The sequence below is a fragment of the Psittacula echo genome (genome assembly GCF_963264785.1).
Source record: "Psittacula echo genome assembly, chromosome: 5".
Lineage (NCBI taxonomy): Eukaryota > Metazoa > Chordata > Aves > Psittaciformes > Psittacidae > Psittacula > Psittacula echo.
This window is the reverse complement of record NC_137739.1, coordinates 70419660-70473605: the sequence shown is the minus strand read 5'-3', so window position 1 is coordinate 70473605 and position 53946 is coordinate 70419660. Positions and strand designations below refer to the sequence as shown.

The window sequence follows — 53946 nt, the reverse complement described above, 5'->3', positions numbered from 1 at the left end:
GGGCTCAGGTGAAAACCAGCCGAATTAAGCAGACAAGGCTTTGAGCTTTGCTGCGCCTTTGTTCTGAGGGTGCAGTGTCCTGCTTAGAATAGTTAGTGGAAACAGTTCCACTCCTAGGCTGCTTTTGAAGTTGTGTCATTAATTTTTGTTAATGAAACATGCAAATCTGGTAAATGCTGTGACTGCATCTCAAGGAATTCAGTCCTGACACAGCTCCAGTTGTAAGTATCTAACTGGCATGTAATTTAGGGCAGATCCATCCTCATTACCTTTTTCCTCCCAGTTTCTTATGGCTTAGAATATATTTACCCTGTGCTGGACTGCTGGGAAACCCACTCAGTTGCCATCCTTTTTAGCATACCATGTCAAGAGGAGGAAAGAAAAGGCTGGGCTTTATTAAACAGTGAAGCTGAAGATGATTAACAGAGGTATGACACGACCTGCTGCTGGAAGATTACCGTGGGAGGGCTTTGACAAGCCAAAAAGCCTCCTGCCTTGGCACTGATAGCTCACGATAGTCCCATTCAATGATTCTGAATTGCAGATGCTGAGATCACTTCTCACTGCACTTCTGAAGGCTTTGCTTACATGGGATTTATACCTTCTGCCTCCAAAATAGTAGAAAACTATTCAGTATCAGCATTATACTCTAGTAGTTCATGGTTTTATTTTTAATGGCGATGATCACTGCTTCAGGTTTACATCCTGACAACAAATTTTTGTTCCCTTTTTAACCTTCTCAGTGTGCCCAAATGCCCAAACCCCTCTGGTGAGGGGCACTGCACCCACGTGTCAGCCCTTCCATACCCCCTGTGTGGGGCTGCCACCCAATTTGCAGTGATTTGACAAATGACATGTGGGTGAAGAGCCTGTGCAAATGGCTGGTGTAGCCAGATGGCCGAAGATGCATGTTGTAACCACAGTCTGTGCAGAAAGTGAAATCACTGAATCATCACAGAATGGTTTGGGTTGAAAGGGACCTTAAAGATCACCCAGTTCCAACCCCCTGCCACAGGCAGTGACACCTTCCACTAGACCAGGTTGCTCAATGACCCGTCCAACCTGGCCTTGAACACTGCCAGGGATGGGGCAGCCACAGCTTCTCTGGGCAACCTGTGCCAGTGCCTCAGCACCCTCATAATGGAGATTTTCTTCCTAATACTTAGTCCAAAGCTACCCTCATGCAGTTTAGAGGCTTGTCCTTGTCCTTGTCCTATCCCTACAGGCCCTTGTAAAAAATATATTAAAAAAAAAAAAAAAGAAAAAAAAAAGAAGAAGAGCTGAAGGTTTGTTTTTCTTTTTTTTTGTTCTAGGTGGAGATGGGGTGAGCATGGCCCAGCCATCAGTGTCACTTCCCAGGCAGTCAGCAGGCAAATGCCAGCATCCCTTTGACATCCAAAAGTTCAAGGTGGAAGAGGTAAAATCTAAACATTTGCAGGTGAATGCTGAGAGGAGATGGGTTATCTTTTAAGGATGACTTGTGTAAATAACAGGCACCAAAGTCTTGCTCCTCTGGCACTGATAATACAGGAGTTCAGCCTAACACTTTCATTGCACAAGTGCTACCAAATGGCTTTTCATTAGGCAGGTGAAAAAAACACCACCTGCTTTTTCCAGCACTGCAGGTTATGAAAAGCAAGTTTCTCAGTAAACTAAATAGACCCCACACTGCAGGGGAGGATAAATACCCTTTATTCCACACCCTTCACTGCACCCTAAGCAGCCCAAGAAACATGGTCCCTCTTAGACCCAGCCTGGCATTTCAGCGGTTAACTTGTGCTGGCCAAGGAGTCTCATGCTATGTTCTTTGGCAAGGGTCTGAGCCTCAGTCTTCTCATGTTTTAGAATCAATAGAATGGTTTGGGTTGGAGAGGACCTTCAGATCATCTAGTGCCAATCCCTAAAATATTCTTCATAAAACCTGAGCTGCAGAGCCCACAGACAAGGCACTTCCATGCCAGTGGTTCGTCACCTCTGCACCCCTGATGCTGGGACCCCTGCACAGCACAGAACAAAGCTCTGCGGATCCCCTGGAGCTTTCAGCCTTCCTGACTTCAAGCGTCACCACCCTGGGACTTGCTTTGCCTAAGCTCATGTGCATCTGTCAGACAATCTCAGGCACATGGAAGGAATCACCAGTATCATTATTCTGCACATTGTGACAAATTATTTTACATTTTCATGAAGAAAAAACCCCAAACCTCATAAGAAATGAGCATTTGTCAAGCCCAGCTGTGCGAGTCAGGCAGATTTTCCAGCACGTGCTGCCATAAAGGTTAAACACTCAGTAATTCAAGTGTCTTCCGCATAGAGTAATAAAACATCCTATGATGTATCCAGGAGCAGCTGCTTAGAAAACATAACCATCTTCTAAAGTTATTTTCTATTTATAAGACTTAGAATGATGTTTTCAAGTTAACGTAACTCGGAGCTGACGACTTCCTTCTCTCAAGCTTTTTCTACTGCTTTAATTATAATTTTTATGCTTGCAGTAGAAAACTGCTGAAAATGCACTTCTTGCGTTGCAAATGATGCAAAAAACGCCTTTTGCAGATGTTTGATGTCACAGATGTTCAGGAGCGCAAAGCTCAACCAAAGTGAACCCTAAAATGGGTGTGACAATTAAAAACATATTGCTTGCAGTTGTAACTTTTCAGAGACATACTGAACATGTACATGAACATAGTCCTGATTTCAGGATGATTTCAGCCTTAAGGAAGAATTTGCAGTCAGTACAGTGGAGTCACTCCTGCAAGACATACACACATATAGCTGATAGACATTTAGATCTTCTACCCAAGCTCACAGTTTTTATTAAAGCTCCCTTTTAATGACCAACAAGTGAACAAAGCAATCCTGGCCACAAACCTGAAGGTGACCAGCATGTCCCAGAGATGCCTTTGGACACTGCTGCTTGCTGTCCCCCTGCCATCCCCAGTACTGAGCTCTATTACCAGTACCCATTTATTGTTGCAGAGATGTCAAGGGCTGTTTCACTTTCAGTATCAACTAGTTCAAGCAAGTTAGGCATCTAAAGTTCCAAGATGCTCATCTACTGACTGAATAGTCTAGAAACTCACTTTTAGCTCTTGTCTACAGCTATACCCAACCCAGCAGATACTCCTTTCTGTTCTTAAAATAAATGTGGGAACCCAAGTGAAGCAGCAGCACCCAGAGAAGCCAGCCCACTCGGCAAAGTGTTGCACACAAATAGGGAATGACAATAAAATACCATTTTTCATGGTTTGGTTTTTTTTGTTTTGTTCAGGTTTTTTTTGGTTTTTTTTACCATCATGTAGAAATAGAGATCAGTGGAAGCCAGAGGACATTTGCCCCAGCTATAAGCAGTCTGGATGTGATTTAGCTGATGGGATTACCCTATGAGAGACCCAGAAGGCTCTCTTCTAGGAAACACCCCATGTGCAGGATAACGTGCTTAGATGCAGCATTTGCAGGCCTGGATGTATGTCGGCAGGGTTTTGTTGCTTTGCTTGTATTAAAGAAAGGCTTTTTATGCAGAGTTACAATGCATTCGCACCAGAGCATCTTTGATGGGTACATGCAGGGAGAGGAGCCCTCTGTCTAACAGGCAAGCACACACCAAACCGCAGCATGCATTTTGTAACATCATCCGGGCAGGCTCAGAGGCTGTTTGTTTTTTCCCCTTTGTCTTAAAACGCAATTTGGCAGCTCTCAGTGACCAATCCATCCCCTGGAGCTGCAGGTCCCTGCCCAGGAGAAGCAGCAGCTGCCCTTCACAAATTTCTCAGATGGTCTTTTAATTCAGCAGTGGTTTAATTGCAGCTCTTGCTTCAGGACAGTTTCAAAGAAGACAGCTCAAGGGTCCCGACTACAAAGAGCTTTGGAGAGGGCACTTTGACAGTAAACTGTTTTCACTATTGTTCAGGCTCCCCCTTTCCGAAGGCAATGACTCAACGCACCAGGACTGGCAGGAAGCCTCCAGCCTCTCAAAAACTGGGTAATGAGATTACAGGAGCAGCTTGCGGGGCTTTTGCTCTTCACTGCAGAAGAAACCTTTGCACTGTAAGAACTTTGTGGGCCTCTTTAAGGCCTTCTGATTATGAGCATCTCTTCTCTTGAGGGGCGTCCATTTGGTAGGAAGCCGAGGGTATCTCAGGTGAAAAACTAGAGAGGGACAAAGCATGAATCCAAGAAGAATGCGTATAATTTTTAAGCCTTCTTGGATAAGCCATTACTCTTCAGATACCAAGTAATGACAAATGAAAGGCAAAAAGATGTGTGGTGGCTCCATCAGCAGAGAAGAAATAACACATTATGTGTTTGCTCATACCAAACACACAGACTGTAATGTTCAAGAATGTGTTTGCACCAAACTGTTTATAATAGAGTCAGAAATCATTTTTGCTGAGAAAATCAATGTGTGGTATTTAATCCCATAAAGACTCAGCTTAGGATGTGCCGCCTCTCCGAGAGAACACATCTTTGCAGCTTTCATTCCTCCTTGCAGAGATGGTCCAATAACGGGATGTGGTCTTAGAAGGGCATCAAAATTTGTCTCTGCTTATGCAGTAGCAGCTGTCAAGGCGGCATCGGAATGAAGAAAAATGGATGCAAAAGTTGCCACCCCTCCATCAGCACTGCCAGTTCCCGTGAAAAGACCAGCCTTATGGCTCCTGCATGTATTTATGCAGAGATTTATTAACTGCAGTTATACAACACCAACATCCGGATTCAACTCCTTGAGATACTTAATTAAAAGCAAACTCTTTGGGAAACTAAACGCATATTTCCCTCTATGTTTCCCCTCCATCTAGTTTCAGAAGAGCAACTATAAGGGGATACAAACAGTCCCAGGCACCGCACAGCATATTAGCAAAGTTTAAACCTCACGCCCAGCAATACAGGCTTAACTCTAGTGAAGCAGAGCAGGAATAAATTCACATTTACCAAAAATGTAACAGAGTTACGCGGAGGATTCCAAGGAGGACTTGGGTGGGAATTAGCTTCAGTTTAAAAGTTAGAGAAGTAAAAAAGCAAGTACACAAATCAAAGTACACAGTTCTTCACAGTCATCTCAGAGGTGATGGGAATGGTGGCTGAAGAAAGTCAGGTGCAGAGAGCAGTCGCTCACTATGCGGAGAATGCCAAAATACCCAGTTTCAGAATCTGAAGGCTGCAAAGGGGGAGAACTACTCTACCAGGATTGTATCAACGCTCTCTTGGATGAGATTTGACTCCAGTATACATTCATCTAAGTGGTCTTGAGGTAAACTGGAGCTCTTGCCTATGCTCTCACTGTCACGGTAAGGATGAAGCCTGGGGGTTGCAGGGCTCTCCAGCCGCTGGCAGTGGCCATATTTGTGCTGTTTCCCTCTGTGTGTGTACATGTGCTCGAGCAGCTGGCTCTTCCGAAAAAACGTGCGGCCGCAAACAGTGCAACTGATTTTTCTCTTTCTTGAGAAAGAAAAATTACAGTTCAACTCCACTGGTTCATGGTCCTTGGAGATGAGCGAGAGCTGGCTGATCTGCAGAGGCTCCAGGTCGCTGCAGCTCGGATGCTCCAGCTGATGCTCACCCTCCTTCAGGAGGAAAGTCCTGAGCTGGTGGCCATCCCCAGCCTCCCTGTCCTCAGCCAAAGGCTGCACCTCTCCCAGGTCGCTGCTCTCGAGGATGGAGGCTGGCACACCAAATGGCAGTGAGCCCGAGACATGGGTGTGCAAGTGCTGCCGCAGCCCCCCCCGGGAGCTGAAACGCTCCCCGCAGTAGTGACACAAGTGCACCTTGAGGCTGGCCTTAGCAAAGATGGGGCTCGCTACCTCTGGAGAAGGAGGGGTGCAGCTCTGGGACACCACAGGCTCTGAGTCGCACCTCTCCTGTTTTATGGAGACCAAGAGCTTCGGATGCTCTTCTCCTGGCTTAGTGACAGCAGCAGGCTGAGCAGAGGGGCAAGCAACCTGCTGGTCCAGGGAGCTGTCATCCAGGCCAATAGCCAGGGAGAGCTGCAGCTGGGGGTGATCACCTTGGGTAGCAGGCCTGCTGCCCGCCTTGGGCAGGCTCTCCTTCGTTCCCAGGCGTTCCTTTGCTGGTTTGTGTGTGGTTGAGATCTGGATCCCATACAAGTTTGAAGACTGCGCCAGCTCTGGGGATAACACTTGGTTCATCTCAATTGCGATATGGGAGAGGTGGTCTGCATGGAGGAAGCGGATGCCCTCCTCCAGTCGGCTCTTGCTGACAGTCTGCTTCGGCCCTTTCCCGGTGTACATAATATGCAACAAGTAACTAAATATGTCAGGCTGGATGTCTGTAGGCTGAATCTTTATGCATTCACTGAAACAAGACAAATGATTACGTACATACAGGGCTCCAAGTTACAGTCCTGATCCATTACCTGCCTGTCCATTTGCACTGTCATTTGCTGTTAGAGCAACACTCCCTGCCAAGACAAGCAGAAGTGCTCTGCTTGCACAGCAAAGTCACTGAGCATGTATTTATCCCTATTATAAAAGCCATGTGCACACCCGTGTCCAGGGATTCTGAGAGTGGCCAGCTCCCAGTTTTCCCATTACACGCATGCACAGCCAATTGCTGCCACGCGGCACTGCAGCGAGGGCATGCAAGCTATGCATCACCAGTGTGTCCTGCTCCAGTAACAGAAGGCAAAGAATATTTGTGTGTAAGTAATAAATTCAGCTGCTGCTACTGTATAATCTTTATGAGCTTTGCATTTAAGTGTCAGTAAACAACATCTAGCGGAAAGGAAGTTAATTGATCTTCTCACTTCCAGACGAAGGTCTACATGGCCTATACCTAATGATTATCTTGCAAAGGTGCTGGGGGCCATGACCCTCAAAAAGTAAGGGGAATGGACAAGTCGATTACAAGCAGCAAGGTCAAGATCAGAGATGAGATTAGACCTTGGCACCACTGTTGTTATACCTGCAGAACCGCTCCTGAGCCAGTTGGGTGAAGCACCTGAACAGCAGCCTGAAGTTTATGATCTGTCTCAGCCCTTATCTGCAAAAGTCTCAGGTGCAGAACTGTGATAAAGGCTATGGCTTCTCCACTGCTTCAAGCCTGTGGATCCTGCCAGAAGGGACAGTCCCACCCAGCAAACTTGCCTGCAATCTAGTGCAAGGTAATGGATGTACTGTGTATGGGCGGGAGGTACCTGGAAACTCCTAGATTACAAATCTGTGAGGTACTCACTGCAGGAGGACTGTGGTACTTACATGTTTATTTTCTCCCATCACACAAATGTCTCATATCCAAAATGTGGGACCTGATATTGGCATATGCAGACTAAGAGGGTGGTTTTAAATGACAGCACATTCTGGACTGGGAGTGTTTAGAGCCAAGGCGTGTGCTGGGTTAGGAAAATAATCTTAGGGCACCTAAAATCCCCACTTTAGACTTTAATACCTTTAGAAAGTGGAAAATGTGTGAAGCTGGGCAGAGTACTTAAAAGGTAGGAGAGCTGAGTGTCCTTACCTCGTCTGATGGATAAATATCATCTTAAAATAGTTTGAAAAAGCAGCGAGCACCGCTCTGTGGGCTTTGAAGTAAACATCTCCAATGGCAACTGTGCAGTCACACAGAAAGCCAAACTCCCGCTGCATGTTCAGCTGCTGGAGGAGGAGGACGCTGTGGCCGGTCGCATCCATGGCGAGCCTGAGAGCAAGAGCACAAGGCGTTTGTTCATCTCATGAAGCAATCGCACAGCTCACGAAGGCTCCAATGTGGGTTTCTCACCACTGAAACGAGCTGGGCGCCCTCGCAGAGCCCCTTCCCCGCTCCAGCCGGTCCCTGCACCCCAATCTAGTAATTTCTCCTACGATACCACCGCCGGTGCGCAGGCCCGCATTAAATGCGCCCAAACCCTACCCGAGATTTTCCCACGTGAGCTACAGGCAGAGCTGTTTCTCCTACACGTTAACTACGCTCCGTGGTGTGTCGGCACTAACTTTAAACCTCGCTCGCGTTTTCGCTCTGCCCCTCGATCGCGATCGGTGCCGCACAGCTCACGGCGCTCGCCATCACTAGGCCCCGGCCGCGGGGCGGCGCAGGGGGCGTAGGAGGCGCGGGGCTAGCGGCGGAACCCGACAAAGCCCCATTGTGCCGGGTTGAGCCGGCCCCGCCCGCGGCCCTTTGACAAGAAATGCTGATATTTGCTATTGTTCAGCCCAAAACTACTGTGTGTGGGCAGGCGGCGGGGGAGCGGAACCAGCGCCCTGCCCTGCCCTGGGGCCCGGTCCCCCGCGGCTCCCCGCGCCCGCGCAGCCGCTTACCCGCGCGGAAGCGCAGCGCTGAGCCCGGCGCGCCGCCGCTGCCTGCCCGGCGGATGGGGTGGGCACTGCCCCCCCCGCTTCCTGCCGCCGCCGCCGGCGCTGGGCCGGGTCTGCCCCCGCCGCGCCGCTGCGGCAGGAAAAAGTGAGCTCCGGCCCGTGCGCGGCTGCTGCGCGGGCGTAGGCGCGGCGCTGCGCGGCTGCCGGCGGCGGTCACCGCGCCCGCAGCCCCCGAGTGAGGGAGGGAGGGACTTTGGGGGCGGTTGTTTTCTGCCTCCAGTGACCTCGTCGTGGGCCGGGTCTTCAATCCCCCCATGAGAGGTATCGCCTGCCAAGTGTTATGTGCGTTTTGTTGTGCTAGGGTTTTGGTTGAGGATTGGGGTTTTTTCTGCCATTTTTTAAACAGAAAAACCCGTGTGTAACAGGCGCCGCCCCGGTCTGCCTGCACAGGAAAATGGACCGAAGATACGATCTGTTTCTTCACCACCGTCTGCGGCCTAAGAGCTTTCTTTAACCACCGGTGGATCCTGTAGGCGCACCGTTTCTCGGCCGCCCCCCCCCGGTCTCTTCCTAATTTTTAACCCAGGGTTATGCTGGGTGAGAGCAGCCACGCTGGGTTGGGTGCAGCTGGGTGCCCCAGGGCCTGGCAGTGGCCAGGGTGCAGACAGGCAGTGCCACCCACTCTCAGACCTCCCGCCTCTATGAGCACCTTTGGTCTGGTCCTCAATCCTGTCTTTGAGGCGTTTTTCCCATGAGTTTCATCCAGTTGCTCTCTGAACCCGTTTAAAATGCCAGTCCCTGCAACCCTTGTTGTCAGCGGGTTGTCTTTGGGATGGAAAAGGGAATGGAAGCTGTTCTTGATGTGCTTCCGCTGTTACTGGTGCAGTTTCAGAGATTTACCATGCCCTCCTTGGTGCCATGTCACCTGGCTTGGGGTTCTGCACAAGACATGCCATGCTTTGGATCATCCCTCTTGATTTTCTCTCAGCATGTGATACTTTGCAGTTCATTCTCTTATTGCATGTCCATAATTGCCATTTTTTTTAATTGGCCTGTGTCTGAGGCTTTAGGGCAGATAATGCTCCTGCTCCTTCAAATCCAGATGCTTCTGGGGCTGTTTCCAGTGGCATCTCAAGGTGGGCCGAGCTTGGGTGGGGGATGGAGATGGGCCAAGAGAAGATGGGGCACAGGCTCTGAGGCATTTACCTCCATGCAGTATTTGCTGCTTATCCCCCTGCCCAGTAGAGCTTTCTCTTTTCCATTGCTCTATGGTTTGTCTATTTTAAATAAAAAGCTCACAAGGCTCAGGGACAGTCGTTCCCTCCTGTGTTTGCACAGCAGCAGATTGAGGGGTGGTGAAGCTGTGATCCTGCTGCTCCTACAGGTATCAGTAGCTGCTTTCCTTCACTGAAAAGGTTGGCAGGAGGTGGCTCAAGGTTTTGTGTTCTGTCCTGGGTTATTTAACATATTAACCTGCGTACAGAGTGAGTTGCTATTTGCAGATGGCATGTTATTTATTTAAATGATTAACAATTCACATGTTTATTTAGGTTGACTCTGGTCCAAAGAGGACTTTGAAGAGCTTCAGAGGAACTGGAGCCAAAAAGATTGAAGCTATGATGAGAAATGGATTTTGGCGTTTCAGTGTAAAACACAGGTGTTGATATCATATGCCTATGCAAGTAGGTCAAAAAAGAGAGCGGGATGTAATCACTGCTGCCTTTGAGTGCTTCTGCTTGCTCCTCCTCTGTGGCCAGAAAATAATAGGGAAGAGAAGTGTGGTGAGGAGCACTGAGGGAATGGAGACTGTGAAAAGGGGGCTGCTTTGTGCCTCGGTGGTGGCAGAAGCTTCTGGTGTGATGCATGTGGAAGGGCTGGGACAGAGTGAGAGGCTGCTCCAGCCCCACATGGGCACTCTTGGATTCCGCTCCGCCGAGACGTGTAAGGAGCTGAAAAGAAAAAGACCCTTGAACCATGAGAAAAACAACTTCTCCGTGTGATTTTGAAAACCACAGCCGTGGCTTAGGGAGGCCATTTATTTAACTTCCTATAAACCAGGAAAACCTACAAAGGAGTTGAGCCACGGGGGTCCTTCCACCTTTTGTGGGGGCTGATGCCTTACAGCCGCAGAGGTTTTTTCCCTCAGCACTGCTACAGGCATCACACCCTGGAGCCACAGCAGGAGTGGGGTGAGGGGGAAAAATCAGGGGATTTTTTTTAGACACATTTTGAAAGCTCCACTTTTATTTTGTAGGGGTTAAAAAAATGCCCAGACGGACCCAGGAGGACGGGGTGATGTCCCATTTGGAAACTGGGATTATGTTAGTTGGGTTTATCCTGCTTTTTTTTGCACGATGGAGGAATGCTTCAGGAAAACCTTGGCAATCACTGAAGCAGGGATTGATGCTGGTTCATTTTCACATTGTGACATATTATTTTGTTGCTTTTTAGTTACTTTTGTAATTTTAAAAATTTTAATCAAATATTTTTAACTTTGCTACAATTAAATTTTCCTCTTCCACTTGTCAGAAGCTAAGAGGGATCTTGGATAGCTGCAGCAAACATGAAAATGATGATACCTCTAGAAACCGGATCTGAATGAAGGAGCTGTGCAGATGAAACACTTCCGATGCTTGCGCTGAATGACAGATGTCACTTTGGGGGCGGGAAAGTCAAGTGGCAAGACAGGGGGAAAGCCTGACCTGGCTTGTGATCTCTCGCAGTCCTGTGGCAGGTAGCAGAGGGGCCGCCCGCAGCTTCGGGAAATCCCATTTGCTCGTACGAGCCAGTATGAGAGGAGCTGGATGCTGTTAAGGCAAGAGAGGTCTGGAGAGTGATGGGAAGAGGGCCTGGGAAAGCACCTAGAAAGATGGAAAAAACCTCAAAAGTGCTGTCCTCGGGATGTGTGGCAGGGATCATGTCAACCCCTGTGCTCCCTGCATCACTTTAGAACTCGACGAGGGAAGGCAGTGATACTGACAAGTGAAAATTGCAGCAAAAAGGAAACACTTTCTCATGCAACTTGCAGTTGTTTTTCTTGCAACTTGCAACGAAGCTGTAGCGCGCAGGAGGCCTTGAGACTGCGGGTACACGACTGAAACGTTGGACGTCCACGTGGGTAACCGAGACTTCCCCGTTACCGCCAGTCGGGGCTGGCTTGAGGAAGAGGAGAGGACACCCTGTCCCGTGGGGCGAGCCCCGGCGCGCGGGGAGGGGGCGGGCTCCCACCCGGGAGCGGGACGGGACCGCCCGGCGGCGAGGGGTCCCTGCCGGGCGCCCGCCAGCAGACGATGCCTCGCTCCAGATCTCTCCGAATGGCTTCGCCGGCCGAGGGAGGGGGGAGAGGCGGCAGAGGGCCGGGCTTGTGGCACATGGGGAGGGGGCGCCGCCAGCGCTAGCCCGGGCCGCTCCGCGCCGGCACCGCCGCCTCCCCGGCGGCATGGGAGGAGAGGGGAGCGCGGCAGGGAGCCGCCCGCCGGGCCCGGGCATTGGCGGCGGCGCAGCAGCGCTGGCAGCGGCGGGGCCGGGAGCCGCCGGCCGCCGAGGGGAGGGGTCCGGCTCCGTGCGGTCGCAGCGGAGCCGGCGCTGCGGCAGCAGCAGGCGCGGCGGGGCGGAAGTCCTTTGTTGCAGCCGCGGCGGCAACAGCAAAAGCAGCAGCGGCGGGAGCGGCGCGGGCAGTTCCCCTTCGGTGGCCGCCGCCTCCCCGCGCCGCGGGTAAGCGGGGCTGCGCGCCCCTCCGCGCCGTGTCCGGGGGCCGCCACCGGGCGCTGGGGAGGGGGGAGGCAGGAGGCGGCGCGGCGGCCGCAGCTCCGCCGGCGGCGGGAGGTGGGAAGTGCCGAGCGGCGCCTGCCGCGGCATGGCCCGGCATGGCCCGCCATAGTGGCGCGGGGGGAGCGGCGCTGCCAGGTAGGGGCTTTCCAGCCGCGGCCGGTCCCTGGCGAGCGGCCGCCGCCGTGACCTTGCGCCAGGCGGCCTGCCACGGCGCGACACGGCACGGCACGGCACGGTACGGTACGGTACGGCACGGCACAGAATGGTACGACGCGGTACAGCACGGCGCCGCCCGGGCTGCGCGGGGGCCGAGCGGTGGCGGCGCCTCGGTGGCGGGTCCGGCGCGGTTGTCCCGCGTTGCGCGGAGCCGGGCGGGCGCGCTCCACCTGCGGGGTGGCGGAGGGAGGAAGGGGGCGCGGGCGCGGCGCCCGGCGGCGGGGCCCGGCGGAAGCGGGCGGGGGGATGCCGGGGCTCTCGGCGGGGAGCCCCGCTGAGAAAAGAGAAGCGGCCTAGGGAGGTGCGGAGGCGCGGGGCCAGGAAGGGCACGGCGCTGCCCGGCTCCCTGCGGGACTAGGAGTCACGTTAAACATCCCCAGTGCCGTTATCGCCGCCGAGCCCTGTCCCCCCGGCGGCAGGCCAGCGGGTCCGGGCCCTGCTCCCTCTGTTCTGAAAACAAAACAAAACTTCGGGCGAGTTGCAGTAGTTGAACGAAGAACTGAGTGAAGCTGCAGCCTGGAGGGAATGCTCCACCCTGCCAGGCAGCAGACTTGGGTTTCACTCGGGGCTGGCAGTGCCCAGGATCGCCTTGGAGGCGGCTGGAAAGGGAATAGTTTTGTCACATAAAAACAAGTCTTGTGTTGCTCTGGGAGCAGTGTCGCAAATCTCGTTCCTCAAAGGATAGAAAGGTAGCAAAAGGAGTAGAGGGGACTGAAAACGCTGGGGTTTGGGGCCGGGGTTTTATTCTTTTACATTTTTCAGGATTTTTTTCTAACTCAGACTCTCAAGTTAGGCCTATTTGTCAGCTGGTAGATGAGTGCTGGTTCCTCTTGACACGTAGGCATTGGTAAACTGATAGCATGTGTTGGATGCTGTGTAATATTTGGTATTTACTGCCGGCTTATGTCATTTGCTTGCATTATTTTCCTTGCACTAGAGTATTGCAAGCACATACTGCAGATCTATCCGGGGTTGCAACAGTGTGGTGTTCCTTAGGCATTTAATTACATTAAACAAACATTCCTTTAATTAAAGGTGTTTGTTTAACATTCCTCATTACAGCTCTTGGAAAAACCCACACAGCAGCCGTGAGCAGGGGGTATGTGGGCTTCTCATTTTTACCAAATTACAACTTAAGCTTTCATGGTGAGCGGGGGAGAGGTGTTAAGACCATCTGGCCATGGGGAAAGCTGGCCAAACACGAACGGTTGCAGCGCTGGCAAAGATTTTCTTAGCAGCAGCACAGCAAGTTGACAAGATCATGGAGAGATTTTTCCGTGACTGGCCAGAAAACCTGAGGAGGAACAAGTCGTATTAGTTGCACTCTGCTGCTGTTCGAGGTAGCAGTGAACCAGCAGGCACCAGGGGTGGGTGTGTGTTCACAGACTGCTGCGGGAGGATGTTGGTAATGAAGACATGGGTTGGTGCAGCGTGGGAAGCTGGGAGAAGTAATAGAAGCCCCTTCTTCCTCGTAGCTGGAACATTTTGTGTGGAATAAGATTGCAGATGCTTCAGCTCTGCTTGCACAAGTCTTGTCTTCATCATGTTCAACCGATGTCACTGGCACAGGAATTTGCAGCAGTTACATTGAGTGCTCATACCAACCAGTGATTTGGGTTTTTAGATGCTTTCTTACTTGAATGTGTTAATTGCTTCTTTCACAGATTTCCACTATTGCTGACAGTGGAGAGCCCTGAAAGTCCAGGATGCACAAAGCCTTAGTAGTTACTTACCTTCTGTAGGGAAACAAAATAGCTGTTCAGAATTGAGATAATGAAAGTTTCCTGATAAAAATTCCAGTGTCCTTTCCCTTAGTTGTTACAGCTGGACCTCTCACTAGAGTCTTTCCAGACCGCGCACGCATGTAGCGTGAGAAGCCATGTGTGCATTTTTCAGTTTGACCAGTGGTTCCCAGAGGTTGGGTTATCCTGCCGGCTCTCTGCTTGGGCACAGTATACACCACTGCCCGGAGAGTTCTGCTGCAGACCCAGCGTGTGGGCACAATAGCTGACGTAATCTGCATGAAGACCATCTATATCCTCAGATTTGTCTTGTAAATTTTTCTTCATGCATGTTGTGCCACTGCAAAACTCTCTACAATTAGCTGGCTGTTGCTTTTTTTCCCCCATATTAAAGTTGTTTCATTGGATGGAGACTTTAGTGGTTTTATCTTTTTTATGTGCTGCAGGTAAAATGTGAAGCATTTAAGACCAGAAAGAGCCAACGAAATCTGTAGCTGGACCTGTGTATCAGAAGTTACTGTGCTTCATTCATATGCATCCAGCAAGCTATTACGCCCAAGTGCAACTTGTATGTAACCAGGGATGCTTTCCTGGAAGGTACATATATCTTCATTTGAGGGTCGCTGGAGATGGCTAAACCACCAAGATGCCTCTTGAAAGCTCTTGAAAGAGTGTGGATAAAAAGGCTTGTCTTTCTGCTATGAGGCATAAATGGGGTGTCATAATTTTTTCCCCACTCATTGTTTCTTTGAAACATATCATTACCTTGTTGCCTGACAACTTTTTACGACTGTAAAAGTGTCAGATAAAAGGTAATTGTGACTTTCTAGAGTAATACTCTGTGGCTATCAAGTTAGCTTAAAAGGCTGCGCAAGCTCTCTCTGGTACTTGTACTCCATAGATCTGATCTAAAGTTTTTTGAGATCGGGCTTTAGTGCAAACTCTAATTTCCTAATTTATTCACCAGGGGTTTTCTGACACCTTATTCCTTTTCTTTAGAGGAGTGTTCTTACCTAAGAGCGTGCAATACATCTTAATTCTCAATTAGCAACTGAGAAACTTGCTAAACTTTGATGGCTAAATTTTTTAATTAATAACTTGCTAAATTTTGATAGCTGTTTCCCATTTGTGGACATGGATGCGGAATAAGCAGAGAACTGCCTGTTGAGTTGGGGATCGAGTGGCTCCGACAGCTCGTGGTTCAGGTCTTTGGAGCATCTTACCTTTCCCCGATTCAGTAGCCTGAGTGTCAGCTGAAACTTGTTTCTATATGTTGGCCACAAGTCTGTTTAAAATGAGTTAATTCAGCCATGAGGATGTGTCTGAAGATGAGTATCTACTTCATTGGAAATGGCTTCACAACTAGCACGCTTGAAGGCAGCGGATTGGAAGGACTATGGGAGGAGGATAAATTACACATTCAGTCCTTTGTAGCCTGAATAATGGAGCTTAATTAGATTTTCCCTGGCAGTACATGGAATTCCCATAATTGTTTTAATTCATGATCAAGGCTACACTTGCAATGCAAACTGCATCTTGCCCATTCCTGCTGTTGAGGTGGTCACCTGGCCCCAAGGTCTTTGCTGTTTCTGCAACATTAGTGTAAACTGAGGCGCCGCCTTAGACTACACAGTACTCGGTGGCTTCCTGTTAAGTATGTCCAGTTAAACTTTGAGCCTGCCAACAGCTCCATGGTCAGTGCACTAGATGAACACCTAAGCTTCTGAGGCATCACATGGAGAATTTAGACATGTTGTGTACAGTCTTCTCTTGAGCATCTGGGTGCTGTTGTTTAGGAATCCAGGCTCTGTGGTGGGTCTGACCCACAAAGGCAAATTAACTCTTTAGGGAGAACAGTTCTTTGGAACCTGTGCCACGTGGGATATATGGTATCAGACTGAAGTGGGGAATTTGCTTTCTGGTGCCTGTGTGCTTGTGTCTTTGGATAACTGGGCGTTGTTTTCTTGAGGTTTTCCAGTCTCATTTTCTATTAGCACCAAATTCTCCACTCATGTATTATACTTTTGTTCAGCCTGCTGTTGGTTACCAAAGAAAAGCAGCCAGTAACTGAGTGTGTAAGTGCTCCGTTTTGCCGGCTCAGCAGTGGAAATGCTGGGTTTTGAAAACCGCTTACTAATTTTAGGAGCCGAAAGACTCCTAAGTTCTGAACCGTGTGGTATGTCCTTTTTAAAGACAGCAAAGTTAGCAAAAGAATTTCACCAGTTCTTTGCTTTAGGACTTCTTTGCTTATTTAGTTTTAAAACATCTCAGAAAAATTTGAGTGTGAGGAAATGAGAAAAAAAACCCCACATGGGGCTGTAGTAAATACCTGTTCTTTCTTGTTAGCAGACTTCTAAACAGCATGTTTAGTTAGTGTAATAGTGCATATAACCTTGTTCATGGTAACATCTGAATAGTAGTAGTATCTGAGAACTGACTCAAAAGAAAATACCTGGTAGCAGACAGACAGCTTGAATCAAAGTGTGTCAGTGTGAAAAATAAACATTTATTAGGAAAATAAAATGCCTATAGAGACTTTAAATTTGAAAATCAGAGTAATCATACCTGACTCAAATATTTTCACTTTTCATATCAGATGCTTTTCTAGATGATCTTTTCAGAACACCTCCGCAGTGTTCACTGTTGCTTACACTGCAGCCCATTGCTGTATTCAGTGCACAAATTGGTCACTGATGAAGATGGAGTTACTTGTGTTCCTTGTGGATGTGGGTCATTTGTGACTACAGTATTTGGGTGCTTCACAAAGGCAGTGTGCTAGTCGATTGGGCAAGTGGCTGGTATCTCTCCTGTTTTTGAAATAGAAGAGAAGGTCAAAAATACTTGCAAATTTTGGACTGACAAACTTGCCTGTGTAAAGCTTTAATTTTCCAAGATACTTGGTGATTAATACATACAGAGGATAGCTCCCATTGGCCTCAGTTGATGTTGATAGTGTTTCACTGTATGAGTAAATTGGACATCCAAAAAATGCAAGCCAGACAACTAAAAAAAAGGTTGAAATGACCTGTTCTGGCAATGATGGTGATGGGATGCTGTTCTCCAAGGCAGTGTTCATTGCTGTGAGATTCTCTTTTTTGTCCTCTGCTCTCATTTGCTTCACATCTCTGAGTGCTTTGCTGAATGAGCTGTCCCCTTTCAGCTCAGCACTCTGCTCAGAGGCCCAGCGGGCTTCTCCCTGCCTTCCCCATTAACATAGGCTTTCCCTCACATTCTTACATTTCCCAATCTCCCTGCATTTTCACCAGGCCCTCTTCTGGGTCTGGCTCTCATCACCCAGAACCATGCATCTTCTTGCCTGCAGGGTGAGCTCCCACTTTGCAGCAGTTCAGCTGGGCCAGAACCAGGCTGGAAGGAATGGGACAGAGTAGTGGCAGGAGCAGGCCATGTCTGTCACTGTGGAGCTTTTTATGTCCTTGGTTGCATGAGGAGGAGTGTGGCCAGCAGGGTGAGGGAGGTGATCTGATGCCTCTACTCTGCTGTGCTGAGGCTCCACCTGGAGTACTGCATTCAGCTCTGGGCCCCCAACATGAGGACATGAAGCTGTTGGAACAAGTCCAGAGGAGGGCCACGAGGATGATCAGGGGACTGGAGCACCTCCCGTATGGAGACAGGCTGAGAAAGGTGGGGCTGTTCAGGCTGGAGAAGAGAAGGCTGTGTGGAGACCTCAGAGCAGCCTTCCAGTATCTGAAGGGGGCCTACAAGGATACCAGAGAGGGGCTTTTTTGTCAGGGACTGTAGCAATATGACAAGGGGTGGTGGGTTTAAAATAAAACAGAGGGAGTTCAGGTTAGGTATAAGGAGGAAGTTCTTTACTGTTAGGGTGGTGAGGCACTGGAACAGGCTGCCCAAGGAAGTTGTGAATGCTCCATCCCTGGCAGTGTTCAAGGCCAGGTTGGAAGGAGCTTTGAGCAACCTGCTCTAGTGGAAGATGTCTCTGCCCATGGCAAGGTGTAGGAACCAGATTATCTTAAGATCCTTTCCAACCCAAACTGTTCTAGAATTCTCCATCCATCTACCAGGAGGGATGCTAAAACCCATCAGTGAGTTGTGGTACAGAGCAATCTCCAGCAAGCCCTGCTGTGACTTTGTGGAGGTGACACATAGAATCATGGAGTGGTTTGGGTTTGCATGAGCCTTTAAAGGCCATTTAATCCAACTCGCCTGCAATGAGCAGGGACATCTTGAACTAGATCAGGTTGTTCAGAGCTCCGTCCAGTCTAGCCTGTAAGGGATGAGGCATCTACCACCTCTCTGGAGAACCTATGCCAGGTTCTCATAATAAAAGCTTTATTCCTTGTATCTAGTCTGTTTTGGAGTTTAAACCCATGGCAGAGCTCTGCGCAAAAGGAGGGTTTCATCATGGGTGGGATGGCTCAGTCAGGCCCCTGTGTACAGAGAAGCTGCAAGAGTGTTCTCAGTGAGGCTGTAAGCTGGAACTTTAGTAACTAACGAAGTCTTAAGTGTGAACAAACTGATAATTTTTATCTTCTCCCTATCAAGCTTATAGCTTGGCCAGATTCAGGCAGATTTTTATATCATGACAACATAGCCAAGTCATAGGACTTTCTCCCCTATGAAGTCTCCCTTCAAAGATTTTGGAAAAGAAACTTTTTTAAAAGAAAAAGAAATAATGAAATAATAGACGAAAGTTTTTTCCTAGCCTCATTTTTGGACCCATTTTGACTGAAATTTTCTGTGAAGGGAAAAAAAAAAGAATGAATCAGTCCAAAGCAGACAATTCTGAGGGGAAGTTTTGCCTTTGCTGGTTGAAATATGTCGAAGTTTTAAATAGCCCAGCACAGGCTCTCATAGTGGGAAGTGTTGGCAGCTGTGAATATATAGTTACATCCAGCAGGTTAATACAGCATCCAGAGGGAGGATGCCAATGCTTTCATTAACATAAATAACTTCAAACACTCTCTATTTTAATACCTATGTGTAGTACTACCGCAGGAGAGCCTGGGTATCTGAGCACCTTGCTATCCTGGCCAAGTGACCTCATGCTCCAGCTGGCTTTTTCCAGAGCGGTGGCAGGAGGTGGGCATTGACAGTGGGTCGTTGTTGCGTACTGGGACATGTGCTGAAGGCTCTGCAAGAGTTCCCCTGCCAAAAGGAAAATGTATTTCACCTTTTTCAAAGAAGGAGGAAACGTGGAAAGTTCTGATGAGTTTGCATGGGGTCACTCCAGTAGCTGCCAGATTGTTCCCACCATTTGGAAATGCCCCAGTCTGCAGGTGTGCACATAGTTTGTGACCTTTTTGGTCCAACCTTGCTGCTTGTACTGCTGCTTTGCTATTGGAGGACATGATGGAGTACTTTCAGTGTAGAGCAAAAAAAATTGTATAAAAATGCCACTTTATGAGGATGCGGAGATTAAAGCGAGCTATCCGGAGCCTTTGCTTGTCTTGATGGCAGTTCATGCCAAGAGGCCTGTGGTGCCTTAGACTGCATCTTTTCACTTTCTTTTGGTTTTCACTCTTACAATGTGGAAGTTGAAGTCAATTCTTTGTTATTATGTAGCTGCTGTTCTTAATACTTGATACAGTATACTGAATTGCATGTAAGCATCTAATGAATTGCCTCAAATCCAAAAAAAGCATGTGGAAGAATATGAAGTGCGCTTTTATTATTACTTGGTGTTGAGAGCTTTGCTGGTTTTCACAGAAACACCCAAAAATGCCCAGTGACTTAGACTATAATAAATTTCTGTAGAAAAGGTGTGAAGTTGTTTCAGAGGTTATCCTACCTTGAAAGCCATCCTTGTGCAAGTCAATAAGAAAGCCATTACATGCATTCCATGCCATGAGTTGTATTTCTGCAGTGAACACCATTGGGCCAAACTGGTCAGAGAATTATTATTGGCAGGGTGCTCGCCCTGAGTTTTGGGTGTTGAGAGGATTGGGTTGAGACAATGAGCACAGCTGCCATGCAGATGCTCATTGTCTCACTACAGTTCAACCCAAATCATAAGGGTCCTGTTGCCAGACAAGGTCTTGTGCTGGTGGTGATCCATAGGTAGTGCTATATGAGTAGTCAGCAGGGAATATTACCAAGTGGGGTGAGAATGTTCTTGTCTTGAGAGCTTGAGCATGTTTCTTCCATGGCAGTCCTTCATGGAATGAAGAACGGTGACTTAACATTAGGTTTGCTACTAAACAAGCCAGGCAACACCTATGACTTGCAAATTCAACACTAATTGTGGAATTTAATTTCTCCACCCATTTCTCAGCCTCTAGGAGATGTAAGCTGTTAGGGGAAAAAAGAATAGGGAGCATTTGTGTGTGTATTTTGTTTAAATTCTGGACAGTTGAAAAAATTGACTCATAAAATGCCATTTAATGTATGCTGTTTGCTAGCCTATACGTTACTTGTACAGATCTCTTACAGTTGTTTGCATTCTTTGCAATAACCTTGCAAAATGTTAAGAATGCTCATTACTGCTTTAGGTTTTTCATTTCAGTTAGGGCATTGTTCATACTCTCTTTTGGTTTCTCTCTTCCCTCCGTGTGCAGTTAGTATAATTATGTATGTAGGTGAAGGTTTTCCAAAGTAAGTAGTGACTAGCTGTTGGATATGTCTGCACTTGAAGTTTATTTTCCGTAAATCAAATGCACACCTCCTGTACAATACATTTCTTCTGGATGTTTTTGTTAACATAAATCAGTATCTTTTCTTCTTCTTTTCTCTGGAGGACAAATTAGCCCTTTCACCTACAGCAACCCTCAGCACTCGTAGAACTTTCCCTCTAGTCTTTGTCAAGGCTTCATTTCACCGTGGCCTCACCTCTGCCATGCTAGCTTTTGCAGTTCTCTTTTGTGAAGTTTTCCTTTGTCTGGTCTCCCATCTACGTGTTTTGGTTATATTACAGTACTCTGAACGAGTGGTTTTGAAAGCAGTTGGAGGCACAGCATGCACCACTTCCTGCCTCTGTGCAGTCCATGTGGTTGTCACGCAGCTAGCCTGGTCACCATCTGCAGCGGGCTTGTACGTGGGATGTGCCACCACAGCTGGACTGCCCTGCACTTCTGAGAATGCCTTTGAGTTTGCAGTTCCTGGTTTGCAAGATGCTTTGCAGATAAGGTTGAAACTGTCCCTGAGCTGCCCTGAACAGCAAAAGCGTGTGGATGCAGCTTGTGTGGATGCAGCTTGTGTGGATGCAGCTTGTGTGAATGCTCTGCTGATGTATCTTCCCAGGTTCCTTTAATGGGGAGGGAGAGACTGGTTTGAGCCTGGCCTGGTTTCATGGCCAGGCTCGAACTATGTGTTCTATGTGTTGTATCATATGCCCATTGGACTGACGGGTGAAAAATGTAAGATGAGACTGAAGAGTGGTTATTTACCTCACAAGGTAAGCTTACTCTTAAGAGTCAGCTTACTTTGTATAGGTGTTGTCCTTGGGCCATCTTACACAAGTCTGCCCTGTGAAGTTCTGCATTCAGAATTCATATCTGAAAATCTTGGCTGCAGGACTTTTGAGATATATTCCTAATTTATATTTTAGCAGTGTTGCTCTGATTGACATGTGCGGTGGTGATGTTTATTAGTTTACTAGTCTTGTAAGTCGAGTGGTGAGAGCATGGAGTTATGGATGTTTTCACTGGCATCAATATTTGCAAGTAGTTACCAGCGAAGATCTCAGACAGGAAGCGGAACCACAAACAGTGTGAGAATAGGAGGACCTAGAGAGGAAAAAGATGACAGTTCCCCCCTTCCGTTTAAGTAGGGTTTGTTTTTGTGCTCGTGATCTAACAGATGTCTTCTTCTTTATGCAGGGCTATAATTGAAGTACAAGATGGCAAGAACCAGCCACAGCAACTATGTCCTTCAGCAGCTAAACAACCAAAGAGAGTGGGGCTTTCTGTGCGACTGCTGTATTGCTATCGATGATATTTATTTTCAAGCACACAAAGCAGTCCTTGCTGCGTGCAGCTCCTATTTTAGGATGTTTTTTATGAACCATCAACACACTACAGCCCAGCTGAATCTAAGCAACATGAAGATTAGCGCTGAATGCTTTGATCTTATTTTACAGTTCATGTATTTAGGAAAAATTATGACAGCCCCCACCAATTTTGAGCAATTTAAAGTGGCCATGAACTATTTACAGCTATATAATGTACCTGAATGTCTAGAAGATATACAGGATACAGACTCATCTGGTTTAAAATGTTCATCTTCTGCTTCTAGCACCCAGAATAGCAAAATGATATTTGGCGTGAGAATGTATGAAGACACGCTTGGCAGAAATGGCAGCGAAGCAAACAGGTGGGGCATGGAGCCGCCAAGTTCAACAGTAAATACATCCCATAACAAAGAGCCTGATGAGGAAGCTTTGCAGCTAAGCAGCTTCCCCGAACAACTGTTTGATGTCTGCAAAAAAAGCACCACGTCCAAATTCTCTCACACAAAAGAGCGCGTGTCCCACTCACGCCGCTTTGGAAGAAGCTTCACCTGCGACAGCTGCGGGTTTAGTTTTAGCTGTGAAAAGCTACTGGATGAGCATGTGTTAACGTGCACTAACAGGCATTCCTACCAAAGTGCCAGGTACTACAGTACTGAAAAAATTGACTTTAATGAAAAGGACTCTACTTCTAAAGTAATCTCTACGCAAACAGAAAAATACAAGGGGGACTCGAGCCAAGCAGCGGATGATTCTTCGTCTCCTGTGTCAAACGTCACAAGCAGAAAAAGCAGCACGGTTGCCTCCGAGACATCAGGTGAAGAAGGAAGTAGAGCCTCTGAGAGGAAGAGGATTGTTATCAAGATGGAACCAGAGGACAATCCTGGTGATGAACTGAAGGATTTTAATATTATTAAGGTGACAGATAAAGACTGCAATGAGTCCTCAGACAATGATGACCTAGATGATGAACAGGAAGAGCCGCTTTACAGGTACTATGTTGAGGAAGAGATCAGAGAGAAGAGAAGTGCTCGGAGGACTTTAAAACCCCGTTTATCCATGGATGAGGATGAAAGAAAGTGCTTGAAAAGTCCGCGGCACCTTAACAGGAAGGCTCCTTCAGTTCAGGAAGACGTGGAGAACGCTCCCTGTGAACTTTGTGGGTTAACAATCACCGAGGAAGATTTGTCCTCTCATTATTTATCCAAACACATAGAAAATATATGTGCTTGTGGCAAGTGTGGTCAAATACTGGTCAAAGGCAAGCAGTTACAGGATCATGCGCAGACATGTGGAGAACCCCAGGATCTGACCATGAATGGTATCAGAAATTCTGAGGAGAAAATGGACTTAGAAGAAAACCCTGAAGAGCAGTCGGAAATAAGGGACATGATGTTTGCAGAGATGCTGGAGGACTTCAGGGACAGTCACTTCCCAATGAACAGCCTTCAAAAAAAACAGTTATACAAGCATTCAGCCTGTCCTTTCCGATGCCCTAATTGCGGTCAGCGTTTTGAAACTGAAAACCTTGCGGTTGAACATATGTCAAACTGCCTGGAGCAAGATCTGTTCAAGAACTCCATGATGGAAGAGAACGAGAGGGATCACAGACGTAAGCATTTCTGCAATCTTTGTGGGAAAGGATTTTATCAGCGTTGCCACTTGCGGGAACACTATACCGTTCATACCAAGGAAAAACAGTTTGTTTGTCAGACATGTGGGAAGCAGTTCTTAAGAGAGCGCCAGTTGCGGCTCCACAATGATATGCACAAAGGCATGGCCAGGTATGTCTGTTCCATTTGTGATCAAGGAAACTTCCGAAAACATGACCATGTACGGCATATGATATCTCACTTATCAGCTGGAGAGACTATATGCCAGGTCTGCTTTCAGATATTCCCAAATAACGAGCAACTGGAGCAGCACATGGATGTTCATCTGTATACATGTGGAGTATGTGGAGCAAAATTTAATTTGAGGAAAGATATGAGATCTCACTATAATGCCAAGCATTTGAAAAGAACCTAAGCATAAATACTGTTAAAGCATTAAGTTGGCAGCAGAGAGAACACCAAAGCAAGGCATACAGTATAGTACAGAAAAAAAAAGTAAAAAAAAAAAAAAGAAAATAGGTCTCTTTTTTTATTATTTTTTTTAAGACCCTCCTAACCGTAGGCGTCTATTTAGGCTCATTAAGTATATAGCTTTGAAAAGCATCATGTGTTTAATTATTACATTTTCACTGTTTCCTAATATAAGTTTCTGTTCTTAATTTTATTGTTTTACTAAGTAGATATACAAATCATTATTTTTAAACTGTAGATTAAAAGCACAATGTTACCCCTTCACTGACTGCTATTAAACAGTTCTCGGATCCATTTCCGTAAGATGAGTGCTTTAATATTTCCATGTGTTGTTTCTTCATGTGCAAATTTTAGATCACAGCCATTAATGTGCAAGAGCATAATTGTTCATAATCCCCAAATTCATTTTCAAAATGATAAAAAGATGCAAAGAAATAATCCTTTGCTCTCTGACTGTAAGGGCAGAGCTGGCTGTCCTGGTCCTCTGCTTCTTGGCTTTGTTGGAAGGTGCATCCCAGGAGTGAGAGCACATAGGCTCAGTTAAACCTTGGAGATTTGAATTGGTGTATGCAAAGGGAAAGGGAGTTAATGCCTGTTGGGATACCCGAGGAGTTCCCAGCAGAGTGGTCGTTTTCCAGACTTGAAGTCCTAGCAGAACTGTACAAGTGATGTTGGCATTTCTTTTACTATCTGTACCTGTGTGGGTATATATAACCTGCTTATCCTACTGTACAAGGGAAGAGTGGCTGTGGTGGATTGCTAGGAATGCAGAATGGCAGTATGCATTGAGAACTCTCTTTTTCAGCCTAGCTGTAAATGGTGCCTTGCTGATTGTGTTGGGAAGTTAAAAGTGGGATGGATGGGCGTGAAGATAGTCCTGTTGCTTGGGCGGGGAGGGGAAGGGGGAGTGTGACTCATGTGAACCTTAGTCTTTTTGTTTCTTGTTTTCATGATACATTCTGAATGTTCTGGTTTTCAACAGGAATATAACAAGACTGCAGAGTTTGCTTAATAAATGTAAAGACATTTTATGCATTTTAAGATTCCTTTCTGATTCCAGTATAGCCCTCATCTGTGTAGGTTGTCTCTTAATTGAATTTAAAAATCCTACTAAGTACCAGCTGACCTCAGTTCAGTGAGGCAGTTTGGCCTTTGAGAGAATGACTGGCTTTGACTCCTAGGCACCAGCTGTCTCAATGTTTTTTAAGTGTGTGATTTTTAATGCGGGGAGGAAAGGATCCTGATCTGTAATGGTGGAGAAAACTATTAAAAAATAAAACCTTGCAGTACTTCTCCCAGCAGATTTTACTTTATCAGAGAGGTCAGTAATGCTATTTCCTAGAGAGGGAGGAAAGCAATTTAGAACACCAATTAAGGCAGTTGGACTAGATGATTGTTATAGGTCCCTTCTAACTGAAATACTCTATTCTGTCACCTCACATGCCCGTGGTGGGGTTGAGAATAGGAGCCGGGGCTTTGAGTCTAGTCACTGTCAGAGTTGAGTTTTGATCCCTTGTTGTTTCTTGGGGATTATGCAGCGGATTACGATGTGTATTGAGCTGCAATGTTAGGCTAGTTAGAGAAATTAATACAGTTCGGAGTCTCCATTGTAACTATTTAAATCGATATGAGTCGCCTTGCATTTGTTCAGTTTTAAACGTGCATTTGAATTTCTCTTCGTTGGTAGATGTGTGTGTTTCTGCACTGATGGAGAAGGACCCTGCTGCCAGACCTCAGTCCTGTGCCAGCAGCTGGCTCCCTGGGCGGTGACTGTTTCAGGTGCAGTTCAGGCCTTTAGCTAGTTTTGCCCTAACTGCTCAGTCCTGTGTTTTCTTGTATGATGATGAAGTCAACCAAGTCCTGAATAATCCTGGGGCCAAAAAGACCATGGACATGAATGTACTCCAGCATTTCAATTAATTCAGAGCTGCCCCCTCAGAATTTATTCTACGTTCCCCATCCCAACCCAGACTAAAACTCAGTGTGTAAGAATTCAAATAAGCGGGATGGGTATTTTTATTCTTTTTAGCAATGGAATCAGTGTTAAGGTGACTGTAAGATCTTAAAAAGACAAAATAGTTAAATATAATGACCATCTTGAAGATGAACTAGTTAATCAAGTGGTGTAGTGGAAGAGTTTAGAGGGGGCTAATACACCTCACATGACAGTTCTCTGACATGCATGTTATCCCTTATGGTACCAGCTATGTCTGGATTGGGAAATGCTGCCAAGGGAAGTGAGGGAGAACTGGGAGGTGCTGGGGGAGTTGGCAGAAGGTTCTTGTGGCACTGGGGGAGTGGGAAGGCTGAGTGGGTGAGGAGATCCTGAGTGGGATGGAGTGGCAAAGTCTGGAGAGGCAGGATTAGAGCTATGCAATGGGAAGCAAATCCCAAAGGTGGCATGGAGGGGGCAGTTGAAGGAACGGATGAAACGTCCTGTAGACCAGAGTGAGAATGACTCAGCCTGGCTGGGAGAGCTGTCAGCCCCTATGATTAGCTCACTACTGCACACTCAGATTGCACACCAAGTACAGCCGGCTCCTATGCTGGAAGGGCTGTGGTGGCACAGCAAAGACTAAATTAAAGACTTCATTGAAAAGGAGGAGGTGACCTCTGTGAACTATTGTTCCTCAATACAGTGAGGGGCTAAGGGTGATTTATGGAGACTCCTGCTCAGGGTGAGGAGCCCTTGTTTACAGTGTATTAGCCTGAACTTGACCCAAAAACATTTCAGAAAGAAGTGACTTCCTAGTGTAAGTAGACCTGACAACTACAGAAGTTAGATGGATGAACTGGGAATGATGGTATTTATGTGTACTATCTAACTTTATAAACACCCTTGAATACCTTTGTTTTCAATTATAAGCTGTGTTGTAGCCTTTCAAAAGAAAGCTTGTTAAACCTTTCCAAATGAACTTGAATTACTGTTTTTCCTGTTCTTGTGAAACAAAACTGAGTGCCTCGGAGTTCACGTGTATGCATGTCCATTGTAGGGCTCAGAAAGAGCATGAATTGCACTTCAGGGAGCTTAAGAGTGGATCTACTTGTATGTAGGCAGAGAAAAAGAGAAAGTAGCCTGAAAAATTATCACGGGGAATATAGGAAAGCAAATCAAAGGTATTAAGGCATGAAGAGGATGGCCTGGCTTGCAAATAGACGGGGAGAGTATTTATGGTGAGGTGTAAAAGCATGGAGGGGGAACAGCATGGGACTGTTGGAGAAAAGGCCTGGAGTTACAGAAGGAATTTGGCTGTTGTGAAGGGGAAAAGGGGGGGTGCTGAGGCAGCCTGGGGCTGCTCACTCTTGAGGACAGGGGTGTTCTCCCCAGAATGGGACATCTGCAGGAGAGTGAAATGATTGTGTTTCAGCACTCCTACCATGATAAGCATTACTTACTGTGCAGACAGAGCAAAAGCAGCCCTGAAAAAAAAAAAAAAACAACCCAAACAATTGCAGTTACAGTATCTTAGAAATGTTACTGTTACTTGAAAGATAGTGAAGGGCAGCAAACAATACTTCATTTAGACTTGTGTTTCCTCTAACAAATTTGTACTATGTCATCATAGGATAGTTCCTTTGCATCTCCTTACTACACTATGTGGTCTGTTAGAGCATAAAAGCCCTTGATCTTTGAGAGTGGAGGTGTAAGCATACCACGTTGCACAAGGCACAGCCAGAAAGAGAAGGACCAGCTGGATGTTCTGACTTACGTTTTTAAGTGATCTATTCTTATTTTTGGAGGACCTCTTTATGTTCTATTGTTCTTCTAACTCTGGTAGTGGTGTGGGCTGCAACCTTGAAAACAATTTGTAAATAGCCAGCCTAGCTCTTAGCTTTCAGGGTTTACTGAAAGTTAAGAGGGAATTCATGAAGACCTGGAATGAGCTTCAAAATGCCACAAAAGCTGTTAAACTTCTTTTTCAGTTTCAGAGGAAATGTTTACATGTATTCGTAAATGCTTATTGGTAACTTTTGAGTTCAAAGAGTATTTCCCTTTGTGTATGATATTTGTAGCCAACAGGTCTGTGGAGAAATCTTGATTTGAATAGATTAAAATATCAGAATTCTACAAATTTATGCTTTTATTAGGAGATTTACCTATTTAACAGGTTAATGGAGAAAAGTTCAGCATACTTTTTTATTCAGAGCACTAGACAGAAAATGTACTGCCCCATATATTAAAAATACATTGTTACAAAAGTAACTACACTGTTGTATTTTAACTTCCTAGTGCTAAAGTATCATGAGTATCTCAGCTGCTGGTGAGGATGTAAGTTTGCTCCTGAAGGCAGTGCCACCTTGAGCCGTGGTAGCTCCTTACTCCTTCCCCACCTTGTTTCAGCTCTCGTAGCCCTTGTGTGCCACCCTCTCCATTGTCAAAAGCAAATATTTGGGTAGCTTCACAACAAACTGAATCAAACAATGGGCCTTTTTTTATTCCCTGTGGGGCTATTTTTTGGCTGGACCAGTTCCCCGCTGTGCTTTCCTCTCCGGCTTTATGTCAGATCTAGTGCTAGCACAATAGAAGGGGTGACTTGAGGGGAGAAATAAGTGGCTGGAGAGGGCTCGTTTGCTTAAACCAGCTGTGCCAGCACTCAAAGCACATCCTGAACTTAACTTGGTCTCTGTCTCCCCCAAGCATCCTTGTGGAAGTTGAACTCTGGCATTCATCTCCTATTTCCTGATAAGGAGAAAAGGCAGCCCAGCCTCTTACGTACAAATGAGACACAACTATGCTATCTGCCCTCTTTACAAGAACTGGAAACCCTCCCGTGTTCAGTTCATCCCTCGAATATGCTCTGGAGCTTTCTTAACCTTTCTTGAAACAGACTGTGTGGCATTGCATGCTACTGGGTTCATGTAGTTGGCTTGGCTCAAGGCCAGGAACCAGCTGGGCCCCTTGTCCAGCCAAACACCAGGACTAGCTCCCACCTTCCTTTGGTCTTTGTGCCCTCCAGCTGTGGGCCCAGATGCAGCTGTGCTGCTCACACACTTGGCAGCTGGACCCCCGCTTTCCTACTGCTCCGTGCCCCTCGCCACTCACAACATGCACTTCTCTGGGTCTTGCGATAAGAGGGGCAGTCATCTCCTTTCTGGACTAATAGTGAAAGCTCAGGACAATTCCTTAAGGAGGTGCTGGCAGTATCTGTTATATCCACATGTGCCTGCTTCTGACTTCTAAGCGATTTCTAATCTGAAAGGGTTAAAAATCAAATACTCTGATTTCCCTAATTCTCAGCTGGTTTGATGCTTGTCACAGACTTAAAGACCTGCAGGATGAAGCATCTCTAATTTCACTTCATAAAAATCTGTTGAAGGCTAGAAATTAGGAACATGTTTGTAAAAGCTGACTTTTCTGTAGTTTCAGTTTTCTGTGTTTTCTTTCAACTTCCAAAAAACTCCTAAAATATTGCTGTGCCATGTAGTCTCCAGACATGTTACTAGGTTGAGATTTTGAAGGGGGGAGATGCCAAGGACATGTTTTATAAATTGTTTTTCTGCCACTTCTACAGTCACTTCTACAATTCTGGAATTAATTGTGATTCTGTTTTATTTTTTCATGCAGAAAGACAAATCTTATTTGGTACAGTGCCACAGAGCTCATGACTCAGGAGTCAGTTCATCATGACCGTAAATACTCAGCCCTGAGACAAACAGCCCATGTTCCTTGTCATGTACTTGAATGACCAGTGACAACTTCACAAGAGGAATGCTACCAGATTTTAATTTGGGTCATTTTTGCCCTCAGATGTCTTGTAGTTTTGGTTTTTTGTTCTGGTTTGGGTTTTAAGTCAACAAGAAAAACAGTGATGTGCCTCATGCTTTTAGAGAAACTATTTTCAGTAATTGGTGCACAGTCCATATATATAAGTAGTTGAAAATATGTTTTTAATGTTTTATATTAATATATTCCAGGGAACAGAATTATGAGATGAGAAATAGACAGACAGTCCAAGGCCAGATTTTGACTGACTGTTTTTGCATAGCTACCGTGGCACACCTCACCCCAAGAACCTGGAATTTCAGAAGTGGCCAGTATTTCTCCTTCAAGAAAACAGGAAGGTTTTAATGCTTTTCTGGGCCTTCTGGCATAATAAAACCATAGTAAATCTTCCTGCAGCTACAACCACAAGAACAATGCAGCATCTAGCATTTCCTATGGGAGAAAAAAAAAAAAAAATTAGCTCTTTTAGAGCTGTTCAAGAACTTCCCTCTCTGATGAAATCCTAGTGTTGCTGTTTTCTTCACTCAAACTCAGCTGTGATTTGCATCGAGATTTTGGGGTGTAGTTTTTTTTGGTTGCAAATCAGAGATGATCTCGGTACATCTGTGGTTTCGTAGACATCCCGACTCTCCTGATAAGGAATGTGAAGACAGCTCTTGGAGGCTGTGCGCATTGTGGGACATCCACTGGAAATCAGGACTGTCTGCAAGCCCTTGGTTATGCAACCTGTCAGGGAAAGTGCCACCAGTGTCAGCAACTGCCACAGTTTCTGCAGCGGCAGCAGCGTTGCCAACATGAAAGATGTAAAAACCAGTCTTTTCCCGTATCTTGTCCCCCATCTCCCTTGATGACAAAGCTGCTATTTAAAAATATCATCCTTCTGGCTCTTCTGTTTGCCTTGTGTTATTTTGAAATGGGAAGATGTGCTTTCTTCCTGTTTTAAAGCAGTGACTAGGGCTAAGTTCTCACATGTTCAATTGAACCTACACAACTCAATAATGATCTATTCCTCTCCTTTTTTAGGTAACCATCCCACTATATCGGGGATGGTCACCAGAGGGACTTCTGCTTCTAACTCCCCAGAAAATGAATGGGAGAAATAATATAATGTCCTTCTCTCCATGGCAAAAGCCCCAAGAGCACGAAAGTTTGTGGAAATGCAGATACGCTGGCTAAAAAAAAAAAGTTTGCTGAATACCAGAGATTACTTTTGGTTGTGGCAACAGATACACCAGATACTTCTGGTATCAGTTACACTCTTTCCTCTTACACAAGTCATTATGAGAGCATTTATTCAGGATGCTAAAGACAGTGCCTCTTTCCTCCCTGCCTATGGGGTTCCTATTGGTGCCTGCTGGTAGAGCCCCAGCTGCCAAACTACTTAGGTCTGGGTTTCTAGCCATTGGTTATTTAACTACTTACACAAAGCGGAAACAATTTAAGAGATGAAATCTAGAATAGCCCTCTTTCAGGACAGATATGGTAGTATTACAGGAGGAAATACAGGGTAGGATGCCTTAGAACAGATGAAGAAATTGTCCTAGTATGTTCCACAGCCCAGGAGAGAGCTTGGATCTCTGGGCTACTCTGCTATCAAGTAGATTAAATATAATTTGTGTACACTTATATATGCTGCCAAACATGACACTGGCACAGTCTGCATGCCTGAAGTATAAGAATTAGCCCCACCTAGTCTGCTTTCAGACAGGGTTGTGTTTCACTCAGATTTTAAAGGCTATTGCTAACATGGTCAGTTATGCTGGAAAAGACAGAGATCCTGATGATAAGTAACTCAGAAGCTGAAAAATAAGTTGCTTAATACACAAAAAATCTTACAGTAATTATTACAGGTCCTTCAACTTTAGTTTGCTGGGCAAAGAGTTAAACAGTTCAAAGGCAGTTTCCTTTGGAGAATGTTTATTTGATCAAGTTCAGTGTGGCTTAGACCCCAAATAGAAACACTAGCTTCAAACAGAGCAGTACTATGAAAGTAGGAATAGTCTGTGGCCTTCCAGACCTCACAGGCTATGTTGGTTTGTTACCCAGAGTCAAAACAAAGATGTCCCTTAAAACACATACACATTAACTCAGTGTATTTCACACACCATAATCTTTTATTTCGGATCTGCTTTTCACCCCAGTCATTGGGGCTGTGCCAAAGTTACTGAGATCCTGGATGAACTATAGACTGCTCAGTAAAAAGCCTGTATGGTATAATTGGGCCATCAGAGCTATTTAGATCATTAGAGAACAGGCTTTAAGTGCTAGTGCTCCTGTTTACTAAGCTTGAAGTATTTAATTATTCAGATTTTGGAACTGTGGTTATCTTTGCCTCTTGATACCCTTTATATTGCAGAAAGCAGGGTAAGGAAGAACCCAGAGGGTGCTTCTCTTAAATGGAACCTGGGAGATCTTGTTAGCTGTGGGGTGTTCCTTTTATAATTTTCAGCTGTCTGAATCTTAAGACTTCTAATAAATGCTCTAGGAATTAAAAAAGCATTATTAATACATGATGAGATCAATCACGTAACAGTCAAACTGATGCAGATGCTATTAGTACAGGAACTTAACATCATGCCAAATCTGGAGAGTTATCTTTGATCTATCTCCAGATCCTCCTTTTATTTGTAAACATCCAGCTAATCACAGACTTCCTCTGACTTTTATGAGTGAAAGAAACTGCATCCTTTTTAACAGCTCTGAAGAGCTTTAACTTTGCAGATGTTCATGATTTGTGTGATGGGGAGGTATGAGCTCCATCTGGTGGATAAGTGGATATATGCATATTTCCATTTGAAAAGCTCCAAACGTTTCCACAGTTGAGCAAGAGTTTACTGTGTGAAGAGTGAAGCAGATCCTCTTGCAGCTGTGCATTCCTTAAACAGCGTCTGTTTTCAGGGTAGCGAGAGGATTTTAGAGTCTGGGAGGAGGGCACAATATTTTACCTCTAGTCTAGTTTACTGTGGGCTAAAAGCTGTTACCAGTGCCAGCTCTTCTTGGGTGTTCACAGTTCTGCATGTACACCATACCACCACAGTTGGCAGTGGTTTACAGTATTTTTGCAGTCTCATCGGAAAAATGTAATTTAATATTCATAGGCAACCTGCCTTCCCACATTCAGAGGTGGTCCCACACAGCGTAGTTGGTGTATTTGAGGGTGGTGGTGTCAAGAAGCTCAGTCACGCAGCGTGAGCTATGTATGATCTACAAATGACAGAGATCTTTGACTGTGAAATGCAGGCATCTTGATAAACAGCAGTGTTAACCACTGATGTTGCCTGGGGAAAAGTAATGTTCACATGCATACTGTAGTTAGAATACCTTTTTTTTTCCTCCTTTGTTAGTTTACAAACAAACAAAAAAAAGGCATTCTGACAAATCCTGACCTTTGAGCTTGTCAGGTAAAAGCTACTTTGAGATAACAGCATCAGTCCAATGAATTCCCCTCAGAGATTTGAAGAAAGTAGTAGGTAGACACATGTACTTGCTACTGGAACCAGCAGTACTTTGAAGCTAGCAGTTTGCCCAAGACCTGCATGTTCACATCACTCTCCTGTCATGAAACAAAAGTAATTTGTTCCAGGTCGTTTTTTTGCCTACCATGAAGTATGTGCCATGATACAGAGAGCAAATACAATATACAGTCAGTTGTGGACCTGGCATATGCTGTGAGGGCCTAGCCACATGTCACACAGGGTATGTTATAATGCATGCTGAAGTGTGGAGCACCACTCCCAAGCTTTCCTCTCAAAGGTGTGCCAGCAAATTTAGCCCTGAGCTGGCCTTGAGGATGCTCTAGCAGGTAAGTAATGGAGATAGCTGATAAACCTGGCTTATGTGCAGCTTTGAAGCTTCTCCTCCTCTGCAGGGTAGGCACAACTACTTGGTCCAGGCTGCCATAGTGCGCATAGAAACAGCAAGTGTAAATTAGCCAGAAGCGGGACAGTTGTGTATTTGTACAACATGATTTACATATCCAGAGAAGGCAGTCGGTGCACCAACAAAAAAACCCTGGGGATTATCTTTAAAAGTTACATTCACATGTTTCCAATTTCTTGACTGTTCGTGTCAGATACAGAGCTGCTCATATTTGTTATAAATTAGTTTGGTCAAAAGAGACTTACGGGAATTGTAGATGTTTATATCATTTATCTGCATTTAACAACAACAACAACAAAAAAAACACAACCCAAACCCCAGAGGCAAATATGAAGCAGTAATAAGTATTCCAGAGTAAGGGGGGTTCTAAGCTATGAGAAATCCAGGCTGAGGGGAAGTAACAGTCATGCAATTTTTTGAGCATCCACTAAGCTAAGTGATAAACCACTGCTGGAAAGGAAAGAGAAGTTTTTCTTCAGCAAATCTGTAGCTGTTTTGCAAATGGAAGGCAAAGGAGAAAAGAACAAACAAAAGCTTCTGGAACAAGGTCAAAACATGGTTGAAGATTAAATTATGTTTTGTTAGGGTAGGGGTTGAAGGAAATGAACTGTATGGGTTTTAAACAGAGTTCCTGATTGTGGTAGGTGCTCTGAATAGAACTGTAGGATGGGTATTTGGAGCAAAACCACACCATAGTGAGGTGGGAGGGACCACATCATGCTAGCAAATACAGTACTGGAGTGTGGGCTTCTGACTTTTAATATTTTTCTTGCATTTCTTTTCTGCATGGCAGTAGTGAAATAGGGACTTCTAAGCTTCTGAACAACTGAGAGAACCAGGTTTGGAGAAGACATGAGGAAGAACTGATCGTCAAAAGATTTCATAAAAACTCAGAACTGCGTGTGCCAGATCTGAATTGGCACCACCTTTGCTTTTTTTGACATACTGCAGCAGTCGCAAAAGGCACCAAAACAGTCAAATTAGAACTTGCAGTAAACGTTGTGTTGGACTCCTCTCTGTATGATAAAACTTAACTCCTTGTGACTATTATTTACACCTGTTAAAAACAGATTTGAAGACTCCTTTCATGGAGCAGACAGCCAAAAGAGGCAGACGCTAGGTGTTAAGGGCTGCACTGAAATGAGTTTGCAGAATTTGCTATTCATGTGCTAGAGTGCTCCTTTTCTGAAATAAGGCTTCTTAGAGTTTCTGTCAAAAACTGCTTAGATTTTTTTAGTTCAAACATTAGAAGTATATACTTATTTACAATGCTAAACTTATGTGTTAAAAAAAGAAAGAAATGAAAAAAAGTATGAGGCGAAAAAGAAAAATCTTAAAAGCTGAGGAAGGACAGGATGGTGAGAAAGATCCAGCTGACCTGATTCCCCTGCTGCCATGATCATCATTTGCAAGCTGAAGCGGACCTTCCATGAAGCACAGTGCTTGTATGTGGATAGTAAAGAAATGGTGCTCTGGTCTTATTCCAAGAATGTTGAAAAATTTTTACCAACAAGGAGATGAGTAAATGTGAAATAATCTTCACAGTGTACCTTGTTCTGGATCTAAGCCTTGCAAAACCTGTCTTGAAGAGGAGAATCAGGCATTCATGTTCAGATTTAAGCTTTTATGCATTTTTATGCATTTTTTATAATGTTTACAGCTAAATTAATGGGAGGGGGGGGAAAAAGCCCTAACCAAAAAAACAAGGCAGTAAATGTTTCAATTTAGGGCCAGCATGGATTAAAAAAAATATTAATTTCTTTTGTTTCCCCCAGACAGCAATGGGTCAGATTGAGACATGTAAGCAGACTAAACATGCTGATCTATATTCTGCTATAGTTACGCATCTTACTAATTCTACTCATGACTATAAAAGGATGTTTCATTGTTCAGTATAACTGTTATTTCAAGAAAAGTCTGTCTATAATTTTATATATAATTGGCATAATTTTCATTACTGTTGTTATGAAGTGTATAAAATACTGTCTGTATTGCAGCTTGTATAGGGCATGTGTCTGTGCTTGCTTTACTCTTTCTGAGTTTATAAAGTTGCTATACAAATGCAAGAAAAGATGTTCAGGTATTTTTGAATGTGGTTGCTTAATCTAATTACACAGCCCCAAACATTTCAGCATATAGATGTTGAAAGTATCAGCTCTATTAACACGTAACACCTTGAACATCAATGTAGGCATTTTAAAAGCCTTCAGTACAATACTGGAATGCTGATGCTTCTTCCCAGTGGCTGTGCTGGAGCAAAGGGGGGAAGATGGTAACTACCTGGGCAAAGCCAGATCCCACTGGGGATTCTGCAGGGAGAAGGCACAATATAGCTGGCAACTCTAATAGAAAACAGAGTGTCCTTGCCATACAGAACAGGAAGGACCTTTACAGTAAGACCACAATGAAGCAGAGGAGAAAAGGGCATTATGTTTATAGCATCACCTAAAGACAGGCCTTCAACAGTATACTAAGCGTAGGACATCTAGAACAGGCTGTGACTGTTCTGTAACTTAGCAATTTGTAGTGTATGTAGAGTATCGCTGAAGACATTCCAGGTTAGTTTTCATCATCTTTAAAGCTTATTCTGTGCTTTGATACAGTATCTTTAATAAAATGTTCTTACAAATCTGCTTATTATTTTCATTTAATTCCATCTGATACCTGAGTTAATAACAGTCCCAACAACAGGGTGAAGTTCCAGTTACCACCTGTTTCATCTGCTCCTGTGTTTTTCCCATTCACCTGCTAAGAATGACAAGAAGGAAAACTGAGATGAGTAAAAAACAAATATAATCATAGGAATGAGAAAATAAGAGAAATTTATAGTGCTGCTACAGTTCAGTTATTACAAACATTCTTTACACTAAGCATTTAAGTGAATCTGAGCAATTAATCAAATTACATTGATCTCTGAGTATGAAGTATTGGTCTTTGCCTGTGTTTACAGTACACTATTTCCCTTAAGACTTACAATAACTGTAGTTTACAGTTATTGCAAATAATTACAGTATGTTGTTTAACCCTATTCACACCAGTTCTAGACAATATGATCTGTTTTCATTTACTCACCCCTGGACCATTCAAAGTATCCTTTTAATATCTTCAAACAAGACTAAACAGAGTTCGACTTCAAGTATACTAGAAAGTAAGATCAGAATTCAGAATAATCCAGGCAAGGTGCAGATGGGATCTGGAAACATAAGATGTTACTTAATAGGAACTAGGAACAAGTGCAAGATGGAATCATTAGCTGTGAAAGAAAGGAACAATTGCTTAATTGCATAGAAGCATACAATGTTTTGGGTTGGAAGGGACCTTAAAGATCATCCAGTTCCAACCCCCCTGCCATGGGCAAGGACACCTTCCACTAGATCAGGTTGCTCCAAGCCCTGTCCAACCTAGCCTTGAACACTTACGGGGTTAGGGCAGCCACAGCTTCTCTGGGCAACCTGTTTCAATGTCTCACCACCCTCACAGTAAAGAAATTCCCAATATCTCATCCAAATCTACCCTTTCAATTTCCATTGAAACGAATAAATGTGTTATTTTGGATCAAATCCTGCAAATTAGTCTGGAGCATCATGCTGTTGCAAATAAGGGTAAAACCTAAATGTATGAACTGGAGTATAATCTGCTCCTTCAGAACTTCTAAGGCATGAGCTAGTAACATCTCCAGTTTTGATCATGCACTTGAAGAGTAAGATACAAGTTGCATGCAGAGAATCCAGAAGAAAGCAATGAGAATGTCTAGAAGCTGGGAAAACTTTGCCTTTGAGCACAGATTGAATGATTTTAGGTCATCTTACAGAAAAGATGATAAAAGGAAAACATGTTTTTTTCATATATATAAAAGAATAACATCACTTTTTCTCATACCCACAATTGATAGAGGAAAAAAAAACCCCTTAAATTGCAAGAAAGGAGATTTTAGTTAGACACAAAATGAGACTAAATGACTTACTAAGGTCCTTTTCCAATCTGATTCTATTATTACTTGCAAACTATCTGCTTTAAAGTCCCTTATTTATTACTGTCAGTAGAGCTGGTACTGACTGCAAGAAAAGGAGGCCACAGTTCTAGGAAAGTAAAGAACTGACTGCCTAAAATGCACAGTACACCCGTTCATCTGGTTAGCACTAGTGATACTAACCCCAGCTTTTAATCATGCCTCCGCAACTGTCAGAAGTCTATGTAAATAAATGTGTTTTAAAACCACTTAATTATAAAATAATTATTCCTTGAAACATCAAGCATTAGTTTAATCAGTGTTGACAACTTCCATGATTTTATTGAGTCTAATCAATCTGTAGCAGCTTGGTTTTTTGTTGAGATGGTGTAATCAGCTATTTTATTGATTTTTTAAAAAATTAGCTCTGCAGATTACATGGAAAATCCTAAAAGTGTAATCTGAACATATGCTAAAGATTAAAAAGCCAGAAGGTGAATAAAGCCATGTGTGCTTTTTAAGCTCATAATTTTAAACTAGGTTTATAATTTTAGGAGATCTGACTCATGATTTTTGAACTTCTGGTTTGGCAATACCAAATTACCCTGCCCTGCTGTTCTGAGTATGTCCATATTAGTGATCATGCAGTTGTGTAATTTGCCAAAAACACAGTGATTAGCAGAACTTTATTTTGTTATTCACAAACACAAAGGAACACTTATTTAAGAAAGATCATGTATTGTGGCTGCCTTTCAAATTAACAAGGAGCATCTCTTTGCAAAAAGTATATAAAAAAAAAGTAACATAAAAAAATTACATGGTTCCCTCCCACTTACATGATGATTTTTAATACAGCAGCACCTTGTCAGAAGAATCTTGTCATTTTATATACTGATAGTTCTTGTCTGAGTTCCAGTTACTAGACATATATTCACAAATATAAATGAGACGAAGAATTTCAGTGATGAGAAGATATTATGGCAAAGTATTCTTCATTCTTAGCACAGCTGTTACTTAGACTTTTCTGAACTGATTGCTATTATAAAATAATTAATTTATCCTCACCAATATGATTTATGCAATATTCTGAATAGACTTACTGGGGAAATGAATATGAGGCAAATGGATACAAGGGAAATGGATATCAGAATTTAAGGTCTTCTGATTTTCAAACCTGAACAGATCATTGCATTTTAACTTCTATCATTTTAATGATCCAAGTGGCTCATGTCTGCCTGAACTTTAACTTGTATTCACTCCTATTTTTAGACTACATTGCCTTATGAAATACCAAGATAAAGAAAAGGGCTGAATTCTTAACTCTGTGCCAGATACTGAGCTCTTGCTTCATTGAAGAATCTAAATACTACTTTCATTTCTGGCTGGGTGGTGTAATGGAGAAGATCCTACAGCACATTACATAATGCTGCCAAACAGGACTCATGGGTGTATTATTGATCCTAAACACAAATAAATGGATCAGAAAGAGGCCTCCTACTTCCAGAGGTGCCAACTTGCTGTTCTGAAAGTTACTAGGAAAATATGGCTTACACATTCAGGATGGGAGAGTAACAGCAAATGTTTTGTTAAAGGGAAAATCAGACTTGTGCTGAAGTCCTCACCATAAGCTCACTCTTTAATTTCTGAACCAGTCTGTTTAGCTCACCTATAACATGACAGCATGTGAAACAACATAAAAGAAAATCATGTGGCTCTTACCATATGAGAGAATGACAGCATAGATGAGTTGGTCCACAAATTGTTTAAAAAGTCTTAGAGAACTGCTGACGAAAAGCAGGCTTGTAATAGCTCTGCTGAGAAAAGGGAGTAAGTTTAATGATCTTTTGGAGGTTGCTTCCTCTAGTTAGACAGGACTTTCTCTAAGGACATTGTTAAGAGATGAGAGGTGATGGCAAGAACATCACATGAACTTCTGATTAGGAACAACAGCTTAAAGAGCAGCTCAGACCTGTACATAATCGTTGTACAAGAAGAAAACAGCACCTATGTGCTCAACTGGAAAAGAAATACTTCTGCAACAAGCTAAATGTAGTATTTGGTAGCCTGAGTCTACAGACCTTTTGATTTTTCCTGAGACTGATGATGAGTGTGTCATTTACACCATAAGAATTAAAATTCCTCCAAGATCTTTCCCCCAAATTTACTATAGCAAAACAACAATTCAAATGATGAAATAAATAGGACTGAGGGAGTACTATCAGGATAAGCAGTAACCCAGTCAATGCAAACAGCTCTTTAGCAGGTTATCAGCACATCTGGGTATCAGCACAACCATATCAGGGCCATACTAGTTACTGAGCGAAGGAAACCCCAAACAAGTTTTGTCTGGAGCTGTTGTACGTATTTTGTGCCTGAGCTGATAAAAAATATATTAAAAAGCTTTAGGCCAAAATTAATGAAATGTCACTTCTAAATCTGATAAAAAACTGATTGATTACAGCTACACTTAAAAGGGGTATCAAATTAATTTTGCTACAAAGACTGGTTATTTTGCTAATCGATACTGTATTGTTTCTTAGCTTTCTCCATCTCTGTTTCTGTACTTACCTTTTTGAGGCAGGAATCCTCTTTTTACACGGAAATAACATGATCTGAGTTTGTACTGCAGCTATCAAAACAAGATTCTCGCGCATTACTAGTGCTCCTAAGGGACAATCCTGACAAGGACACAAATAATAAATAATACCAACTTTTCAGCTGAAACGGAATTTATCAACCACCTCTCTGTATTGCTCTGGCATTTCTCCTCTCTCCATACAATACAATGAACTGAATGAAGTAGCAGTGAATTACAGGAAGAGATAGTTTGGTGATGAATCAGTCACTGGTCTAACTACAAGAGAAACCGACACCCTTCCCATCAAAGAAATATGCATATGGTATATACAGAGCAGCTCCTGTTGGACGTAGGGAGAGCTGGCTGTTTCCATTTTCCACTGACTTACTCGGATTTCCCCGAGGTTAGAACCTGTGTGAAAAAAGACCAGGATCTGTGGGAGAATAATAGTTACTTCAGCATGTATTTACTGTCAGAAACTGAAGCGCTTCCATCTCAAAACTACATACGCACATACCACACAAAAGAGGTGGAATCTTCATGTCTCGCAAAAAGGTTTTGAAAACCACACTAATTGCAACAAGGATGTTTTTGAACGGGAGTTGGAGTATCTATAATAACTGCGCGAAAACAAACCAGGCTGGGAAAAGCTGTAACATTATTTTCTATGAGGGCTGCTACAGCCTAACGCTGAAGGCTGGGGACAAAATTAGTGATGATTTAAGCGTACAGTGTATTTAATCCTTCTCTCACGTAACACGTGAAGTCTGTGGGTGGCAGACTTTTAGCTGCACTTTTAAAGTAGCTATCGTAAAGGAGCTACTCACTAAGCCTCGGAGGAAAAAAAAGAACTCGGTGTGGTATTTTGCTCTCCTTACTGGAATATTTTGAAGCATTTGTCTCAAAGTAAGGAGAGTAATTTGGAGGAAGCACAGCAGCACATTTTCATGTGTAACAGATTTCCATCAAAGCACTTTCCCAGCTCCGAGTTAATAGCTTCATAGCTTTCGCTAAATGTAGGCGTGACGACATTCTGCATTAGCACAACAGAAAAAAATCTGGAACCGTTTCAAGAATGGTCACCACGCAGGAACACGCAGCAACCGGGCTTCCCAAGCCCCTAACTCCTTCTTTCCATGTTTGCCTCCCGGTACCGGGACAGGCTACCCGCCACCTCGGCAGCACCCACAAGCCGTGACTGACCACCGACTGCGACCGCTCAGGGCGAGTGGAGAGCCCGCCCGGGCGGGTAGGTGCGCAGAGGGCTGTCAGCGAGCCAACTGCTGCCGAAATAAGGCTAAAAACTGCCTCAGCCTTCGCTCACTGCGGTACCTTCCCTCTGCCATAGCGGGAGGGCGACAAGCCACTGGCGCTGCGGAGAGGTCTCCTCAGGCTGGCGGCGCCTCAGCTCCGGCCCCACCGGAGTCACGGCGACAGGGCGGACACGGCTCGGCTGCTGTTTGGCACTGACAAGCCGCGGGTGTGGGGGGGACTGGACGGAGAGAGGGGGATGTGTGGAGAGAGCTGAATTTCTGCCTCCTTGCGACCAAATAAGGGTAAATTTCCCATCAGCTGGCGGCAGCCTGCCAAATGACCGCAGCGCGGAAGCATACACCGGGAGGGGCGGCCACGCTCCTCCCTCACGCCACTGTCCTCAGGGGGACGGGCAGGCGAGTCGCATAGCGACCACCCGACCTGCCCCTCCCGGTCGCCGTGGCCCGATCACCATTGGATACCGCTGATGTCAATCACCGGCCCTGCTTCGAATGTCCGGGAACTTTCTCGCAGCGTTTGAGGCGGGGGCGGGGCCCATTGTCAAGCGCGTGTGGTGATTGGTGGAGCGCTATGGCGCAGGCTGCAAGACGAGACGGATCGAGAAGGACCAGGAAGAAGGGGTTCATCTGGCAGCGGTACAGCGGGGAGGGCTGGGCCGGCGGTGGGAGCCACGGCTCTGATTGGCCAGAAGGTAGGAGGTGGGTGCTCTCCGGTAATTCTTAGAGGCGATTGGCCGGTGGCGGCGGGCGGGTGTCCAGATTGGCCATCAGGGTTCTGGCAGGTTCCAGAAGACGGCCCAGCCGGCTATAAAGTGTGCGGCAGCGGCAGCTGGCTGGCACATCGCGCCGCTGGAAGCAGTGAGAGCGGGTGGCGGGAGCGGCAAGCGCGGGTGAGTGGCTGATCAGAGCAACCTGACATCATGTCTGGCAAAGGGCCGGCAATCGGCATCGACCTGGGCACCACGTACTCCTGCGTGGGTGTCTTCCAGCATGGCAAAGTGGAGATCATCGCCAATGACCAAGGGAACCGAACCACACCCAGCTATGTGGCCTTCACTGATACAGAGCGCCTCATCGGTGATGCAGCCAAGAACCAGGTGGCTATGAACCCTACCAACACCATCTTTGATGCTAAGCGTCTCATTGGCCGCAAGTATGATGATCCCACGGTGCAGTCGGATATGAAGCACTGGCCCTTCCGTGTGGTGAATGATAGTGGCAAGCCCAAGGTGCAGGTGGAGTACAAAGGTGAGATGAAGACTTTCTTCCCAGAGGAGATCAGCTCTATGGTCCTAACCAAGATGAAGGAGATTGCTGAGGCCTATCTGGGGCGGAAAGTGCAGAATGCTGTCATTACAGTGCCTGCTTACTTCAATGACTCCCAGCGGCAGGCCACCAAAGATGCTGGCACCATCACTGGCCTTAATGTGATGCGTATTATCAATGAGCCCACAGCAGCTGCTATAGCCTATGGCTTGGACAAGAAGGGTACTCGAGCTGGTGAGAAGAATGTGCTCATCTTTGACTTGGGAGGGGGTACTTTTGATGTGTCCATCCTTACCATTGAGGATGGAATCTTTGAGGTGAAATCCACAGCTGGTGACACCCATCTGGGTGGGGAGGACTTTGACAACCGTATGGTGAACCATTTTGTGGAAGAATTCAAGCGTAAGCACAAGCGTGACATTGCTGGCAACAAGCGTGCGGTGAGGCGGCTGCGTACAGCTTGTGAGAGGGCAAAGCGCACCCTCAGCTCTTCCACACAAGCTAGCATTGAGATTGACTCCCTCTTTGAGGGTATTGACTTCTACACCTCCATTACCCGTGCTCGCTTTGAGGAGCTCAATGCAGATCTCTTCCGAGGCACCCTGGAGCCAGTGGAGAAGGCTCTGCGTGATGCGAAGCTAGACAAGGGCCAGATCCAAGAGATCGTGCTGGTAGGTGGCTCCACCCGTATCCCCAAGATCCAGAAGCTGCTACAGGACTTCTTCAATGGCAAAGAGCTCAACAAGAGCATCAACCCCGATGAGGCTGTCGCTTACGGTGCTGCAGTGCAAGCAGCTATCCTCATGGGAGACAAGTCTGAGAATGTGCAGGATCTGCTGCTGTTGGATGTCACCCCTCTGTCCCTGGGCATTGAGACAGCTGGTGGAGTGATGACTGCTCTCATCAAGCGCAACACCACCATTCCCACCAAACAAACTCAGACCTTCACCACCTATTCAGACAACCAGAGCAGTGTCCTGGTCCAGGTATATGAGGGTGAGAGGGCTATGACAAAGGACAACAACTTGCTGGGCAAGTTTGACCTAACAGGCATCCCCCCAGCACCCCGTGGAGTCCCCCAGATCGAGGTCACTTTTGATATCGATGCCAATGGTATCCTGAATGTCAGTGCTGTGGACAAGAGCACGGGTAAGGAAAACAAGATTACCATCACCAATGACAAGGGTCGCCTTAGCAAGGATGACATTGACCGTATGGTGCAAGAAGCAGAGAAATACAAGGCAGAGGATGAAGCTAACAGAGATCGGGTGTCTGCCAAGAACTCCCTCGAGTCCTACACTTACAACATGAAGCAGACAGTGGAGGATGAGAAACTGAAGGGAAAGATAAGTGACCAGGACAAGCAGAAAGTGCTCGACAAGTGCCGGGAGGTGGTTTCGTGGCTGGATCGCAACCAGATGGCTGAGAAGGAAGAGTATGAGCACAAACAGAAAGAGCTGGAGAAACTCTGCAACCCGATCGTCACAAAATTGTACCAGGGGGCTGGAGGTGCCGGGGCAGGTGGCTCCGGTGGCCCAACCATCGAAGAAGTAGATTAAAGAGGACTGAAACATAGACTGGTTAATGGACAGTCACTCCTTTCTTTGCTTTGTTTTGTTTTATTTTTTTCTAACCTTTAAGGAAAACATCCTTGCCGATAACGGAGTTTATTCTGTTGGGTGTGTATAAAGGCATTTCTGTCAGCTTGGTTTTGATAAAAGGGAAGGCACGTCCTGCTTTATAAGGTTAGTAATAGACAAGTTTTGTTAATTCAGATACAGCTGTTTGTACTCTGGATGTTTGTCTCTGTTTAAGTGTCTCTTCTAAAGTAACCACTTGACTGTTGCAGCTGACAAGTTTCAAGTTATGCATGAGAATCTTTAAAGAGGATTAAAAATATATGCCAAATTCAGCTTCTGGAAATTTTGGTAATAAATAAAACTTATTTAAAGCATAAACCTATCTTCCTCCTCTCTGTGAAGGGGCAGTAGTGGGGTAGGTGTGGGAGGGGTGTGTGAGGAAGACCTTCGCGGTGGTGTCTGCAGCCCCTGAGCTCTGCACCCAGGAAGGTGCTGGGAGCAGAAAGTGGGTAAAGTGGCTGCTGCAGTGGGATGGGGGGTGCCAGCTCGCTGGAACAGAGCACAGCCTGGGGAGCACTGGGGAGGGAAAAGTTACCCCAAGTAGGGAGTGTTGTTCTCGGACAGGATCTGCTCTTCATTCACAGCCTGTGGTGTGGGCGGCAGGACCCAGCCCAGCTGCTCCAGCCCTGGAAACAAAGGGGGAAATGCTTTGTTCCTCTTACTAAAAGCAAACAGTGGGGAAATACGTACAACAAAACCAGTCGTGCTTGGCAGGCGCTGGGCTCGATAAAACAGAGATGGGTTTTTGGCCAGCTATTGTGTTGTTATTTTTGGGTTGCTAGTGTGCAAGCTGAGGATATACTTCACTGAGTGTGTTTGGTTTTTTGTTTGTGGGGTTGATTTTTCCACACACACCACCCCCTCCCTCCCCCCCCATTACAATGCTGCTAAGGACACTCTGAGAGCTGGGGGTGCTGAGCAGAGAGCTGAGATGCTGAACTTGACGGAACAGGCAAAATCTGTAGTAGTTAAACTTGTCTGGCTTTACTACAAACCGTCTCCAGAGCTCTTCATTTGTTTAAGAAAGCGAAAAACACGCCGCGTTTAGACTCTGAGGAGCTGCAAATTAATGAGCTCTAATGGAGGAGTCTGATGACATGCACATTTTTGTCTGGCTTGTCCTTTAAGGGAAGAAACCGCAGAGCAGTGGGCAGCTGAAGGCAGTCATCTGCTGTGTTTTGGTTTGTTTGTTCGGTTGTAAGTGGGAGTGTTGGGGTGCTGGGAAGCACAGCAGCGCTGCCCTGCTGGCTTCCTGTGCTGCAAGGAAGGTTGAGGACTTCAATTCCTTTAGCTTGTAGCTGATGTGTGTACATGTGTATAAAAAGTCTATAAAAATATTTTGTGACAAAAATAAACTTGATTGGTGTTTAATAATCATCAGAGATGTAGGACTTTGGTTTACTATGTGGATTTTTCTTTGCCTGTTTGCCAGGGCACTGACTGTGGGGTTTTCTTCACTGGCTACTGAAAGGGGTTCCAGTAGCTGCCATGGGGGAGTGTGAGGCTTGTTAAAAGCTTATATGATCAGCTGTTGTCACAAGTGATTCAAATCCACTTCAAGTTTATTGAATGGTTCCTAGTGAAATGGCTGTGCCATCGCTCAGAGAAGTCACTTACAGCAACTTCAGCACCTGCTGAGTGCTGCAGTGAAATCTCGACAGGCTGTAATGAGGCTGGGTGCTTTTGGTGTTGATGTGCATGACATCTTGCTGACAATCACCCTCTTGATTTCCAGGCTGAGGTATACAGGACCCCTGAGAATGAGGCAGTAGAATGAGTTTTAAATTTTACTTCTTTTTTTAAGAACTACTAGGTATATATGCTTACGAATAGAGTAGATGATCTGTAAGTGAAAAGCTGTTGCTGCAAACTGTCATGCTTTGCTAGATATACTCTTCATGACTGAAATCCCACTACTGTGAGGCAATAGTTTGTTTGTTGAATTCATGTTTGTTGAAAATGCAGGTGAACTTTTTTTTCCTACTAACTGACTGGTAATTGCCCTTGCCACATAGTTTCCTTTACTTTTCAGCCCTTGCTGTGCATTCCTCAGCGTTGCTGCCCAGTTATTAAATGCAATTTTTTGTTGTTTTTCCCAAACGTCTATTTAAGTGTGTTGCAGAGCTGCTGTAGCTAAATGCACACAGCAGATGGTTTGTCACAAGCCTGTGCTGTCATCTGTCCTTTCTCTCAGCTTGGCAACTGCTGCTCTGTGCCCATTGGTGGTGGGGCAGGCAGGGAGCAACAGAGACCACAGAAGTGTAGTACCTGTCCAGATGGTTAAAATACTCCAGGGGCTGAGGGCATGAGCAGGTTAGCACTGGAGTAATTGTGTGCATATGTATATATGTGTGTTTATTTATTTATTTAGTTAGTTAGTTATTTAGTTTCCCCTTGGGAAAGGGTATTTTTTAGTGTGGACACACCTGGACTGTGTGTGGGATATGTGAAAGATGAGAAACTTCTGCTGACTTACATGACTGGAAAAGGATTTAAGTCCTGAGGCACTAAGTAGCCTTTCAAATATGTGAACAAGCCCCCAAAATGCAAGTGGCAGGAAACATGAAGGGCTCAGAGCTAGATGCCTTGCATTCATTCACTTAGTTTATAAAACAAAGAATAACTCTGAATTGATTTTCAGTATAGTGTACTTACCATAACGTGACCTCTGATCCTATTAGTTGAAACTTCCCATAGACCCTGGTGGAACTGCATTTGCCCCCCCCAGTTTTCTTAAAGAAATAAAGTAAATGTCAGAGGGGAAAATGCTGCTCCTCGTTTGCAAATAGCTGTATTTGATGAGTACATATAGTTCTGAAGAGCAGTTGCACATTTCAAATGAATTTGGCAAAGCCAGGAAAATAATCTTGTCTAAAATCTGCAGTTTCATTGCTCCCGTGCTCTGCGCCTCTCATCCTTTGTACTGTCCTGACTCACCAGGAAAGCCAGCGCCTTCTGTCAAAACCATGGGCCTGGGTTTCTGAACTTGCTTATTCTTAAACAGGGCTGTGCAAAGGACCAAGCCCATAGGAAGGATATAAAGTGATTATAACTTTGTAACTCCTTATATTTGCTGATTGAGTTTGTATGAATGGTATTATTTCATATAGAAGAACACCTGTAGCATTAATACTGGAGAATTTAATCACCCAAATTAAAACCTTAGGTGCCTTAGCGCCTTACTTATGGTGCATCCAGGTGTGGAGCAACGCAAAGCAATCACTCCCGTGTGTGATGCAGGTCAGCCTGCAATTCCCCACCCTTGCTTTGCGGGGGAGCAGGAAGAGCCAGAAGAAGACAAAGCCCAAAAGCATTACTGCAACAACGTGCCATGTGAGAGGCCTTGGAGGGAGCTGAGAACAAGAGAGGTGTCTGGGGGCAACCCACCCGGTAGCTGGAACGCTGAGACGTGTTTGGGCAGGCTGCGTCCAGCCAGCTGGCTGGGTGAGTCAGCCGCTTGCCCTGCCACCTCCAGAGCGTCTGTTTGAAGTTTGCACACAGGACTTAGAAGATAGGCTGCAGCCCTGCTCATCCCTTGTGATACTATCTTAAGGGCAGGAATGAATACATCCTGGCAGCCTTCCTTTTATCTCTCGGGAGACACAGCATAGGGCCCTGCAGGCTGGGCAGCCTTTCTCTTGGGAGCTGCCTGTCATTTATTTGAGAGGTTCTCCTTGAAGGGTTGGGGCACTGTGGGGCACAGCCACGGGGTGACAACTTTGGAGGAGATGTGGCATCTTAGTACTGCACCGGAAATTTTATCTTCTCCATTGTGAGCCACTCCAAGAGATACATACGAGGAACAGCAAAAAAGAAAGGAAACGTTCAGGGAATTCACGTTTCCAGTCTCTGCACTTACACTAAACTCAAGGCATCATGTTAAAAAGCATGTACTTACACTCAGAGTTAGGACATGATATATTTTAAAGTTCTCTTTTTTCGGTCTTGTCAGTGCACTGCATTTCAAGCTCTACTTATTTAAAAGGTGTTCCAGGTCTCCTCTTTTGCCTTCTTCCTGCCTTCAGTTTCCCTTACTGTGTCCCTTTAGAAAGCACACAGTGGTCTAATCTCTGCCTACATCACAGCCACTGTACCTTGGCACATGGGAATTCTGTGATATTAAACCAGCAAAGCATGTGGATGCTCTTACAGCAGCAAAATTATGCTCTGCAGTTGTTCATCACAAGAAAGTTATCACCACTCCCTACCCCGCAGCAAAACAAGTTATGCTAGTAAAGCTGCTTTAGCACACCTATGTGGGTCAGGTATCTCTCCTCCACTCTCATCCACATATTTATACAGGCAAAAGCCTATAGCATAGACCTGCCTCCAGAGTAGATTTTGCTTGCAGCAGCATGGTGATTATATAGTTGGGCAGGCCAGCATTTCCAGATGCAACAACATATTTCATTTCCACATATGAAACAGCAGTATTAAAAAACCCTGATCCACCCTTGCATGACCCATTTGCCTTTACTCTCTCCTGCATCAGTAGGGTGTAGACACAGACAAGCTGGTCTCTCTTGTCATCCCAGTAACAGCATGAGCCAGGAATTTCAGAGAGGGGTTGAATTTCCCTTTAAGAGCCAACATGTTGCTTGTAATCTTTCTTTTAAGGACAATCAGTAGCAATATAGGAAATTTTTGTTCCTTTTCTATTGCTGAAGACACTCTATCCCATCATTCAGGACTTGGTTTAGTGTGTGTTGGCCAGTGCACAGTTGACAGATCGCTGTTGTATCCTGGACCGAGCAGCGTAAGGTCATTCTTGCTTATACTTAGCTAGCAGTTAGCAGCACCTGTACCCTGTCTGTTGGAGCAGTTCAGAATTTTGCTGCTCCAAATGATTGCAGGTCAACAGTTAAAAGTCTATTTTTAATAGGATTGAAGAACAAAAAGACTTCTAGCAGTGCCAATGCTATCAGTTTCAGGCAGCACTCTAGATAAAAAAATGGATTTAGGGTCTTGGTTGTCTTGCTATTCACTTGCAAGCACAATGAAATATTTTAAGTCAATCCCTGTACGAGCTGTTGCATGGCTGAACTGACACTCTAGCAATCACGTCATAGCTGAACACAGCATTATTTTTTTTTTCCAGGCTGTATCTAAAAATATAAGCTTATTTCTTTCAAAACCACATTTATCTCTCATTTGGCAGAATCCTTTTCCTGCTGCAGATCTCATTCACAACATGTTTGCAAATGTACCAACACAGTCTGGTTAAAGAGAACTGATGCTAGTAAGTCCGTAGTCCTATCCCCAGCACTACAGGTGGAGGCTAACTAAACTAAAAATTCTAATAAGCCAATAAGTCCTGTAACAAATTAAAACTAAAAGTGAAGAAGTTCCCTGCAAAAACTACCTTCAAAGCTTATAGAGTTGAATAGAGAAGATCTTGCCTATAGTACTTCTATATTAATTTTTCACCTGTTTTCCTAATTCTGTAGTATGTAGATGGTTATTGTATCCTACAGCAGAACTAGAAAATAGGCTATGACATTTTTGTTAAGCTCCATAGATTTCTGAGTACCTCAGAATACAGGATCAAATTAAAAGTTTTGAAAATACCTACTGAGTATGAGGTACATTTAAATACTTTGGCCTTTCTATTAGAGGCGTGTTGATAACAAAAGGTTGATTACTGGGGGCACAAGGCAAATGCCTAGCTGTATGAAAACAGCTGACAACTGCAAATGTTCAGTAATCTCATCTAATAAAACAACGCAGAGGGAGTAATTGCATGAGGATTTCAGTAAAAGAATGTGCAGCTGGTTTTTCTGGCTTTCCAAAAGCAGCCTGCATTCCCGTATGTGGTGCTAGGCAATTACTGCCTCCTGATTTCCTTTAGACCTGGGCTCGGTAGCTATTGCTGCCTTTGAGTATCAAACACCTTTAGCCAGTTTGTGGCTGTGGATGTAGCCACCACTGAACACAGCAGACAGCAGGCCACAGGGCTCTGAATCTGCAGCAAGGCTAGTGCTGGTGTCCCAGGAAGACAGGATGTGAGGTGAGCACAGTATCTCTCCAGGTCTTACAGCCTAACTACCCTTTGCTGTGCGTGATCCAAGGAATGGGACTGAAATGCAACAGTGCTGATATGTGAAAACAGTGCAAATTGCTGAAACCAAGGAATTTTGAGCTTCAATTTTGCACAAATCTGAAGTGAAAAAACATACTGGTGTTCATAGCATCATGCCTGAGTACATTATTTATTCCATTCATATAGCATGATCCTGTTTTTAATGAGCAGGCAGAAGTACTTGGCAGGTAAATGGCGTAGTCATGGACTAAGAATTAGTTACTGTGAAATTGAATTCTGCACTTGTGTTTCTAATACAAACAGCAGTGCACACAGACAGAGTGTAATATGCCCAGAGAAACCAGGCCTGTCATTTAGCTGACCCTGGGAAAAGAGGAGGAAATTAATGCGGTGGGTATGGAAGACGGACTTGACACAGCAAGAAGAAACAAGAGGCAGAAAAGAAGTGAATGGCTGGATGGTGAATCAGTGATAATTTTATTGAGTTTATTCATGTGTTTATTTTCTGGGTGTGATATCCAACTGAAACATCAGATATACTTAAAGAATGGATGTATTCACATACTGTTGAGTGTTCCCAGCTACTGGGATGCAAATGGACACACAAACATGACAACATTAAAAGAAGCCTATTACGGCTGCAAGATCAGTTGTTCAGAATTATGACCATCAGAACAAGCTGATTTCTTGCTTGCTTTGTGCTTGTGCTTTAGAACCCAGTTTTTAATTATGCAGTAACAGTTTCTTTTTTTTTTTTTTTCCTTCTGTAGGGCACCTGCCTCAGACAGTGCACACAATGGGCAGCGTGTGCTCAAGGAAAGTAATACTTCCCAGTACAATTTACACCCTATTTTCTGTGTGCTTTCCAGCCTCGTCTCTGGAGAAGAATTATCGCTTAGGAGGCTGCCTGTGGAGGTCATCACCATGACATCTCAAGTGCTTCACAATATTATCAATTCAGTTTTCACCCCTGAGATGTGCATAATTCCCACAGAAAGAAGGTGATAAAACAAATCAGCAAAAGCCAGACGCCACGTGTCTACTACATGGTCTTCCCTGGAGATGACAAGGAGCTTTTTTTTTCAGACAGCTTAGTATTAAATGCTTTTTAAGGCTGTTCAAAGCAGAGTTCCCATTGGCTTCTGTCACAGCTGTGGATACCGGCTCCTGCATTTCAGAATTCCACGAAGCCAAGCCGTTTGCTCAGAAAGAAAAGAGCATGCAAATAATGGTCATTAGGGTTGAATGCAGGTTGGAGTGATTTGCCTGGCGTTCTGTGACTGAAGCCCATGTGGAAATCAGTTTCCCATGTAGCCTTCAACTGCTTCAACTTTTATACCTTAATTCCACATCTAATCTTCTGGCTCACTCCTTTTACAGCTTCCAACTTTTGCAACAGCTGAAGCAGGGGTCCGACAGACACTAAACTCCTTTGCCACACAATGCCAGGCTTCTAATTCTTTTTCGAGACTGATACCCATTTGGGCAGTCAGCATGGGTGAGATGCTTGATGCTCACCTCTGCAGCCTTAGCTCATGAAATACTTGGGCTGAACTGTTCTCCTCCAGCAAGCACTTGATAAAGGGTAGTACAGTGCTGCTTCTGAGTATCCCAAGTCTCCTGTCCTGGTAATTCAGTCAGTCTTGGGGTTCCCTCTGAAACTGTTGCTTGTCCTCGTCCATGTGCTGAGCCAGAGCCAATTCTGTCCCACTCCCCATAAATCCCCGCTGGATTTGTCTTAATTTTCCCCTAGTTCACCTGCCTGCTCCCCTGATTCCCAGGCCTTCCCTGCCTGCCTAGTCATAGAATCATAGGATCATAGAATAGTCAGCTCTGTCTTTAGCATTCAGCTCCAGCCTTTTCCTTCACAGTCGTTCTCCATGTTGGTAGTTCTAAGTCTTAGTTTCTCCCTATATTTAGTCTGAGCTTTTTGTGACAATTTTCTCCCAACATTAGTACAGGTGAAGGCTTGTCTCCCCTGCCTCCTGTGCTGTGAATGTTAACATAGGTAGCCCAAGTATCCGCAACTCCGCCTTTACTTTTGCCAGTCCTTTTGGCACGACTTCTGCTGGAGCCAAGATGGCATAATGGTCTCCTGAGGCTGATGACAGCCCTACTCTACACAAATGAGTCAACGAGCTATCAGTTCCATACTTCCCCCTTTCCCCTGGTGGGGAGCCTATTTCTATAGTGCTGCCTGGCTGCCATGGGTGAGATCTGAGGTGGTTTCTAAACCTGCTTCTCTCATCCTCTTAAATATGTAACTTGGCTGCCAAGTCATGGATATGTACTTGGCAGCCTGCAATAGCAACTGGAAACAAAACGTACACAATACAACTGGCAAAAAAAAAAAAAAAAAGAAAATAAAGAGATGAGATGGCTGTAGAGGACAGAGCCAGAGCTGGAATTTCAGGCTGCTCTGAGATTTTTGCTTATCTGTCCATGGGCTGACTCTGTTTGCATGAATAAACCTTTAAAGAGTACCTGTAGGAGAATAGTTGCAGTGTTTGGAGGGCTGTGGAAATGGGGGTAAGTTAGGGACAAGTTATTTTAAAGAAATTTTCTTTCCTCATTTGTTCTTCCATGTGATCATGAACATCTCAGAAACTATTGCAAAAATGAATACCAACTTTAAGAGCTGAAAGCACAGGATATGTTCCTTCTGTCTTACTGAACTGACTTATCTAAAAGCCTTAGATCACGTATTTTCATCTCTTCAAAGTATATACTGGCCTAGTGCAGCTATGCTAACAAAATTTTCCTAGATTATGGCTGGTTTTCATCTTATAGCTGACCTGATGTACTGAAAAGTGTGGCACTCCCCCTGTCCCCTTGTCTTTATCTGCATCTCTGCTGGCCCTTCTTTGACTCCACCATGAACTGATGTAAAATGCTAACTCAACAGAAAGCTTCTTATTTATTTTTGCTGGATTACTATTTTTGACAGTGTAGGGAGCCGCCTTGCTGCAGGGACAGAGAAGATAAAAAATCAACACAAGATAAATGATGTAAAAATTGATGGGAGAGAGCAAGAATGCCTCTTCCGTCAACAACTAGCTATTAGGCTGGCTTAGCTGTAACATGAAGCCTCACCCTTCACGGGGACTTGACTTCTATTGGTAAAAAGTGCTTTTGTCTGTATAACTTGTACTAATTTTGGGTGCAATCTAAGCAGTACCAGTTATATATAACACTGACCCACTGTGAATGACTAGTATGAGAGATTCTCTGCTTGCAAAAGCAAGTTCTTCACAATATCCCAAAGATCAAAACCTCTCCCTCAAAAGCGATCTGCCATTAGTGTATGGGAATTATTTCCAGGGGCAGCTTGAGCCGGTTGCTTGTGTTGGGACCTAGGTCGTGTCACAGGCTTGAGACCCTGTAGATATACTTTTGGATCTTGTAAAGTCTGAAACTAAAGTATGTTTAACATTCAGAGTGCTGTACAGACATCAATCCCCATAGCAGAGGGGCCAGGCACAGCTGCCTTCACTGCTGCTGGTCCTGGGCCAGTAACCGGGAAAACCTCTGCAGCTCCCACCCCTCAAAACCACAGTGAGCCCAGTGAGTGGCTGTGGAGATGCTATTGCATGGAAA

The 53946-nt window shown here is 45.0% G+C and overlaps 4 protein-coding genes across 4 annotated transcripts in view; 3 read left to right on the top strand and 1 right to left on the bottom strand.

Annotated features, from left to right (window-relative positions):
- Positions 1 to 5171: 5171 nt before the first annotated feature.
- On the bottom strand, positions 5172 to 7643 carry ZBTB25 (zinc finger and BTB domain containing 25; the record flags this gene model as incomplete). The annotated part of the gene is made up of 2 exons (XM_080619219.1): positions 5172 to 6309; positions 7471 to 7643. The coding sequence occupies 2 exons, from the start codon at positions 7641 to 7643 to the stop codon at positions 5172 to 5174; spliced, it is 1311 nt and encodes a 436-aa protein (XP_080475345.1).
- A 4230-nt stretch (positions 7644 to 11873) lies between these two features.
- ZBTB1 (zinc finger and BTB domain containing 1) lies at positions 11874 to 25534 on the top strand. The gene is made up of 2 exons (XM_080617136.1): positions 11874 to 11978; positions 21787 to 25534. Exon 2 carries the CDS (start codon positions 21807 to 21809, stop codon positions 23940 to 23942), a length of 2136 nt encoding a protein of 711 aa, XP_080473262.1. The 5' UTR covers positions 11874 to 11978; positions 21787 to 21806; the 3' UTR covers positions 23943 to 25534.
- Positions 25535 to 42139: 16605 nt separating this feature from the next.
- Positions 42140 to 44627, top strand: HSPA2 (heat shock protein family A (Hsp70) member 2). The gene has a single exon (XM_080617137.1). It carries the CDS (start codon positions 42324 to 42326, stop codon positions 44226 to 44228), a length of 1905 nt encoding a protein of 634 aa, XP_080473263.1. The 5' UTR covers positions 42140 to 42323; the 3' UTR covers positions 44229 to 44627.
- An 8245-nt stretch (positions 44628 to 52872) lies between these two features.
- PPP1R36 (protein phosphatase 1 regulatory subunit 36) overlaps positions 52873 to 53946 on the top strand; it is a gene marked incomplete at both ends in the record, with an annotated part of 17389 nt that continues 16315 nt past the window's right edge. Inside the window, one exon of the mRNA XM_080618230.1 lies at positions 52873 to 52878. Within this exon, the coding sequence (XP_080474356.1) occupies positions 52873 to 52878 (6 nt within the window). The remainder of the gene's footprint in view (positions 52879 to 53946) is intronic.

Excerpts from the sequence above, each read along its gene's own strand:
- ZBTB1 (XM_080617136.1), top strand. The coding sequence starts at position 21,807 with ATGGCAAGAACCAGCCACAGCAACTATGTCCTTCAGCAGCTAAACAAC.
- HSPA2 (XM_080617137.1), top strand. The coding sequence starts at position 42,324 with ATGTCTGGCAAAGGGCCGGCAATCGGCATCGACCTGGGCACCACGTAC.